Source organism: Antechinus flavipes, chromosome 2 (genome assembly GCF_016432865.1).
Source record: "Antechinus flavipes isolate AdamAnt ecotype Samford, QLD, Australia chromosome 2, AdamAnt_v2, whole genome shotgun sequence".
NCBI lineage: Eukaryota > Metazoa > Chordata > Mammalia > Dasyuromorphia > Dasyuridae > Antechinus > Antechinus flavipes.
In genome coordinates, this window is record NC_067399.1 from 263393442 (window position 1) to 263456560 (window position 63119).

General features: G+C 40.4%; 3 protein-coding genes and 1 long non-coding RNA gene across 5 annotated transcripts; 2 read left to right on the forward strand and 2 right to left on the reverse strand.

Annotated features, from left to right (window-relative positions):
* Positions 1 to 18190: 18190 nt before the first annotated feature.
* LOC127549181 (uncharacterized) lies at positions 18191 to 27707 on the reverse strand. The gene is made up of 2 exons (XR_007950531.1): positions 27589 to 27707; positions 18191 to 18446 (listed from the first exon to the last, which is right to left on the reverse strand). It is a non-coding gene; the product is annotated as an uncharacterized LOC127549181 (long non-coding RNA).
* A 413-nt stretch (positions 27708 to 28120) lies between these two features.
* Positions 28121 to 37699, forward strand: LPCAT4 (lysophosphatidylcholine acyltransferase 4). The gene is made up of 14 exons (XM_051976986.1): positions 28121 to 28485; positions 29763 to 29905; positions 30408 to 30628; positions 31505 to 31617; positions 32033 to 32093; positions 32354 to 32412; positions 32619 to 32653; positions 33422 to 33476; positions 33573 to 33655; positions 33968 to 34093; positions 34465 to 34597; positions 36273 to 36371; positions 36759 to 36915; positions 37294 to 37699. The coding sequence occupies exons 1-14, from the start codon at positions 28375 to 28377 to the stop codon at positions 37467 to 37469; spliced, it is 1572 nt and encodes a 523-aa protein (XP_051832946.1). The 5' UTR covers positions 28121 to 28374; the 3' UTR covers positions 37470 to 37699.
* Positions 33399 to 55489, reverse strand: NUTM1 (NUT midline carcinoma family member 1). Of its 2 annotated transcripts, XM_051976985.1 has the most exons (10): positions 54983 to 55489; positions 52165 to 52882; positions 48692 to 48820; positions 43970 to 44109; positions 41817 to 42112; positions 41167 to 41283; positions 38486 to 40908; positions 38319 to 38406; positions 38001 to 38056; positions 33399 to 33496 (listed from the first exon to the last, which is right to left on the reverse strand). In XM_051976985.1, the coding sequence occupies exons 2-7, from the start codon at positions 52857 to 52859 to the stop codon at positions 38920 to 38922; spliced, it is 3366 nt and encodes a 1121-aa protein (XP_051832945.1). In that variant the 5' UTR covers positions 52860 to 52882; positions 54983 to 55489; the 3' UTR covers positions 33399 to 33496; positions 38001 to 38056; positions 38319 to 38406; positions 38486 to 38919. The 2 variants fall into 2 exon arrangements, with proteins under 2 accessions (XP_051832945.1, XP_051832944.1); XM_051976984.1 differs by having other exon boundaries at positions 38319 to 40908.
* Positions 55490 to 56326: 837 nt separating this feature from the next.
* On the forward strand, positions 56327 to 58549 carry NOP10 (NOP10 ribonucleoprotein). Its single transcript, XM_051977010.1, has 2 exons — positions 56327 to 56499; positions 58129 to 58549. The coding sequence occupies exons 1-2, from the start codon at positions 56446 to 56448 to the stop codon at positions 58267 to 58269; spliced, it is 195 nt and encodes a 64-aa protein (XP_051832970.1). The 5' UTR covers positions 56327 to 56445; the 3' UTR covers positions 58270 to 58549.
* Positions 58550 to 63119: the final 4570 nt, after the last annotated feature.

The following is a 63119-nucleotide window of genomic DNA, read 5'->3' on the forward strand; positions in this document are numbered from 1 at the left end:
TATACACCTTTTATACTAACGCACAAATTAATGTATGCTGTGAAACCATCCCAGAGTGGCAAATTTTATTGGCCATGGCTCCAAATTTTGCACACAGGTCTCTATTAAAGATAACCAGACTATTACATAATTGGCGATGGATTCTTGAAGAGGTTTCTAAAGTTTCTCTTAAAAGACCAACTATCTTTACAGATGCATCCAAACATAATATTTTGCTGTATACGCTCATGACTTAACTATAAAGAGAGTAGTCAGAACTCCTTTTCAGTCCACTCAGCAGAATGAATTGTATGCAATCATTCAAGCTCTTATTTATTATCCAGAAGATGTAAATATAATATCTGATTCGGCCGATTCAGGAGGTGTGGTACAAAGAATTGCCCCAGCCCAATTAAAATTTGTAGCCTCTAATATATATCAGCTCTTCAAGGAACTTCAAGAGCAAGTGAGAAAGCATCCAGGTAAGATCTATATTTTGCATGTCCACTCTCATAGTGGACTTCCAGGTCCAATTTTTGGTGGTAATTCAAAGGCAGATAGCCTTCTAACTCTGCTGGCCAATACTCCTTTATTTCAAGAAGCCCAAGAATCTCATTTTAAATACCATCAGGTTGCTCAAGCTTTACATTTGCACAAATTAATGTATGCTGTGAAACCATCCCAGAGTGGCAATAATAAGAGAAGAAGCAAGGAGCATAGTAGAAGCCTATACAGCTTGCCTTCCTTTCCATGCTCCTACACTGGCCCCTAAAGTGGCCTCCAGGGAAAAACCCTCATGGTTTGAGACCCAATGAAATTTGGCAAATGGATGTGACCCATTATAAATCTTTTGGTCGTCTGTCTTTCATCTATGTTGTGTAGACACTTTTTCAGGATTCACTTTTGCAATACCAGAAGCAAAAGAGACAGCCGGAGTGGTCACTGAATTTCCTTATACAAACATTTGCAATTATGGGTGTGCCACAAGCCATAAAAACAGACAATGGACTTGCATATACTTCTAAACATTTTGCACACTTTTGTGCACAGTATAAGATTTTACACACCACTGGCATACCCTTTAATCCTCAAGGACAGGCAATAGTAGAGAGGAGAAACAGAAACATTAAGATGCTCCTCCAAAAACAAAAGAAAAGGGGAGTCACAGGTAACCCTAAAGAACTTCTAAATCTAGCTCTTTATACTATTAATTTCTTGATTTTTGACAAAGATGCACTGGCTCCGGCAGACAGGTTTTATAACCCACCAGAAGGGCAGTGCCCAGTGCGAGCAGCTCCAGGTGCTCTTTAGATAATTGCCAGGTGATGTGGAAAGACCCAGAAAGTGGTGAATGGAAGGGACCAGATAGGTTAACTGCTTGGGGGAGAGGGTTTGCTTGTATTTCCACAAGCGGAGAAGGAATCAGATGGGTACCAACAAGCCATATTCTCCTTGCCCATCACAGAGACAGAGCAGACCATTGAAACGAAGGAGAAGACCCAAAAAACATCAGATGGTTCCATTGCTGACTGTGCCCACCACTGAAAGAGCGTGGCAGTTATGGTGTTTGACTCATGGACATCAAAAATTGTTAGACTTCAAAACCCTCAGGAATCATTGGATTCTCTGAAGACATAAGATTGTTGTAGGACTTGAAAACCCTCAGGAATCATTGGATTCTCTGAGACATGAGAAGATTGTCGTAGGACTTCAAAACCCTCAGGAATCATTGGATTCTCTGAGACATGATAAGATTGTTGTAGGACTTCAAAATTCGCAGGAATCATTGGATTTTCTGAGAAATGATGAGACTGTTGCAGGACTTCAAAATCTGCTGGGATCATTGGATTCCCTAACATAAAAAGACTGTTGCAGGACTTCAAAAACTTGTGGGGAATCATTGGATTCCCTGACATGTGAAGCAATGGACAGTAGATTGGTTTTGGACTATCTCTTGGCTGCTGAAGAAGGTGTATGTGTGTGTGACTGTTGTTTACATGCCCTCCTTCTAGGACTTCTGGAAATTTCTTATAATACCATATTGATTTATATTGTTTGTTATATCACTACTTGCATATACAATTCATGTCAGTTGCACCACATTGAGCCTGTACTGACTGTGGGGAGAGTCACCACTAACAGCCTGTGCGTGATTGCTATGTGCTCGTGTAATACCTCTCATGCTGATGAGTTTGTGCATACCTGCTTCTAATAAGAGCCTTCAGCCCAGAAACCCGCTAGCAATCCCCACTTCCCTTTGGTACTTTTCATCTCCCTTCCTGAGATGTCAGGGAGGACGTGATCATCTTTTTAGTGCTTTCACCTCGCTTCCTGAGAAGTGGTTGGGGGGGGAGGGTGAGATCACCTCCTTTTTGGTGTTTTCACCTCTTTTCCTGAAAAGTCAGGGAGGGCATGACCACCTGTGTTTTAAAACAAAAGAAAGCGGGAGATGTAGAGGGCTGGAACTATGCACTGAGATCGGGACTGCAGGGCCTGTGAGCGCTTGAGGCTAACTTCTGATTGGACGATACTCTATGGGCATATGCTTAAAAAAAGGTCCTTTCCATTATTTGTGCTGGCTCAATGATTGGTGCATAGAGGATTGTAGGAGAGACTAGGGGGTGGAGAAAAGCTAGCCAGGGACACACTCTGGGAGTAAATGAGGGAAGGTTGTCATGGAGATTCTGCTTCCATCCTGTTCAATCCTGAGTCTGAGTACCAAGAATAAAGATTGAGGACTTTTGCTTATCCTGACTCCAGCTGATTCTGGGGTGTCCTGGGTGTAAGCGCGGTCGTTGCAAGGTATAGCAGGAGTTCTGCCAAATTCTTTCTATGACACAAATATGGTACTAATACCTAAACCAGGAAGAGCCAAAACAGAAAATTATAGCAAATCTCCCTTATGAATATTGATGCAAAAAATATTAAATAAAATATTAACAAAGAGATTACAACAACTTATCAGCAGAATAATACACTATGACTAAGTGGGATTTATACCAGGAATACTAGGCTGATCCAATATCAGGAAAACTATTATCATAATTGACTATATCAATAACAAAACCAACAGAAATCATAAGATAATCTCAATGGATGTAGAAAAGGCTTTTGACAAAATATAATACCTATATTAAATATCCATTTTAGACATCATTAGAATATCAGGAGTCTCTCCAGTACCTCCCTCCATTATGTCATCTTCATCCTAGATTCCTCCTCCCATTAGGTCATCCCCATCCAGGTACCTCCTGCATTATGTCATTGTTCTTGTTAACTAAAAAAATCTTGTGTCGGACATTCACTGCTGGATTCTTTGAGTTGATAGTCTCTCGTTCAGCCCTGAGACCAAACATGGATCCATTTGGTCCCAGTAAATCTCTCCATTTAATAAACTATTAAATTGTTCTCTAATCTCTATCTTGCTCAGTTTCTCCAGAATTACAATCTTCCCCTTCTAAAATGGAAGCTCTTTGGGGGCAGAGACTGAATTGAATGGGAAACACCCTATTCTGTTAAGAATTTGATAATCTCAAGCTTTCTTGCCTCATTTTCAGAAATTGTTCTTTAAAAACCCTAATCAATGGAGAAAGGAGCGAGGAGGTTAGAGAGCAGACAGAGCTCAGCATTGGAGAATAAAAAAGGGACTACTCTTTGCCTGGGTCTCTCTTTCTCTCTAAAATCATGATTTGTGTGTCACAGACTGCTCATGAGAAAGAAATAAACTTTTTTCTACACTCATACTCGGACTTCTGATTGTTTTAGTGGACATTACTGTCCCACACATTTAGTCACACAGGAAGCTGCAGCATATGTTCGCATCCTTTTGAATATATCTGCTCATGATACTCCTCTAATTTACATCTTTCAATGATTATCCAGTAACTATCACAATATTAGAAGAAATCCCGTTTTCCAGAGCTAAAGTCCAACAAGCAAGCTATGCCCTAAGCTTGGCATAACAACAATCCTTTGCACTCACCTGGATGATCTCAGCCACAGCAAAATCCCAGAATTATTTGTGGTCATGAAGTCTTGCTTTTCATCTAATTTGTCACATTGTTGCTATTACCCCTTGTAAGGACCACAACTCAATGTGTAGCCATGGGTATAAGTATTGATCTCCTCACATTACTTTAGCCTCTCCCCCTCCCTTCTAATACTCCATTATCGCTCCACAAATACACACATTAGGGGCCAGACTCTGGATCACGTGTCCTTGTTTGCAAGACATTTTCCTCACTTTGAAATTAAACTTCTATTTGATTCCTGGCTCTCCTGCCTTTAACCTGCTTTCTTAGGACTCTGGCCACTTGCAGATTCTAATCTGCTTCATATCTCCCAAAGAAAAGCCTAAAAATCTTTAACTTGTCATTCAAAGATTCCCTGAGTCTGACTAATTCTTACCTCTGTAGCATTATCTCCTGTTCTTTCCCTCTACAATCTATTCTCTAACTAAATTGGATTATTTGCCAATCCCCATTAATAGACATAATTTTCCATCTGCAAGCATATATTCATACTATCCCTTATGCCAGGATAACAATGACCTTCCCACAGAGAATGGGTCTGTGAGAGTTATTACATGGAGCATGTAAAGGGATGAGCATGCAAGCTGACTACTTCCTATGAGAAATTTGTTTGGTCTCTTGAATAAGGGTATGTATGTTCTCCATATACCCCACTACTGCAATGAGGATGAGGGTGGGAGTGGTATTGATGCAGTTGGGATTGGATAATAAACAGCAACTCAACTAGTAGACCTTAAAGATCTACTCTTTAAAGAAGGCATTTTTCTCTCTTCTATGGCTTCAGACTCCAAGAGAAGTCCCTTGTAGCTATCATATTGTTGAGATGAATCTTAAACATAGAGTATACATTTCCCAAGTAAAAAATAAATAAATAAACAATTTGTCCATGTTTAAAGTTTGTCCAAGTTCCTTAAAACTGATATTTGATATTGGCTCTTATATGTTAAATTTTCTGTTAAGTTCAGGTTTTGTTGATAGAAAGTCCTGAAAATCTCCAAGTTCACTAAATGTCCTTTTTTCTCATTCAAAATTATAGATAATTTTGCTGGATATGATATTTTTTGGCTGCAGGCCTAGTTCTTTTGATTGTCAGTAGATATGATTCTAGCACCTGTGGTCTTTTATTGTAGCTGTTGATAAATCTTGTACAATTCTAATTGTAGCTCTAGCATATTTGAATTGTTTTTTTCTTGTTTCTTGCAAAATTTTCTCGTTCATCTCGGGGTTTCAAAATTTGACAATAATATTGCCCCAATTTAGGGTCATTGAGAGGTTCAGGTGACTTTTAGTGACATGTAATTCCTGTCTATTTTCACCCTTTTCAGAGGTTAATATTGATGAGGGAGAATGTAGCAATTTCTGAGAAACCCTAACCCAGCTTCAGGAGAGCCACAAACAATGCTGGCTATCAGAGAATAATCTATTGGTCAGTAAGCCATAGAATTCAATGATGGGAATTCTCTACCTGGCAATGATGGGAATTGCTCTGCGTCTTAGTGATTAGAACTGTTCCACTTCTATTCAATAATCTTCAAGAAGCCATATAATTCAGTATGGGTGCAATCCCACCCTTACTCTTCCTCAATTGGACTTTTAAGCCATAAAATTAGCATATCTGTGACTTTAACTGATCTTTGCTTCTTTTTCCTATAAAATTAACTTCTTGTTTCTGGTTCTATTCTAAATTTTTTTTGGAACTTAGCCAGCTTCAATTGGTGTTACAATTATAATAAACTTTGCCCCTTGACTTGGAGATGGGTCAGAATCTGCAATTTTTTTTCGGACACCTCATGACACTGGTCTGGAACCCCAACCTTTTGGGGGTCTCCTTTGGACCCCCACAATATGACTTACAAGATGATGAACCATTTCCTTTTATGGTAAGAGGGGTACTTCTTTTATAGAAGCTGTGATGATTTCCTCTTAAAAGGGCAAGAAGGTCATTCTTGGGATCATGATTGATTTGACTTCCTTGAGGGTGGAGGCCAAAAAAAAAAAAAAAAAAAAAAAAAAAAAAAAAAAAAAAACTAGGATCAAAAGATTCCTATTGCCTATGGAAATACCTTTTTAGTCTAAGGTAGCCAAATGCCATGATAAATGCAAAGATGGAGGGAAATGACTATTTTATCTGATCACCATCTTTCTTTACCTTAATCATTTTACCTTTTTAACTTTTGTTATTAGTAATATAATTTTTATTGCATTTTATGATACACAAGAAGGAAAATAACAATGGATAGAGCAGTGGGCCTGATAATCAGGAAAACCTAGTTCAGATTGAGAAAATTATTATTTTCTATTAATAACCAGTTTTATATACAGGACCCACTTACCTTAATTCAAAACCCACTCTCAAGGACATTTCTCACCTTACCCAAAGAATTCACCCCACCATGATCTAAGCAAATTCTGATTCCTTGTATTCTACTGAGGACAGAAGTGGAAAATAGATTCTTGGTATAATTATTACTATGTGAACCTAGTTAAGTCATTTAACTTCTGTTTGCCTTAGTTTCCTCATTTGTAAATTAGGGGTAATAATAGCATCTACCTCCCAGGGATATTGTAAAACTCAAATGAGATAACTGTAAAGTGCTTAGTCCAATGACTGCTATATAGTAAGTACTATATAAATATTTGTTATTGTTTGTTCAATTATTCAGTGGCATCCAAATCTTCATGATTTCATGGACCATACTGTCTATGGGGTTTTGGGGGGCAAAAATACTGGAATGGTTTGCCATTTCCTTCTCCACTTGGATTGTTACACCAAGATTAAAGGACTCATACATGGTCACACAGTTAATAAATATCTGAGACTGTATTTGAACCAAGATTTTCCTGATTCCAGGTCCAGAGCTCTAACCATTAAGACACTTAGCTGTTTCCTAAGCAAATTGAAATAAGCAGAATTGCACAGAGAGTAAGTGTCTGAAGTCATATATGAAGTCTAGTCTTCCTGACTCCAGGTCTAGCTAGTGCTCTATTCACTGAGCCATCTAGCTGCCCAGTATAAATATTAGCTAGCATTAATTACCTATTATTTGTCTAAAGGACAATCAGTTAGGAAGGCTTGTACCACAAAGTAACTGTGAGGTTACATTGAAATTTAAAGAGTAAACTAATGAATGATTAGAAAAATTACTAATGAGGGTGTGCTCTGTTACAACACAAATGAGAATTTTATCAGTGTCAGAGTTCTATTAGCTTGGAGAGATGACATACAAATTGCCCTCAAAAAGGGAACTAAACTAATTAGTTATGGGAGACACAGAACTAGAGACAAGCATTATGATGAAAGACATTACAAAAGTTAAACTTTTATTGGCTATTCAAAAATCACCAATAATACTTTGTCAAAAAAGTCCCTTTCTACAAATCTAAAGTCCATAGACATTTCATACAAATTCTCAAAGATATATATATCCTACAATCCATTACCTAATTCTGGAGATAAGAGGTTTTCTGGGAAAGGCAATCTGGTTAAACAAATTTCCCTTCCACAGAGACTCAAATTCATCCTTTGTGCCTAACATCTCTCTCTTTTTTTTGTAATCTAGTCTTTACATGATCAGCTCTTTTAGCTTCGTTACCAAATCTGTCATTCCCTTTTCCAATGCCCAACTTTGTTTAGTTATTTTTTCCATCTCATTCAACATATTTTTAAAATTTTTCTTCTCTTCCTGATTGAATTCTCTGTTCTGACAAAGAAAAACAATTAAGCAAAAATAAAAAAATAAATAAATTCAACTTTGTAAGGGCAATTTCTCATGTATATAAATTCTAAATAATCTCTCTCTTCTCTAATGTTAAAGGGGAAGTTTAAATATCTGTTCTTCAATTCTTCATTAGTTTTTTAGTTACCAAGGGTCAATTTCTGTTAAATAATCTTTTAATTTATTTTGTCATATCATTGTGTATGTTGATCTTTGGGGTTTTTTTATTCTTCATCATTTCATGCAGTCTTTATGTTTAAATCTTATTGCATAGCAATATTTCCATATACCCATGTACCACAGTTTTTTTTCAGCCAATCTCTAATCAATAGGTTTTATTTCCATTTCTTTGCTACCACAAAGAGAGCTACTATGAATACTTTGCGATATAAGAACCTTTGTTAGAATATGTGTCCAGTAAATATGATCAATGAATCAAATATTGATGATATAATCATTCTATTTGTATACTTCCAAATTAATACCTAGAAACTGGACTAATTCACAGCTCTACAAATAGTGCATTAGTGTACATGTGTTTATCTTCCCAAAATCTTTCCAATATTGACTATTTCTCCATTTTTGCCATCTTTTTACTACTGTATGATATGGAATGAAATCTCACAATTGGTTTAACTTGCAATTCTCTTAAAATTTTCTATTTAGCTGCTCTCTTTTGAAGGCCAAATTCAGGACTTCTTTTCAGTTCAGTAATAGTCATAGCCCAGATAACAGACTTATAAACACCCAGGGAAAGGGTACTCTTTCAATTATCAAGAAGAAGTAATCAAAAATTAAAATAGGTATCAATGGGGTTGATCAAACCTCATATAGGAAAATATCTTCAAAACAAGAACAGTTCCTGGCTAATAAAGATAAGGCATAATTAACTAAATCATTCTTATTTATCCATTATCCTTGATAAATTGAATTGATTACTTTTGATCATATTCCCGCCAAAGGATTACTTCTGATAGCAAACTTGCAAGATGACATAAAAATGGAGTAATATGTTGACTGATAGAATCAGCACCCAAAGAGATCTCAACAGGCCAGAATATAATAATATTAGCCTTAATTTACTGATGAAATTTAACAAGGCCAAATTTTATACTTAGGTTCAAAAAAAATTATCTTCACAAATATGAGACAAAAGAGGCTGCTTCAGGAAATGACATCCTGAACCACCTCAATAACTATGAAGGGGAAGAGAATTAGATTCATATTTTTAATTCAATTCCCAATTCCAAATCCAAAACCCACCTTGGACCCAAATCCAAGACACTCTTGGCTTCTCAGGGCTTCTATGCTGAATTGGTTGGAGATGCCATCTCACCTACAATTCTAGCTCCATGTCTCAAACTCAAATTCTCAAAGTCAAACTCATGGTCTGAGAGGAATCACCCTGGTTACCTGAAATGGAAGAGAAAAAATACACAGAAGAGAAGCATATACTTCCTAGGCCTATTCCTCAGAGCCCACACAAAAGAAGGTGAGCAAGGGAAGGAAAAGACTTTCCCCTTTCACCAGTTGAATGTCCTTGGAGTAGTGACTGATCTCCGTCTTCCAGATGAAGCCGAGTATAGGAGAAAAAGCACAGATAGCTGAGGCCTTTGTGGCAAGCAGTCTGGACATGCTCCAAAAGCCCCTCAAAGATGACTCTACATTAGAATTGGACATGTCCAGACCAGCCAGGGTTATACATTTTCCCATCTGAAATTGTCTATCCTCAGGAAATAGTCAGGATGCATTTTTTTTTAACACAATCCTCATCCCAAATTCACAACACAGAATCACTGAGATTATACCATTCCTCTCCCTTTCTCACAAAGACGCCTCTCCTTTGAACCCACAAAGCACTTACAATGCCCGGCAAATAATAACTACTTGATAAATGCTTAATTGACTATTAACTGACAAAGACTGATTTCAAGCCAAGGGGAATCTTAACTCCTGAATCAGAGAAGTCAAATTCTTTCAGGGGGACTCATTGGTTTTTTATATTCTAGAGCCACAGGAAAAAGTACTTAAATTTTAGATTTTTAAAAGATGCTAAATATACAGTGTAAATTTGGCATTTTCTCTGCATAAAAGAAATGCTTAGCACAAGTGACTCATAAGAATTCATTAAGAGGGCAGAACCAAAATGGCAGAATAAAGGCAGGGACTTCAGAGTTCTCCCCCAAACTCTTCTAAATATCTCTAAATAATGACTCTAAACAAATTCTAGAGCATCAGAACCCACAAAACAACAGTGTGAAACAATTTTCCAGTTGAAGGGAACTTAGAAGGTCAACAGAAGAAATCTGTTGCACCAGGCTGAGATTGGAGTGGAGCTCAATTCAGCAAACCAGGAGTCCTTGGGGCCTCTGGTGGCAATAGTGGCATTTTCCAAACCTCTCAGCCCACAGATACCAAAGGTGACCTGGAAGGTTGGAAGGAAAGGGGGAGAAGAGAGCACAATCCAGTGCAGGCAGCCCAGGAAACCAGGAAGAGGCCATAGGAACCTCTGAATCAGCCGCAGCTGCTTCCAGAGGTCTCAGCACACAGACGGTAAGAGGGTCTAATAGCTGATCTCCACAGAGGCCTACAAAGAGTTAAAGTCAAGTAATAAGCTAAGAAAATAAGCAAACAAGTAAACAAAAACAAAAACATTCCAACCGTAGAACATAATTATGATGACAAGGTTAATAAAACATACTCAGAAGAAGATAACAAAGTCAAAGCTCCTACATCCAAAGTCTCCAAGAAAATAAGAAATGGTCTCAGGTTATGGAAGAGCTCAGAAGGGATTTTGATAATCAGATAAAAGTGATACAGGAAAAATTGGAAAGAAAAATAAAAATGATACAAAAGGAAGTACAAAAACCAGTGAGGAAAACAATGCCTTAAAAAGTAAAATTGACCAAAGGGAAAAGAAGGTACAAAAGTTCACTGAGGAAAACAATTCCTTAAAAATCAGAATTAAGCAAAGGAAAGCTAATGATTTTATAAGAAATTAAAAAAAAAAAAAAACAATAAAAACCATAGAAACACTGTAAAATATCTCATTGGAAAAACAACTGACCAGAAAAATAGATCCAGGAGAGATAATTTTAAAATTATTGGACTGTCTTAAGCCATGATTTTTAAAAAAAGAGCCTAGACATTATCTTTCAAGAATTTACCAAGGAAAACTGTCCTAATATTCTAGAGGATTAATATTCTAGAATCAGAGAATAAAATATAAATGCAAAGAATCCACCAATCAATCAAGAAATCCCAAAATGAAAATTCTCAGTAACATTACCAAATTCTAGAACTCCCAGGTCAAGGAGAAAATATTGCAAACATCCAGAAACAATTCAAGTATGCTGGAGTCACAGTCAGGATAACACACAATTTAGCAGCTTCTACATTAAAGGATCGGCAGTCTTGGAATTTGAAATTCCAGAGAGCAAAAGAGCTAGGATTACAACCAAGAATCACCTACCCAGCCTATTGGGAGAAGGGCTGGTCAAAAGCAAAATACTTTGAGCAGGGACAGAGTAAAAAGAGAGAGAACAGAATAAATGGGGGGAAGGAAATATAGTTAGCAATAGTAATTATGAAAAAAAATTAAAGCCAGTTTCTCTATTACTTGATGTACATAGAGCTGAGTCAAATTTATAAAATAAATAAGAGCCATTCCTCAATTGAGAAATGATCAAAAGATATTAATGGCTTTCAGATAAAGTAATCAAAGCTATTTATAGCTATTTTTTAATAAAAAAAAAAATCCAACACCAATTCACTATTGATTAGAGGAATGCAAATTAAAACAATTCTGAGATACTACTTCATACCTATTAAATTGGATAATAGGCCAGAAAAAAAAAAAAAAGATAAATGTTGGAAGAAATGTGGAAAAAATAAGACATTAATGCATTGTTGGTAGAATTGTGAATTGATTCAACCATCTTGTAGAGCAATTTGGAACTGTGTCCAAAGAATTATAAAATCATGCATAGCCTTTCACCTAACAATACCACTACTAGGCATGTATCCCAAAAAAGATTAAAATTTTTAAAAGGGGAAAGTATATGTACAAAAATATTTATAGCAGCTATTTTCTCAAGGCAAAGAATGAAAAAAAAAAAAAGGGGGATGCCCATCAAATGAGGATGGCTGAACAAATTGTGGTTTGTGATTTTGATGGAATACTATTGTGCTATAAGAAATAAGCAGAATGCTCTCAGAAAAACTTGGAGTGACTTCCATGACTCCTTCAAAGTAAATTTTACTGTGACCAAATAACAGTAAAATTGTAAAATATTCATCTGTGAATAAATTAACTATTCTCAGCAATATAATGACCCAACAACTCTAAAGGATTTATGATGAAAAAAATGTAGCCCCCAAAAAAGAATTGATGGTGTCTGAACACAAATTGAAACATACTTTTTTCAAAATTTATTTTTCTTGAGCTTTTTTTTTTTTTTTTTTTGGGGGGGGGGGGAGGCCGGAGGAGAGGAAGAAGAGGGATCTGTATTTTCTTTCACAATATAACTTTTATAGAAATGTTTTGCAGGACTTCACATATGCCTTTTCAATTTGGGAGGGGTGGGTGTGGAGAAGAAGGAAGAGAAAATCTGGAACTCAAAAGTTACACATAAAAAAAATTTAAAGAGATTCATTAAATATGTAGTAAGGAAATTATAACTCTATTGTGCTCTAATAGGAGGTTGGTACTTAAAATCTCATAACATGAAGCAGTTTTCAGAACTGCTAAATGGGTATTTTATCTTTAATTCTGATTCCTCAAGGCCTATTATCTTCTAGCAAGCCAAGAACAGGATTAAGGTCATCAAGATTAAGATTATCCTTCCATTGGTGGTCATTTTCTCCACAAGTTTTTCATGGATGCAGGATAGATCTTCTAGAGTTAATTTTGCACCAAGTGAGGGATCTAGAAGCTTTCAACTTTTTAAATTCACAAAGTCATCTTCAAGGTTGAAAATGTCCATCTCTGGATCACTGGCCACCTATATACTTCAGGGAAAGAAACAAAAAGGAAAAAAGGCTGGCAAGACCTAAAATCTAGATTCAAACTCACCTAAGAACACAGGGCCTGAATGCTAAGTAGTCCACACTTTCTTTATGACAGTACTTGTCATTCTTCAGAGGAAATTCTGGATAGGGGGTCTTACAATGCTATATGCAACAGAGGAAGACAAAAGGGGGTTCCAGAGAGCAGAGTTACTCCTTTTAGAGTGTTCAGAATAGAAGGCTATTTCTATTTCAGTTAACAGTCTCTGCCATAGCTTCCCTATGACCTTTGGGCAAAGGATAAATTAGACCAAAGAACCCCAGGGTTTGCTGCAACACTTAGAAGTGCTAAAATCTTCAGTGTTTAGCCAAATATGGCCCCAGAAGTTGTCTAAGAAGCTTATCAAAAACTTCATAGGACGTCATCCTTTCTGCACTATCTTTAGATATGTTCCATGGTTGATACTCCAATCTAATCCTTGCTACATATTTATTTTCAAGTTAGCTTACACCAAACCTAGTAATCTATAAGAACTTCAGAAGAGACTTAAAATATATTTAAAATTTGGAAACTAAGAATTCCTCCTTGGCCTGTTTCCTTTTTCTCTGTATAGACTCTCCCTTGTCTATTTAATCCATAATTTCAAGTATAATGCCAAGGTGAATTGTTCTTAAATCTATATTTAATAGAATCATAAAATCATTGATTTAGAGTTGAAAGGAACCTCACAAGTCACTTAGTCCAACATCCTAAATTTTAAGATGTCAAAACTAAAGGGACAGCTAGTTGGTGTAGTGGATAGAGCACCAGTCCTGAAGTCAGGAAGATCTGAGTTCAAATCTGAGCTCAGACACTTAACACTTCCTGTCTGTGTGATCCTGGGCAAGTCATTTAACCCCAATTGCCTCAGAGGGGGAAAAAAAAGGATGTCAAAGCTATGATCCAATGTCCCCTCTTACCTGAGAAAAATGATTATTAGAGCAGGGCAGATGATGACATGAAATCTTGGAGTTGTTGCCCCACCCAACTAGAGAATCTTACAAAAAATTTAATCAGAAGTGAATTCTGGCCCATTATATTCCTGTCTGGCTTGAGATAAGCCTCTCATAGTCTGTGAGAGACATAATCAGTCTCCCAGTCCCTCATTAGAGCATATCTACCTTTCATTATAATATTCATTCTCCCAATTGCTAACCTCATGAACACCCACTCTTTCAAGAACATATGAGCAACAAGTGGATTCTATGAGGGATTTTTGGCATTCAGAAGTGCCACTGATATCTTTTATTGATTATTGATAGCATAAATAATAAAATTAATTACCTACAGTCTCTCAAATCTTTTATATATCACATGATTCTTTTAGATCTGAATCTCCAACAGATCTCAGGACATACCCATAGTCTCAAAAGCACTTCAAATTTAATGTGTTTAAAACAAAGCTTAATCTTTCTTCTTCAAACCTTTTCTTTCTTCTGAATAATATTTCTATGTGGTAGAATCACCTATTCTTATATCTTATAAAATTTAGTTTTCTTTTAACATTTCCCTCTCCCTCACTTCTCAATGTATACAGTCAACAAATATAACTTCTTCCTCCATTTCCTCCATATTCATTCATTCTATTCTTTCTTCTTTCACTGCTACTATCCTTGAATGGGCCTTCATGCCACATACCCTACCCCCATCCTCCCTGGATCTACTTTAAAAATTGCCTCTCCACCTCCATTTCTTCCTGAGCCATCTTTCTTTCTGATGTAAAAAAAAGAAAAAGCATTTCTTATACATGGATCAGAAAAAAACAAACAAACAAAAAATTCAATAAGTGCCACATGTTCTGCCAAAGAAAAGTTAAACTATTTTGCCTAGCAAGATGATACCATCCTACTCTTTCTAGTCTGATTTCATGCTACTCTTATCCTTTAGATATCAAAAAATCTAGAGTATTCTCTGTAAACCAATATTTCCTCCACTTTTCTAGTCTTTGATCATGTTCTTCTGTTTAGAATGGTCTTCATCCACTGAATTCCCATGTATCCTTTAAAAATTCAACTCAGATGTCACTTGCTACATGAAGCCTTACCTAATTTTCTCATCAGTAATTGCCATATCCCTTAAACCTTATGTAGGTGATAGGTTAGCCTGACTTTAATACTTATCATGTAATATTGTATTCTGTATTTATCGCTGTGCTTTATCTCCCCACTGGAATGCAAACTATTAGAAATATACTCCAGATTACATATTTTTATCTCCCTCAACTGAAGGGCACTCCCAGTAAAAGTTCATTCTTATTCTCTTAGATACAGGAAACCATTATAGTTTTAAAAAGCTGGTCCAGCTGCCAAGAGGGAAGTATGGAGATTGAATAACAATTTGGAAAAGAGTACAGTGTTACTTTCTAACATCTAAACCTGAGGAAAAGTACAAACTAAGAAAAAATAAGTCATCATGAGTTAACATAGAATTATGCAGAGAAGTGCTGTTATTCTCATTTTACAGTTGAAAAAACAGAGACAAAGGGAGATTAAGTGAGTTGTCCAGAGTCACACACCTAAGAAGGGTTTGAGGCTAAATTTGAATTGAGGTATTCCTGACTCCAGGCCTAGTATTCTATGTACTATACTACCTAGTTACCTAAGGAGATGGTTCCTCTAACCCTGGCCAAACTTTTGCAAGGTCTGGAGCCAAGAGAAATGGCATGGAGGAGCATTAGAATTAGAAATGTATTGTACCTGCAAATTAAAAGAACTCTGAGATATTAGCTCATACCTATCAGATTAGCTAACATGACAGAAAAGGAAAATGACAAATGTTGGAGATATGGAAAAACTGGGACACTAAAGCACTACTCATGGAGTTGTGAGCTAGTCTAAGCATTCTGAAGAACAGTCTGGAATTACATTCAAAGGATTATAAAACTATGCATACCATAGCAATATCCCTACTAGGTCTGTATCCCAAAGAATTCAAAGAAAAAGGGAAAGTACCTATTTATATAGTAACTCTTTGTACAATGGCAAAGAACTAGAAATTGATGGGATGCTCATCAATTGAGAAATAGTTAAACAAAGTTTGGCAAATGATTGTGATGGAATGCTATTGTACTTAAGAAATAACAAAGTTTTCAGAAATATCTAGAAAGACTCATATGGACTGATGCAAAGTGAAGTAAACAGAATCAGGAGAAAATGTACACAGTAACAGCAATATTTAAAGGATGATCAACTGTGAAAGATTGGCTATTCTAATCAAGATAATGATCCAAGACAATTCCAAAAGACCTATGAGGAAAAATGTTATTCACTTACAGAGAGAGAACTGATTGCAGAGTACAAATTGAAGCATTCTTTTCATTTATTTATTTATTTATTTTTTAGATTTGCTTTTCATTTAATTTCAAACTTTCTTTTTTTTTTTTTTAAATTTTAATATCTTTTTATTGATAGAACGCATGCCAGGGTAATTTTTTACAGCATTATCCCTTGCACTCACTTCTGTTCTGATTTTTCCCTTCCCTCCCTCCACCCTCTCCCCCAGATGGCAAGCAATCCTTTACATGTTGAATAGGTTACAGTATATCCTGGATACAATATATTTGTGCAGAACCGGACAGCTTTCTTGTTGTACAGGGAGAATTGAATTCAGAAGGTATAAATAACCCGGGAAGAAAAACAAAAATGCAAGCAGTTTATATTCATTTCCCAGTGTTCTTTCTCTGGGTGTAGCTGCTTCTGTCCATCTTTGATCAATTAAGGCTCTCTTTATCGAAGAGATCCACTTCCATCAGAATACATCCTCAAACAGTATCGTTGTTGAGGTATATAATGATCTCCTGGTTCTGCTCATTTCACTCAGCATCAGTTCATATAAGTCTCGCCAGTCCTCTCTGTATTCATCCTGCTGGTCATTCCTTACAGAACAATAATATTCCATAACATTCATATACCACAATTTACTCAACCATTCTCCAATTGATGGACATCCTTTCATTTTCCAGCTTCTAGCCACTACAAACAGGGCTGCCACAAACATTTTGGCACATACAGGTCCCTTTCCTTTCTTTAGTATCTCTTTGGGGTATAAGCCCAGTAGAAACACTGCTGGATCAAAGGGTATGTACAGTTTGATAACTTTTTGAGCATAGTTCCAAATTGCTCTCCAGAATGGCTGGATGTGTTCACAATTCCACCAACAATGTATCAGTGTCCCTGTTTTCCCACATCCCCTCCAACATTCCCCATTATCTTTCCCTGTCATTCTAGCCAATCTGACAGGTGTGTAGTGGTATCTCAGAGTTGTCTTAATTTGCATTTCTCTGATTAATAATGATTTGGAGCATATTTTCATATGTCTATAAATAGTTTCAATTTCTTCATCTGAGAATTGTCTGTTCATATCCTTTGACCATTTATCAATTGGAGAATGGTTTGATTTCTTATAGATTAGAGCCAATTCTCTATATATTTTGGAAATGAGGCCTTTATCAGAACCTTTGATTGTAAAAATGTTTTCCCAGTTTATTGTTTCCTGAAGCATCCTTTTTTAAATTTTATTTTTCTTGAGTTTTCTTCTCTGTTTTGCAAAATGGTTAATGTGGAAATTTGTTTTACATGACTTCACATGTATAATCAGCATCACATTGCTTTGCCTTCTCAAGAATTGGGGGAAGAGCAAAAGGAAGAGAGAGAATTTGGAATTTTTTTAAATGAATGGTAAAAGAATTTTATAAGTAATTGGGCAATACTTGATGAAATAATTTTTTTTATTAAAGCTTTTTATTTACAAAACATATGATGAGTAATTTTTCAACAATGACCCTTGCAAAACATTCTGTTTCAAATTTTCCTCTCCTTTCCCCCACTCCCTCCGCTAGATGGCAGATAGTCCAATACATTAAATATGTTGAAATATATGTAAAATCCAATATACATATATACATATTTATACAGTTATCTTGCTGCACAAGAAAAATCAGATCAAGAAGGAAGAAAAAAACTGCGAAAGAAAATAAAAAGTAAGCAAACAGCAACAGAGAGAGTGAGAATGCTATGTTGTGGCCCACACTCAGTTCCCATAGTCTTCTCTCTGGGTATAGATAGCTCTCATCACTGAACAATTGGGACTGGTTTGAATCATCTCATTGTTGAAGAGAGCCACTTCCATCAGAATTGATCTTTGTATAATTGTTGTCGGGTATAATGATCTCCTGGTTCTGCTCATTTCACTCAGCATCAGTTCACGTAAGTCTCTCCAGGCCTCTCTGAAATCATCCTGCTGGTCATTTCTTACAGAACAATAGTACTCCATAATATTCATATACCATAATTAGTTCAGCCATTTTCCAATTAATGGGCATCCACTTAGTTTCCAGTTTCTAACAAACAGGGCTGCCACAAACATTTTTGCACATGTGGGTCCCTTTCCCTCCTTTAAGATTTCTTTGGGATATAAGCCCAGTAGTAATACTGCTGGATAAAAAGGTATGCAGTTTGATAACTTTTTGAGCATATTTCCAAATTGCTCTCCAGAATGGTTGGATCTGTTCACAATTCCACCAACAATGTATCAGTGTTCCAGTTTTTCCACATCCCCTCCAACATTTATCATTATCTTTTCCTGTCATCTTAGCCACTCTGACAGTGGTGTCTCAGAGTTGTCTTAATTTGCATTTCTCTGATCAGTAGTGATTTGGAGCATCTTTTCATACGACTACAAATAGAATGAAATAAATTCTTAAAAATTTTTAAAGGAATTGTACTCAGAAAAGACAAACTTTGCAACATCCTTCTTCTGTAGGTCATTTTAGAAAGCTAATCCTCTGAGACAGTAATAAGCACCAACTGCTAAAAGTTAATGACAGCTTTGAAACAATGAAGAACTAATGCCTGAGAAAACTGTAAGATTATTATTTATAGGTTCTGACAGGAGTCCTACTGATTTCATATAATTACATGGGTTCTCACAGTTGAAAGGGACTTCAGAGGCTCACTGGATAGAGGACTGGACCTGGAGTCAGGGAGATTTGAGTTCAAATCCAGCTTCAGACACTTCCTAGTTGTGTGACTCTGAGCAAGTCAATTTGTTTGTTTCTTCAACTGTAAAACAAGAATAATAATAGCATCTACTTTCCAAAGTTGTTCTGAGAATCAAATGAGATAATTGTAAAATGTTTAGCACAGTGTCTGACACATAGTATTCACTTTACAAATGTTAGCTATTTTTAAGCTATTAGACTAATCAATACTTGTACAAAAATCACCACAATATGCTTAACCATTAATCTCCAGTCATTTTAATTAAGTTGAATTTTTAATTCAATTCATTTAAAGAAATGTTTAGAAAGCACCCAGTGTATAAAAGTTATGGTGTTAGCTAGGCACTGATGATTATAATCAAAAATGTCTTTCTCCTCATGAACTTATAGTCTCCTAAGGAAGATATCATCTGTGTACACAATATTTGAGAAAGCAGGGGATAATTAACATGTGGCTACTTGTAAAAGGACTTGGTGACTAATCCTATGCCTTCCAACTATAGGAATAAGAAACAGTAGTTCTCAGATCATCTGACTGAATTAGCCTACAAAAGTAGTTGTGTCTGATTCTTTGTAGCTCCATTTGGGGTTTTCTTAGCAAAGATACTGAAGTGATTTTCCATGTCCTCCTCCAGCATTTTATAAAGGAAGCTGAGACAAATAGGATGAAGTGACTTGCCCAGGATCACACAGCTAATAAATGATTTGAACTCAGAAATTTGTCTGGCTCCGATTTTAAAAAGCTTAAAATCCTGCCCCCCTACTCTCCAAGAATCTTTTTTTTTTTTAAAGCTTCTATAATTATATCCCAGAGAAAGCTCCCAAGCAAGTGTTAATGACTTTGATGCTCCAATTTAACACCTGCCAATCTTCCTTTTAATTAAGAGGTAGTGTCAGAATGGTTTGTCCTGGAGCAGAAAGGTAGAAGAGGGAAAAATAGCAAGGAGGACACTGAAAGGAGAAAAGATTAGAGAAAAGAGGATCAAGAAGGCATCAAATATTCAAAACTACATGAACTTGTAGACTCTGATACACAAGGTTTCTGATATTGTTGTAAACTCAGAAATCTATCCAGTTTCCAGACTTGTAGTGCTATTTTTTGAGTGGTTCTTAGCTGGTTCCAGTTATTAAAGAATTAAAGGGTGGAGCAGAAAGCAGGCGGGCTCCAGACAAAAATTGTGAATTAGATGTCTGCGTTGCTGCTTCTCCAACTCCCCTATTATCTTTCTCCTCCCCAACCCTCCCTTTGCTTCTGGATGCTAATCCAGTGCCCTTTTGTTTACAGCATCCCTAAAGTCTGCCCTCTTTAGGCATTAAGAATTGCCCTCACTATTAAATCTTCCTGTTTTGTATTTAAAAAGTTATGGCTCTCTCCCTCCTCAAAATATTTTTTTTATTTATCCTTCATCTTATGTGTTTTTCCAGGCATATATGAGCTCCTTGGAGGCACAAGCTGTTTTTTCTCCTTTTTTGTCTTTGTATGCCCCTAATTGTATCTTTGTACCTGGTGGAATGGGAGATCTGATTTCCTCAATAAAAAAGCTACTAGTATAGAAATTCCTTCTATACATTCAGATTAACTATTCATCTACAACTCAGTCTTAGAAAGATGTGTAAGATGCTAAGAATTTAAGGCAGTAGGGGGGACAAAGGCAAAAGTGAACCTATTTTCTCCTGACTCCAAAGCCAGCCATTATTCACTATGTCAAATGTGTCTTACCTTAAGCAAAATCACTCATAAAAGCCTACTGAATAGAATTGAACAATGTCTTACCGCAATGGAATGACACTAATGGAGCAATTTCGCACATTCCCTAGAGGATGGAAAGAAGCCAAAACCGGCATCTCAAAGATCAAACCTCAGAGGTGTGAAAGTACTTCTGTCCCGGCAGGCATGGAAACAGAGTTGTATGTCTGATGCCAAGCTGTGGGATACAATGAACTTAACTATGGGATCCAGTTACAGACCTGGAGAGATATGTAGACAATATATTCAGAATACAAATGCTTTGGCTACAATGAATACCTGTAACCTAGAGATAATGTGGAATGGGTCACAGTGTAGCAAATAGCCTGAACTGGGGCTCTCTGTGAACAGAAGGTGAAGACTTAGTGTGTCTGTTAAAAATGATCCCTCTCCTGACCTCATTTTAAGATCCTCATTCACTGATGTCCCTTTCTTGCCCTACAAACCTCTTCTAGACCCACCCTTCAGAAATGCATTTAATCTGCAATGACTAAACTTGGAGAAAAGCTAAAATAGGACAGGGGGAATGAAAGAACAGGAAAGAAATTAAGGTTAGAAATCAATCACCACTTTGGTCTCTTTGGGTCAATTGTTGTCAGGAGAAAAAAGGCAAGACAAATATTTAAGCATGAAGGACAGGAAGTCAAAGAAGCATTTAAACTACAAATTAAGGACATGGATTCAAGTCCTGGCCATCACTAATACCCACCATAGCTGCTTGAGATTGTGTGTGTTTGTGTATGTGTAACCTTAAGAAGCTAAGTTATTTTAGTCTGTCATTTAAGGCAAAAAACTAAATAATGCAGTCACAGGATTTAGAGCTGGAAGGAAATTTACAGATCATCTAATCTAATGCTTTCATTTTACAGATTAGGAAGCTGAGAAATGAAGGCCATAAAATTAATAAGTGGCATGCCCTTGGATCAAAGCTTCAATCTTTTCACTCCAAATGTCATGATAAATAGAACTTCAGGAAAACTACTCAGGGTTGTTTGCTTGTTTGGGGGAAAGTACTGGGGGAGTAGGGCAAATGATAAGCTTGGCTTTAGATATGTTAAGTCCTAGCAACACAGCCACTTGATAGGTTTAACAGGAATGTGGGGGGTGGGGTGGAAGAAAAGTAAAAGATCAGAGCTTGAAGAGTAAAAGATCAGTAAAAGATAGGTTTGGAAGGGATCTGAGAAAGGAAATCAGGAGGAGGAGGAACAAAATTGTTCAGAACAATTTTACAGCTCTGAAGGGAGGTGGGTAAACTTTAGGGAGTTAATAAGCAATTTGGAGAAGTAATCAATGAATATAGCTACACATTTCAGGAGTTTGGTGGGGGATGGGAAGGAATATTGTGCCTAATTCACAAGTACTAGAGAATCAAGCAGTGCTTTGGATTTGTTTTTTCTTTTTTCTTTTTGATTGGTTGTTTGGTTGATTGGCTGGTTGGTTAGCTAATTAGCTAATTTTCAGGCTAGGAAACTTGTCTGTGTTTGCGGGAAAGAACAATTGTTTGAGATTCCAGAGAAAACAAAAAGCAATGGATGGACTATGAAAAAAAAGGTCAAAAGAGAAGAAAGATTTCTTCTGAGAAGTAAAAATAACTTTGTGTGACTGCTGCTATCCACCTAGAATTTGTACTATCTATGTAACTCACAAAACCTAGATATTCTTTTATGATTCTTTAATCTCTCCAGGTTCAAAATTATCCAATTGATGGTCATCATTTTCTCTAAAAAGCAATATAGTTGTAAAAAATATCCACTGCTTATTTCTGTTGACCCTATATCCCAAAGAGATTTTAAAGGGACCCACATGTGCAAAAATGTTTGTGGCAGCCCTTGTAATGGCAAGAAACTAAAAACTGAATGGATGCCCATCAGTTGGAGAACGGCTGAATAAATTATGGTATATGAATGTTATGGGATATTATGATCAGAAGGATAATTTCAGAGAGGTCTGGAGAGACTCACCTGAACTGATGCTAAATGAAATGAGCAGAACCAGGCTCATGTCCATGGCAACAGCAATATTATACAATGATCAATTCTGACGAACATGACTCTTGATTAATGCCAGTTCCATTGATCTTGTGATGAAGAGAGCCATCTACACCCAGAGAAAGGACTGTGGGAACTGAATGTGGATCACATAACATTCTTACTCTTTTTGTTTACTTGCATTTTGTTTTACTGATTTACTTTCTTTTTTTGATCTGATTTTTCTTGTGCAGCAAGAGAATTATATAAACATGTTTATACATATTGGATTTAACATATATTTTAACATGTTTAACATATATTGGATTGCTTGCCATCTAGGGAGGAGGAGCAAATCTGAAACACAAGGCAAAGGTCAATGTCAAATTATCTATGCATATGTTTTGAAAATAAACTCTAAAAATAAATTTTAAATATTAAAAAAAGAATATCTACTGGTGGGCCGCCAGCACTGACTATGGAACCCAAATTTCCTTAAACTCAGGGTGGTCACTAAAGCTAGAAATATCAATCTCTAAAATCATTATTCAGTGACCTGTAATCAGGAAAAGACACACAAAAAGAGGTAACCAGAGACTTGAGGTGTCTTGCCCAGAAAGCATATGTTCTTGCTACCAAGTGTGGGTAGCCTCCATTGGTGCTGAAAGGGAAAGAGAGGGAAATTATTTCCCCTTTTCCACAGAAGTCCAGAGAGTTGGCAGAGTTCCAAAATACGGGACCAAAAGTAAGAGGATTGAGCCTTTCTAATTCTTATGAGAATAATGAATTCTTCCTAATTCCATAACCAGTCACCTTTGATGCACCTCTGTCACAGGGATCAAGAAACCAACCAGGAAGTTACTATCAAAGAAAATGTTCAGAACTGAGCTCCTTGGGAGCTGTTTTAGTCATATTTAATCAGGTGTGCTTCTCTAAATAATTCTGTTCCACATGAATTAGGAAACTTGGAGATACATTGAAAGGCAGTATTTCAAAGATATAAGCTAGAAGTTTAAGAACTTGAGAAGTATAGAACAATTTCTGTGAATAATACCCAAATGAACTAAGCTGAGGTGGGAGAAAAGGATTTACAAGGAGCACTGGAAAACATGAATTCATAATGGGCTAAGTTTGCCTTGTTCTCAAGTAGTCAGCATCTAACTTCCTAAAAATAAGAGGATTAGAAGTCAGTAAAATGATCAAGGGTAGGGATTGGCATAGTGGAATTTTTTTTTTTTTAATCAGGGAAGTAAGAGGTCTGATGATGATGTGGACAGCATGGAAGCAGCTAAACATGGAGTCCAGGATTGGCTATGGGATTTAATGTAAAGAGTAGAGTATTGATCTAAGACAAGTGGGAAGGGCCAAGTGATTAAAATTCAGATCATGATGGAAGACTGGTTTGGTAGAATTTGGGAAACGGGAGAGATGAATTGAAAGGGGGTGGAATTTTGAATAGTAATGAAATTCAGGGCATTGTTGAACTGGTTCCCAGTGGAAGTAGAATACACATAAAAGGTCAGGAATCAGTTGCTAATGTCCCTAAAGGTGACTTATGATGAATTAACAAAAAAGGTTTCAAACCTTCATTACCTCATTTTTTCAATCTAGATCCTAGGTCTTTGTGGATTTTGTGAATAGTAATGAAATTCAGGGCATTGTTGAGCTGGTTCCCAGCGGAAGTAGAATACACATAAAAGGTCAGGAATCAGTAGCTAATGTCCCTAAAGGTGACTTATGATGAATTAACAAAAAAGGTTTCAAACCTTAATTACCTCATTTTTTCAATCTAGATCCTAGGTCTTTGTGGATTTTGTTTTGTGACTTGGCAGCCTAAATGGGCTTTCCTACCAAGATTTGGATAAAGTATAATTGTTACTTAATGACAGAATCAAAAATTATAACTTGATTACTCAGCTTATCTCTTCCCTTTTTCATATGTTATATTACATGGTCCAAGGATTTTTTTAAAAATAGATTTAATTGTGAAGAGTGTACTGAAATGGAAATCACCTCAGCTTAATAAGAGTTTATAGAAATCGAGAAGAAGGAACATTAGTAAAACATTATTGTAAACATGAAATGTTAGGGCCTTTAAAAGTAACAAATTCAAACAATGAATTTTTAGTTGTGAATTATTGTTGTAGGGGTCTTCATGAATAGCTACTTTTCACTTTTCTAAAAGTGAGATGAGATGAGATGGGAGGGAAAGGGATATCCTTCGCTCCTGATATATTTTTCAGGATGCCAAAAAAAAAAAAAGTCACAAAATTTTTTTCCAATCAATTCAATATATATTTAAATTCCTACTACTACACACTAGGCACTGTGCTAAGCACTGGGAATATTTTAAAAAGGGGGGGGGGGGCAAAAAATTTCTACCCTTTAAGAGCTTACAATCTAATGAGACACACAACTTGTAGACTAGGGGATAGGAAAAAAGACCTAAAATGGAGCCACTTTTATTTCTCTCCCCTAAGGGATACTTCTCTGAGATTTTTCTTTGAACTTCTATCATTAAGCTTCAGGACACTCTTAATTCCCAATTCTAAAATAGCTTTGATGAAGTCCTTGATAGCTGGGTGAAGTTGAAAGAAAAAGAATAAAGCACTGATTGAATTACTACCGAGAACAGGCAGGGAAAAGACCATTTTAGCTTAGTGGTCCCACCCTCTGTGGAGGTTCTCCTCACTCTTCTTCTCACCCTCCACCTAGTGTGTGGACCCATCTTACTATGTCTATCCAGAAATTCAAGTTTTGTCAAAGACCCCTCTCTAGGGGTGTTGGACAGCCTCACCTTTCTATATCTTGTCAGAAATCCCAGTAATGTTCCTAAGATTGATTTCCCTTTATAAACTCTCTTATAGTCTACACCATCTTTGCTGCCTCCTTTGAGTCAGTCCACACAAGCCACTACACTGTGTCCTAGTGTCTTTCTCCTTCCACTTCCCCCATGCCACATGATGTCTCACCTAATCCCATGATCTCTTCTCAAACTCCACTTTATCTTTAGTTAATTCTTTTAGGATACTAAATCTCTTTTAGGATTTAGCCTGTCAGCCAAGAGTATGCCCCAACTCAAGGGGTGATTGCTTTCTCCTGGCTAATTGGGATTCCACTAGGAAACTCATCCTCCCTTTCCATTAGCTGTTAAAAACCCTTTCTTGCTAACTACATGGTCTCCTGTTTTAGTTTATATTTACCATTCCTGGTGTCTATTGTATCCCTTCATTTTGTCTGTAACCTCTTCTCCCACCTACCTTTTGCCAAAGAGAATATGAATTCTTCACATGACCAAACTCCAATGTTTGGTACTTCTAAAGCACATCATCTGGTTACACATCATTTGCTACATTCAACTACATCAGTTTGCTGTCAAGTCTAACTGTGAATGATCAAATCACTCAACCAATTCAAATATATTGTTATTCGGTTGTGTCAACTTTCCACATCAGCTTGCTGTCAAGTACAACTGGTAATGATCAAATCACTCAACCAATTCAAACATGTTATTCAGTTGTGTCCAACTTGTTATAATCCTATTTGGGGTTTTATTGGCAAAGATACTGGAATGGATTGCCATTTCTTTCTCCAGCTCATTTCACAGATGAGTAAATTGAGACAAAGGATTAAGTAATTTACCCAAGGAATACATAGCTAAAAAGTGTCTGAAGTCAGATTTGAATTTAGGAAGATGTCTTCTCGACTTCAGGCCCAGATCTCTATCCACCGCTCTATCCAGATGCCTAATCAAAACTCAATCAGAACTATTTGCCCCTAAACAAACCTTTGAGTGATTAACTGAATAGAGATGCTCTTGCCCAGTTCTGAGAGTAACTGTTAAGAGAGGTGAGATGATTCTACACCACCAGTGCTAAACAAATTTGGGATATGAGCTTCTTGTGACCTCAACCAACCATTCTCCATCGTTATTGAGACAAAAACTGAAGAAAATGGACAGGAGACTACATTAAAAGGGGTTTAGATCCTACAGTGGATTTCCTAACAAGAAAAGAAGATTATGTAATTATTTAACATAAGGAATCCCCTTAGGGAAAAATTTTAAAATATGTAAACTATCTAGACTGAAATGGTATAATCTTTTAAGTCACTATGTTGATATAATAGCAACAAAATGCTTAACATGTTATCTCATTTGATTCTCATAACAATTTTGTGAAGTAGATGCTATTAACCAGGAACAGAAGAATTGTGGCTTGCTCAGGATCACACCAGTAGTGTCTAAGGCAGAATTTGAACACAGGGCTATCTGACTCCAAGTACAGCAATGCTCCATCTAGGGACAAGTCAAGTCTTCTTTTTTGAGCTCGGAGAAAGAAAAAAGTCTAAATGCAATAGCCACGCTGAGATCAACAATGAAGTACCTACTAAGTGAAGGACAGAGTGCAAATTAATATGCAAAGACAATCCCAGTCCTTAAAGATATTAGTAGGGAGGGAAAAAAAAAGGGATGCAACAGCATTTCCTGAGGCGTAGTTGAGAAGGGGGAAGAGGAGCTACAGCAGGGACTAAAACCAGCCGAGATTAGCAGTAGCTCAAGAAATTGAGAGATCGTGGAAAGAAATTGTACTTTCAGTTTCATATAAAAATGTACCAATACCTTTCCTGCTTAGGAGGAGGGGGAGAGGAGGAAGGAAGGAGAAAGGAGGTGATTTAGCCGGGAAGCAAAACATTTTTTCTCCTACCCTGCGTAAATTGGAACGGTTTCTTAGAAATAGGTAAACTCTGAGCTTGATTTTAAGGAGGGGCTGACCTTTCTCTTAGAAATATTTGACCCAATAAGTTCCTCTCTAAAAATCATGCTCAAAGCTTAAAAAGCAAATAAACCACAGGTCTAGCTGGAAATCTGGGGCATCTCGGGAACACTCCCCAAATCGGAGTTGGAGTAGCAGGCGGGAGGAGGGGAGGACAGAAGGGAAAAAAACTTTAAGGAGGGTTGGGGAATTAGAGACCACCAGAAATCGGAAGACCCAAGTTATGAGGTCATTAACCCAACTCGGGTGTTTAAAGTTGGGAGGGACGTAAGGAAAGCAGCTGAGGATGTCAGGGGTGGGGAGCGGTGGAACCGGGGTGATCCCTTACCCTTCACATTGGAATTTGTGACTCCTTGTCCCAGCCTTCTCAGTTTATCCCCATTTCTTGTCATCGCCAAGAGTACACAACTTAAATCTTCTCCAAACCTTGTAGCTCTGGACTGAGAAGGTGAGACCTTTCAACCTATGCACAGGACGTTCCCCAGCCTTCATCCTCCATCCCCACTCCAATATGAAGCTTGCCACCCCCATATACCCACACCTTCCTCCCGATTCAGGCCGGGCGCTAGAATAGTGAAGCCATAGAAGGAAAAGACTGAGGTTGGGGCCGGCGGGGCGGTGAAAGGGAAAGGAGGTGGGGAAGCCGTGGGAGGGGGAGGAGGCTGCGGGGGAAGAAAGGGAAAGAGCAAAAAGCCCTGGAGCCATAGGAGAAGTAGAGGACCAGGCGGGGGCTGAGCATTCCGAAGAGCATCCGGCTCCGGCGGAACAATAGTCCTGGGAATTGGGGCGGGAGAAGAGCTGTGGGGGGATGGTGGCTAGGGAGGATGCAAAAGGAGGGTGTGGGGGAACTCTGACTCCCCAAAGCGGGAAGCCCCGCCCCTTCCGAGCCTTGACAACGCCGGGCTCGTTCCGCGCTCCCTCTCCCCCTCCCTTCCTCTCTCCACCCAGCATCAGGCTGGGCCTGGGGCCAGAGTCGCTGCCGCCGCCGTCGCCGCCGCCACCACCACCACCACCACCGCAGCAGCAGCAGCAGCCGCCGCCGCCGCCGCCACAAGCAGACGCTCTGCAGAGCTGGGGCCCGGGCCCGGGCCGGAGCCCCCAGCCTCCCGAAGTCATGAGCCAGGGCAGCCCGGGGGACTGGGTTCCCCTTGACCCTGCCCCCGGGCCCCCACCACCTAATCCCTTCGTACACGAACTGCACCTCTCGCGTCTTCAGAGGGTCAAGGTGAGGTGTGGACTGGGGAAGCTTAGAGGAGATTGGATGAAGCTGCAAGAACAAATGGGCATGGGGGACGTGGGGGCCGTTTGGGTCCTGGGGGAGATGGAAGAGGGGAACTGGGAAAAAAGAGCCTTGAATGTAGAGAATATAGGAGAAGGTTTGGGGGGGTAGGGAGAGGAGAGTACCATAGGTGAAACAATCTAGAGGGGATAAAGGATACTAGAATAGATAGATGGAGTACTAGAAGGATTAGGAAGGTTATGATGAACCAGAGAGACTGGAAGAGATGGAGGACACTGGGAGGGATAAAGATAGCATCCTAAAAAGCTACTGAGGACTCTGAGGATGGAGTTGGATTAAAAGCAACTTGAGTGGGGATATTAAATGTTCCACCTGGAAAATTGGTTTAGGGGAGAAGACTTGGTTGCCCTTACCCGTGTCCCTATGCCCTTCCCACCTCCCCCCAACCCCCTGCACTGCAGCACCTTGGGGGGGATGGGGTGGAGAGGATGGCTGCAGGAAAAGGACAACCCCAGAGAGGTCAGAAGGTTGAAAACTAGGAAAGGGGGGCAAAAAAGGTGGACTCTGATTTTTACTTCCACTTAAGCTCTAAAGACAGGGATTTGTTTACCTGCTACCTCCCCAGGGTTACTGCCAGAGTAACCTGGGCTCCTGGCAACTCTAATGCTAGCTCCCTAACCTGGGCCCCAATCCCCTTCCCTCCCCCATCCCAGAGTATCCCTGTTCAACCTGGGAGACAGCAAATGGTGATTATGCCAGTCTGTCTCTCAAATTCACCTTCCATTCCAGATAGGAGAAAAGGGAGGTACACCTAGACCTCTGTAAATGGTTGAGCTACATATAGGGTAGGGGGGGGCTGAAAGACAGGAAAAGTGGAGCTCAAGTCTTCCTTAGTTTTTTATGTTCCTGTTCTCATCAGGTTTTCAACGTCCTTTTTCTATGCAGTTATTTTTCCTTCCATCCCCTTCTTCCCACACTTCCCCAGTTTCATTAATCCAACTAATATGTTTGCATAACACTATTTACATCCATTATCTTTTTTGCTCATAGAATTATAAAGTCTTAAGAATTGGAATCTTTTAGTTTGACCCCTCCTTTGCTTTCCCAGATTCCCCCCTATCTCTTAACATCTTGCCTGTGCCATCCTCTGTCAGGAGAAAGGGGGAAATATCTGGCCCTCCTTCCATCCCTGAGAAAAGGAGTAGGCTGTGAAGGGAGGTCTTCCAAGTTCTGACAGCCCTACCCCCTTCCCCTCTGCCCAGTTCTGCCTGCTGGGGGCACTGCTGGCCCCCATCCGAGTGCTGCTGGCCTTCCTCGTCCTCTTTCTCCTCTGGCCCTTTGCCTGGCTCCAAGTGGCTGGTCTCTCCGAGGAGCAGCTCCAGGAGCCAATCACAGGATGGAGGAAGTAAGTGAAAAAGCAGGGGACAAACCGCAATGGCTCCTCCATCCCACAGCCCTTTATTCTTCCTTGCTGCCCACCCTCATCTACTTTGAGAGGAAGGCAACACTGAGGGGAAAGAGTGTGGGTAGAACACTAGCATCCATGACGGGGAGGGAAATGAGGGGTTTAAAACTCTGTGGGTGGGATGTTGTTCTGATCCACCCCTGCTACCTGGGTACCTGGGACACCATCTCTAAAATGGGATGCTGTGAGATTGGGTCATTTGATAGGATTGTCAGACTCCATTATTTTTCCAGAGATTTTACCGTCTGGGTGAGATCCCCTAGAACCTGGACTGTTTTAGCCTCGTTGGCAGGATTGCTAAGGCAGGGTGAGGGGAGAGGAAGGAGAGGAATGAAAGAATGCTTTTGGGGACAATACAGCGATACTTGCCCAATTGTCAGGGACTTTGGGGTGGGTGTGGGTGAGTATTTGCATCCTACTGATACCCGTTTACCTTATACAGGACAGTGTGTCACAGTGGGGTGCTAGGCCTGAGTCGGCTACTCTTTTTCCTTCTGGGCTTCCTCCGCATCCGTGTTCGAGGTCATCGAGCCTCTTGCCTAGAGGCACCTGTCCTGGTTGCTGCTCCCCATTCAACTTTCTTTGACCCCATTGTCCTGTTGCCCTGTGACCTACCCAAGGTTGTATCCCGAGCTGAAAACCTTTCTGTACCAGTCATTGGAGGTAAGAGCACACTATGGTGGAAGGAAAGTGGTGAAGGAAAAGGAGACATCTGGATGAAAGAACCAGGAACGATCTAGGGAGAACTGTATTCATTTGGGTCTTTGTTGAAAGTGACATGCAAATTAGCAACATTTGTAAATTAATCGCTTGGCCATCACAATAATAGGAGTTGGAAGGTATCTAAAAAGTCACCTCATCTAATAGTTGTTTTATATGTATTATATAAAGAAACAGGCCCATGGAGGAAAAGTGACTTGCCTCAATGTTCAGTAGCAGAGTGAGGATTCAGTGGCACAGGAGAATGAGTAACAGAACATACAAGGGAAAATTCTCAACCCAAGATAGTAATATAAAGAGGTAATATGGTATAATGGGTAGAGCACTGGCTTTGAGACAGTTCCAGATGTGGAGAACACTCAAGTCAATTGCCTTTAAAGATAGGAGTAGAAAGAAACAGTGTGGCGTAATGGATAGGGTGCTGAATCGAGGAAGATCTGGATTCAAATCTCACCTCAGATACTAATTAGCTGTGTGACTGTAGGCAAGTCATTAACTTCTGCCTTCCTCTTTTTCCTCAGCTGTAAAATGAGGGGTTTGGACACAATCCTACAGTCAGTAATTTGATTGTCCTCAAAGCATAGACACTTTAGGTATGGGGCAACAATATGGAGTGCTAGTTCTGGTTCTTCTCTAGTTTCCTAGCCTCCTGCAATCTGGGCAAGTTACTTAATGTCTCTTTTCCTTTTTCATTTTCCCTGTTTAAATGTGAGGGGTGAGCTAGATGGTCTCTTAGATGTTTTCCATTTCTAAAATTCCATGATTCTATAAATCCCCAACTCCAGTTTTTATTTCTGCATCCCTTCTCCTCCCACCAAGCACTTCTCCGTTTCAACCAAGCCATCCTGGTATCCCGGCATGACCCTGCTTCTCGAAGAAAGGTGGTGGAGGAGGTCCGAAGGCGGGCAACCTCGAAAGGCAAGTGGCCTCAGGTAGGTCCAGGTTTTATGACTCATGTTGAGCCTCTCTAGGACTCATTTCCAAACATACCACTTGCCAGTTTCTCCATTCCAACATCAGCAGCTGGGGTATCACTAATATTCTTGGTGCTGCTCTACCTTCACTACACTCCCTCTTCTAGGAAAAAAGGCATGAGATGATTATGCATGAATCTTAGGGCACAGAAGTGGGCCTTTGCATGAAATAGGAGTTGGGAGGCACTTTTAGTAAAGTCTCATGGAAAGTTAAGGGATAACCCCAAGTGAAGGGAAAAACAATCTCCAAGGGGGTCACAGGAAGCTACCTAGACATCTCGTGTCCTTTTGAGATGACTTTCCAGAATACACAGCCATCTGTTCCCTCCTTCCCACCTCCATTCCTGTTCTGCTTTCCTACTGTACTCCTTAGGTGCTGTTTTTTCCTGAGGGCACCTGTTCCAACAAGAAGGCCTTGCTCAAATTCAAACCAGGTGAACAGGGAGTGGAGGTGGGGTAGAGGAGGACTAGAGGAAAAGCGTCTCAATTGAGGAATAGTTTAGGTGGGGGGGAAACTCAACTCTAGGAATTCCAGGGGAGGGAGTCAAGTGGTCCATGATGACCTTTAGTAAATATTTTAAAAGTCCAGATTTTTGGACTTGGAGCAGGAGATTCTATTGGGGGTTGCCCTGACCCTTCATCCCTTCTTCCCCCAACACTAACCTTTATTTTGGGGGTTGGGCATGGGGTTTAGGAGCTTTCATCGCAGGGGTGCCTGTGCAGCCTGTCCTCATCCGATACCCCAACAGCCTGGTGAGTCAATCCAAGAAAGTGTAAAGATGAAAAGAGCTTGAATCTGTTCTAAAAATGGGATAGGGGCCAACCATCAGCTGCATCATGGGAGAAATGGTGCCTGAGCTGGGTAGAAGGGGCAGAGCAGCAGAGTCTGGAGGAGGGGCAGTTTCTGGAAAGAATGAGCAAACCTTTCCTCTCATTCCTAATCTCTGCTTTTCCCTTAGGATACTACAAGCTGGGCATGGAGAGGCCCTGGAGTGTGAGTCCTGGTGGTGCCCTTGGGCATGTGGTTGGGGGAAAGGAGGTGGGAGTTAAGGGTGGGGGGGGGTGGAAAAGGGAAGGGGCTGAGTATTCCATCCCAGGATTCTCAGCCTACCTACCACCAGGCTGGCCAAACCCTCCAGTGGTCATCCTGTCCAACTCATCCTGCTAACTTTTAGACAAAATAACACCTCTTACAATCAGGCATCTCTAAGGCTGGGGACTACCCCAGAAAAGGCATTCCCTTAACCATCCTACTTTTTCCAGGATCTCATAACTTATCACAGTCTAAAACAGTGTTTTCTGCTTTCTTACCCTATCCTTTACTATCCTAGTTGATATGCTTGTTCTGCTCAGTGATTACCCCCCAGTAACCTCATCTTAACAGTGAAACCCCTAGGGCTTTCTCCATACCTATCCTCCTTACTCTTGGGGCCTCTTTCCTCTGACACAACTCCCTGGGGCTCACCATTTCTTTCAGCCTTACATTGATGTTAGTCCTACTAATTTTAAGTATAACAAAATAAGATGGCTGTGCATATCCTCCCCATCCCTCTCACTTACCCCTCCCATGCTTCCCAAATAAATGCCTCTCCACACAGTTGTGTTTAGCTGAAAATCTACTTTGAGGATTCATTTAAAGGGCACACCCCCTTGAATAAAGCCAAATGGCCTGTGACTTCCCCCATGATTGTTGAGGTCCTTTCATGAAGAGTTGAGATAGGATCCCTGGCCTGGTGGGCATCAAAACTCTCTTCTTCCCCAGGCTCAAAGTCCTCTGGCTTACAGCCTCCCAGCCTTGCAGCCTTGTGGATGTAGAGGTAAGAAATAGAAGGCGGCCCTGGGGAAAGGGAATGGGGGATGAGTAGGTGTCCCCAGGAAGACATTCCTTACTGGGGCATATGTTTGTATTTCAGTTCCTACCAGTGTATCAGCCCAGCCCTGAAGAGAGCAGCAATCCCACTCTCTATGCCAACAATGTCCAGAGGGTCATGGCACAGTGAGTGTCCTTTATGCACACACCCAGCTTCATTATAGTTTCTAAGGCCAAGGGCATAGAGCCCCTATCTATGGAGAAGCAACAAATGAGGACTGGCAGACTGGAAAGTGAGGTGCTGGGGTAGGGAACCAAAGTTCTAGAGCAGGGAGGAGGCCAGGCTCTTGAATAGGCTCTTAAAAAACAAACATGATTTCTTAGGTAATGAAAATTCAGAGATGAATGATTTGCCTTCTCCAGCAGGTAGAATTGGTGCTGTCCCACTTGTAGAAACCCTGTAGATAACTTTTTCTCTATGTTCTCTTCACATTATAGGGCCTTGGGAATTCCTGCCACAGAGTGTGAATTTGTGGGGAACCTGCCTGTGACTGTGGTTGGTCAGCTAAAGGTGGCACTGGAACCTCAGCTGTGGGAGCTGGGAAAAGTACTCCGGAAGGCTGGGTGAGTGATTTAGAATACAAGGTAGAAATTGGGGAGAAGTGGAAAGATGGAGTCTGAGAGGAGAAGAAAATGCAGAAAGAATAAGAAACACAAATAATAGGGATTCGGTAAAGGGTGGAATCTCAAGGAAAAGGGGGGGGAGGGGGGAAGGAGAGGGGAGAGAAAACAAGGAAATCAAAGGAAGACAGGGGAGAAATTAAACCACTGAAGTATGAAAGGTGGGAGACCTCGAGGGACTATTAAGAATACAATCTGGGAACACACCCAGGCAATCCCCCACTGGGAAGACTCGAGGGACAGGCACAAGTTCTGAGAAGCATGGTGAGAAGGGAACTGGTCCAACTTCCCAGCCTGAAACACTTCCATTGTAGTTTGTCCCCTGGTTGTGTGGATGCCGGAGCAGAGCCAGGCCGGAGTCGTATGGTCAGCAAAGAAGAGTTTGCCAAACAGCTGCAGCTCTCTGACCCTCACACTGTGTCCGGCGCCTTCGACTATTTCCAGCAGGTGAGGAGGGATGGAGAGTCTTGTCTCCAAGGGTCCTATTCCCTGATGTGAATAGCTTAAAGATTTGGGGAATGTCTTTCAGTAGACATATTAGAAACTGTCTCTAGAAAACATTGAAAACCATATTGGAAAAAGTTCCCCAGAGATCCCATCAAACATTTTGTTTACATCTTATGCATTCATCAGGCATCATTTTGCATTATAATTATTTGTGCCTGTGCCATATCCCCCTACCAGAGTAAGCTTTGTACTAACCATGACTCCAAATTTGATTTTTTTCCCTTGCATTATGCTTTGTACATGGTGCTTATTAAATGTTGAAGGCCACATTATCCTGCTAGTTTGGGAAACCATACTAGGGTACTCTAGATGCTATGTTGGTTGGCCCTCATATTCCTGTCCAGCCATGGTAGACAGCAAATATTTGTTGAACTAAGCAAGATAAGGAAATACAGGGAGAAAATAACAAGTACAGTGTCATATTTTAGTTGACAGCAGTATCTGGATACTGTTATAGCTTGAGGAGCATCTGGTCTCAAATAGAGCCAAGTGTGTTTCTGTGTGAAGGAGATGAGATAAAGTAATTAATCAGAGTAGAGAGCTGAGAGCTTATGGCATGGCAGTTTTCATAACTTAATTTTGTCCCATAAATATTAAATATATATGTTTTGCCTCTTTTCCTTGTCTTTGGGTGGCCCTCTCCAGATAAATCCCATAGTGCTCAGGAGAGACAGTTGAAAGTGGCAGCCCATACATACATCCCAGTCCTGCTTACAAATTCCTGGTTTGTCATTTAGGAGCATCTAGCAGCAACGCTATAGTAGCAGGTTATGATGCTATCTCTCAGGGAAGCCAAAGATTCCCCCACCACATTCCCAAGAAATTTTAAATAATCTTGGCAGATTTTTTTAAAGAATCTTTCCCATATTTCCCAAATACTCCCAGGCTTCCTCAGGAAATTCCTGATATTCTAAATATTTCTAATGACTTTGCCCACTGGAAGAATGATGGTGTTCCTGGAAGATGTCTGGTGTTTATTGAATACCAGAGTTCTTTCTTATCCAAAACAGATAACATGGTTTTCAAAAATCCCCAGAACATCAGAGACAAAACAGATCTATTGGTTCTCAAAGCAAGGGCACCAAAATTTCTGACAATTCCCCAAAAGGAACAGGAATAAAAAACTAGAGTTCAGGTACATACACGCACACACACAGCAAACCTACTCCCAATTTTTTATAAGTGATGCCAGTGGCCCTCTGTCTGACCAGTTTTCCCACATCAGCCAAGAAGACCATGAGAGTGCAAAACCAGTTCATCCAGCTTTAGGACAATGAATACGTAATGTTGACATGTAGGTAAGATTGTCAGAAATCTAGACCTTTCCTGCATTCCTTAGGAATTCCCTTGGGAAAGGAGATTCCCTATAGAAGATTCTTGGACACTCCCTCCAAACTGGAATAAGAACATGATTCAGGAGACAACTTAAAGATGTTCATGTCATTTTAGGGAAATTCACCCTTCAGCATCCCAAAGGGAAATAATTCTGCCAGGTGGAGTCAGTTCTTAGGCAGCTGGTATAGAGCTGGGAGATGATCTGGCAAGAGAAAAGGATGAACAGAGATTCTCATCCTAACATTATTGACCACGGTGCCATAACTCCCATTTTTCACAGGATTCCAGTGGTTCAGTGGATTTCCGTGATGTAGCTCTTGCACTGGCAGCCCTAGATGGGGGCAGAAGCCTTGAAGAATTGACTCGTCTAGCCTTTGAGGTATTAGAAAGGAGGGGTGGAGGGGAAGGGGGCGGGAATTACTAGATATGCAGAACATAAGCCCACCCACACACACACAAATACCTAAAATAGTCTGTCTTAATGTTTTGGGTATTTACTGAAACCTGGGTTCCTGACCCACTGCCACTTCAGCTAGACTATAGCAAAGCTTAATATGGGGAGATCTAGAAAAAAACCAGGACACAGAGTAGGGCCTGGAGTGGTGGCTATAAAGTGCTCTGAGATTCTGTGATTGGCCTGGAATAGTCTCAGGAAAGGGCTGTGTGGGGAGGGAAGTATCAGGAAGACTGAGGAAGGAGATAATCCCAGACTAACAACTTTCCTTTTTTTTTTTCTTGGTTTTTTTTTTTTCCCCGCCACAAAAAGCTCTTTGCTGAAGAGGAACCAGAGGGACCAGGCCGTTTGTTGTACAAAGAAGGTTTTGGCACTATCCTGCACTTGCTGCTGGGCTCACCCCGACCTTCAACTGCCACTCTGCATGCCGAGCTGTGCCAGTCCACATCTACCCAAGGCCTCTCCCTCTGTGAGTCACCTCCCTCCTTCAAACCTGTCTTCAAAGGCACTGTGGGGAGTGAGGAAGAATTGGAGAAAAGGAACACAGGAAGAACAGAACCTGAAGATCAAAACACTTGAGTTCTAGAAAAGGGGTGGAATCAGGCCAGAAAGTCAGAGAAAGTGATGAGGGCCTGGGGAAGAGCAGAAATCTTATTTCAGAAAAACAAAAACTATGGAGAGAGAACTAGGATTGAGAATATATGAATTCTAGAAAGAAGGAAATCAAGCTAGGGGCAATTTTGTGGGGAAACATAGGATCTGTTGTCCCTGGTACTGAGTTGTCCTCTTTTTCATTCCTCCTCCTGTCTTTTCCTTATCTCCTTTCCTTTCTTTCTCCTTCCACTAGGCCAGTTCCAGAATTTCTCCCTGCACGATCCACTCTATGGAAGACTCTTCAGCACCTACCTACGCCCTCCATATACCCTTCGGGCCAATTCCCAAACCCCAGAAGCCACATCTCACGGTATCCCAACTTCAACTTCCAATGGGACTGTGAACACCTCCAAGCCGAAAAACGACTGAGAATCCTGGTCCCCTCTACACCCCTTTATTCCTAGCTCGATCCCAGCCCCTCAGACTCAGGGCAGCACCGGGGGACTAGCCCATGCCTCCATCTCTGTTCATGTGACTCCTGATTTTGTTTTGTTTTTTTTTTTTAAGTTGGTTTTGGTTTTTTTGTAAGAAACTATTTTATATATAAATATAAATCTATATCTATATCTATTAAAAAAAAAAAACAACATGAAGCTCAACCATATCAATGGCATAACTGTTTGAAGGCAGTTGGATGCTCATTTGAGTACTCCAAATGTCTGGGATGGCTGAGCCCTCCAAAGGCTATCCAAAAAAGTACCAGAATGGTTCTTAATTCCAGATGAACAAGATATTCTACTTTAAAACTCCTTATTTTATTCTCCTCTTCCTGCCAGTGTTATATATACCTCATCACTGCTGTTTCACACACTCACACATACAGGTGCACACACATACAGACACTCTCTCTCTGCCCAATTCCTGTTGTTCTATCACTAGACATGAAGAATGACTGCTCACCACAGCACAGCTGACAGCAGCCTTTGGAGAGGGAAAGGAGGAGCAGAGGATGAGAGCTGGAAGAAATGGAACAGTACTGTCAGCCTAATAGATCAGCTTGCCCAGGAACCAGGAGTTGCTTCTAACCCCAGTGAGAGGTGCTATATGCCTATGGATATTAATGGTGGGCCTTCTATAGGAACTCTCTGCCCCATTTCTTTCTTCCTGGGGCCAGGGATAGGGATTAAGGGCCTTAAAACACTCCATTTGGGACAGCCTAGAGGAAACCAATTCAATACCAGGAGGGCAGGTAGAGGTTAGATATCAGAAAGAACTTACCATTGGTGAGGACTGTAAGACATGAAGACAGATGATGCAGTGAGGCCAGTTGACTCCTCTTAGAGCTATCTCAGCATAGGGCTGTCATCTGTCAGGGGTTGGGAAAGGGGATGGATGAAATACCTGAAGAACCCTATCAAACCCAGGAGATGGACATGGAAGCCAACCTGTTCTCTCCTGATGACGGCTGCAGGGAGAGAGCACGAGGCTGGAGGACAGGATCCCATATCCTCTGTGCACACATAGAACCTGGGATCCCCTGTGATGTCTCCCTTCCTCTACTCTGCCTCAGTTCCCCTGGCAGCAAAGACAGAACAAAAGACAGATTCACTGCAGACCATTTCCAACAGGGATGTCTTTAATTCACTTTCTCATAAAGCTCTCCCGAGGGTCCTCTCACATCTCACTTCTCACTGAGGTGGTCATCTCCATGCAGGTCAATTGCTGACCTCTCCCAAACCTCATCATATTTATAGAGCAGCCAGAAAAGAATGGCTGAGAAGATTAGAGAGCTCTGACCGAGTGCAGCAGGGCCCAGATCCACTCTGAGAACCCATGCCTGGAGAATAACTCCTCATGGGCTGGGCCATGTGGCTGCCCCCTACAAGCTCCTCCTTCGCTTCTTCCTCCTCCCTGGGACATGACCCTCACGGCGCCTTTTTCGGGGCTTTACAGTCGGTTCTTCCCCCAAATTCAAGGGCAGTTCCCCAGAGACAGCTACTTCACCCCCCCGGCAGGGCCTTTTTTCTGCAGGGGACCGTTCACTGCTCAGAGCACGTTTCCCAGACTTGGGTACGGGCAAAGCCTCTGGAGATGGTGAGGGGGATGCTCGATCCGTAACCTCTGTAGGGGCAGGTAGAGGACTAAGGGGCAACCCCTCTGAGGTCAAACTAAGTTTAGAGGCCAAGAGGAAAGCAAAGTTAGAAAGTTCATCATCATCCTCTTCCTCCTCTTGTTCTTTACCATCCCTATCTGTGGGTCTAGGTGTTTCTTTTCCTGACGAGGTTTCTCCAAGAACCACAGGGTCACTAGTTTCTGGGGTTGGGGGGGTGTCCCCAAGACACTGATTAGAGGAGATTGGTTCTTGGGACTCTGGTGTGTGAGAGTCACCTTTGGTCCCTGCTGAGAGACTTGTGTCTTTGCACTTTAGTAGGCTAAGCTCCTCTCTGCTCGCTCTTTGGCATTCGTGACATGCACCGTTTGGTGAACTTGAGTTAACTCCAATAATTAATTGGAGGTCATGGTCGTCTCTGATAGCCAGTAAATTGCCATTCTCTGTGGTTTCCCGAACAGGAGAACCTGAGTTTGCTTTACTGCCACTTATACTAACATCATACCCCATCCCTGGAAAAGAGGAACCTTCTCCAGACCCCAACAGTAGGTCACGTTCTTGACATCTAGGGGAGAGTGTGTTTTTGGCAGACTCCAGGTTGGAGGCACCATTTTTTCCCTCTATTGAGGAGTTACCTTCAGGATACAAATCACTAAGATCCGTTCCATTTCCAAAGATGTGTCCTTCAATCCCTAAAATGGGGCTGCTGGCCCTCAGGAGCTCTGAAAGATTGTAGTAGTTACCATTTTCTAGGGGACTTATGTCATTTTTGTCCTCAGACGAGGCAAAACTTTTTTCTGTGTCCTCAAGTATTCCTCTGTGGCCCAAGGAAGAAATGTGGCTTTGTGGTAGTAGAGCATGGCAGTCTCCCTGAAACTCTGTTATGTACTCTACATACTGAGATATTTTTCTGATCCCCTCAGTCTGTTCTGGGAACACTTCCAAATTTGTGAAGTCCCCCTTGCTACTCACCCAAGGGGCTGAGCTGAATGGGGTCCTCTCCCTATCCCCAGCTGCTCTGGAGGAGGGGCTCTGGCTCACGCCTTTGATCATGGGAGCTCCTCTATCATCTCTCCAAGAAGTCCCCACCACAGTCTCTTCCTGGGAAGCAGAAGATGGCTCCTTCCCTTGAGGAAGCATCCCAAGACCTGTCACCTGGCACCCCTTCCTGAGACCGGTGACCTGTTGTCCCATTCCCTGATCTTGTGAAGAAGTAGTGAAATCAACTGGTTCTGGAGGTCCAGCCTCCAAATGGGTGGCTCCCTCCAAATGAGGTCCTTTTTGCCAGCTGTGGGGAGAGGATTCTAGGATCCCCTCAGTCACCAAATGGTCCCCTTGGTCTCCAGGCCCTCCTGAGTTGCCTTCCTGATACAAAGACACCAGGGCAGTACCTTTCCCCGACCCTCTGCCCTCCACCCCTAAAAGGCCCCTAGTTACTCGTGGAGTGGAGATGTCTAGTCGAAGGTCCCAGCTACTAGGGGATGACAAAGCATTACCTTCCCTTCCTACTCCCCTTGGGCCTTCTGCTGCCCTGTCCTGCCCATGTCCTTCTCCCCTTGCCCGTTTTTCTGGAGAAACCGTCTTCCCCAGGCGGACAATGCCCCCAGCCATACGAGCCCCAGGTGAGGGTCGAAGCCGCCCACCCCCATCTTCCTCCTCATCAGATGGAGAAGGACTAGAGTCTGATTGGGCTCCACTGCAGCTTGGGGGCTCCTCTTCCTCTTCCTCTTCCAATGCCAATAGCCGCTTTTGCACTAGCTAAAAGAAAAAAAGATAGCTTCAAGCTCTGCTTTTGGTGAGGGGAAAGCGATGGGGCAATGGGGAACTATCATCTGGGTAACGTAAAAATGAGAAGCTTTCAGCCCTCCTCACCTGCACCTGTGTCTCAGATCTGGAATTATTCATCTCTAGTCAGCTCTATTCTGGGTGGAGCAGAGTTTGGACAAGTTCATGGGGTTTCCCTCCTGGCTCTCTCCTAATCCTTCCTCCCCCTTGGGGGTCCCTCCCATTCTTTACCTGAGTGGGAGTGAGTCCTTCTTCCTGTTCTAGTTCCTCGCTTAAGGCCAGGGGATCCCTCTGTTGCTCTGGAGACAGCACCTCTGCCAAAAACCTAGGATGAATCACTGCCTCAACCTGGGAGAGAGGCACAAATAATAATCATGTATATAGGGTTTTAAGGTTTGCAAAGCATTGTTCTGTGTTCTTATTTGATCTTCATAACAACCTTGTGAAGTGCTATTATGATCTCCATTTTACAGATGAGGAAACAGATAATGTCACTTGCCCAGGGTCATCCATCTGAAGTATCTGAACTAGGATTTAACTCAGATCTAGGCTCCAAGTCAAACTCCCTTACCCACAGCACCAACTACCTGCTTCAAGGTAGCCTGAAGAAAAATAACATGGGTCTGAGGCACAAGTCTGGGAATAAGGGGGCAACCTGGCTGCCAAGATTTCTAAGAGCACATCGAATGGCCTCAGCTCTTCCTTCTCATTCCCATATTGTTATCTGAAGCTAGGAAATGGGACTCGGCTCCTTGCTCTAGAGTAAGAAATTCCTTGGGCAAGAAACAAAATAAAAAACAACAACAACAACAACAACAACAAAAAAAAAAACATCCAAATTGTGGGATTCCAAGAGTCTCCCACCAGGGGCCAGTCCTCACCTTGGAAACAAAGACATCCTGAGCACACAGCTCCTCAATGTAACTCAGCAGTCCAGGATCAGGATAGGCCTCCTCTTCATCCTCCTCCTCCTCCTCTTCTTCATCATCATGTTTCCCCTCTGGTTCCCCAGTGGCAGCATGGGGAACTCCTACCAGCCCCGCCATGATGTCAGCATACTGCTTCACAGCTTCTGGTGGGATCTCTTTGGGTGCTTCAGGGGCAGAAGGGCGAGGGGGTCGGCGTTGGCGACGGCGGGGGGGTCGACTCTTAGAAGCTGCCTTCTTTGGGATGTAAACTGAAAGGGCAGGTAAAGCCAGCATAAGCCCAGGTATAGTATACTGTGTTGTGACATCTCATAAGGTGACATAAAAATGTCACTTCATAAGTAACTGGAAGGGGAACCTTCCCCAAGCCCCTCCCTCAAAATGGGAAAATTGCCTACAATCCCATTGGGGTTAGGAGTTTAGATAGTTATCAGTAAAAGCACAGAGATTGAAATTATAATCTGCCTGAAATATATGCATGACTCTTGCCCCTTCTTCTCCAGTCTCTGTCCATCAATACTACTGAATAGCTGTACTAAGCTGTATCTATTTCCAGATAGATAGACCTGACTTGATTTAGCAAAGGCTAGGGAACACTAGGCATGAGAGCCCTAGGGAGAAAAAGTCAATAATAGGCAGTACTAAGGAGGAAAAAAAAAAAAAAAGAACCAAGGGAATTAATAGATACCTATATAATAGAACCAAAAGAAATCAGAAAAGATCATTTGATCCAAAATGTGAAATGAGCTCAATATAAGATGTGAATTTATATATTCAAATACTAACCTAACTTTTACTCATGTTGAAATTAACTACTTTCATTGCCAAAGTGCTAAAGCACCTCAGAATTTCACTTTTATAATCATTGTTTAGAAAATACAAGCAGTTTTTGTATTCTGGACATAGGAAAGTTGATAACAGTCTTTTTCCCAAAAGACCAGAAATTGATGTAATTTTATTATTTTTTATTATAGCTTTTTATTTACAAGTTATATGCATAGGTAATTTTACAGCATTGACAATTGCCAAATCTTTTGTTCCAATTTTTCCCCTCCTTCCCCTCCCATCCCCTCCCCCGGATGGCAGGTTGACCAATACATGTTAAGTATGTTAAAGCATATATGTCCAAAGTTATTTTGCTGTACAAAAAGACTCGGAGTTTGAAATAGTGTACAATTAGTCTGTGAAGGAAATCAAAAATACAGGAGGACAAAAATAGAGGGATTGGGAATTCTATGTAATGGTTCATAGTCATCTCCCAGAGTTCTTTCCCTGGGTGTAGCTGGTTCAGTTCATTACTGCTCTATTGGAACTGATTTGGTTCATTTCATTATTGAAGATGGCCACGTCCATCAGAATTGATGTAATTTTATTTTGTACTCACTAATAGAAACCAAGTAACAATATTATTTATTTTTAAGCTCCTTGTCTAAAAATTTTAAGGTGGAATATGCATAATTTGTTTAACTTTTTGTGAATTTTCCTAAAGTATTTTTAAACTATTTGGTGGTGGGTTGTTTGTTTTTGGAAAATAGACCAAGATTAATTAAACAATGAGAGAAAGAGGAGGTAACTGATATCCAAAAACCCTTAGTGGAGTTGCCCAGGGTTATATAGCTAGTTAGCAGAGGGAAGAGGACCAAAAACCCAGGACTGCTTTTTAATGCAATGTTAATTCCACTACTTCTTCTGAAGGAAAACCTGCTGCAGACACAAAGCAGGAGTCTTCATTTAGGGCTTTTTTTTTCTTAAGAAATATTAAACTATATGTGGGCATGGAGGTGGCACAGTGGATAGAGCAGAAGTCCTTTAGTCAGGAGGATCTCAGTTCAAATCTGCCCTCAAACACTTAACATTTCCTAGCTGTGTGATCCTGGGCAAGTCACTTAACTACAATTGCCACCGGGAAGGGAGGGAATGTGTGTGTGTGTGTGTGTGTGTGTGTGTGTGTGTGTATAAATCTGGGTAACATGCATGCAAAAGAGTGCTGTATTTGGGTTAAGAACTCAAAAATTTCAGGTAGCAGGCTTTCAGTGAAAATCTTGCAAATCCCAGATGATACATGGCTGGTTCATATTCTCTTCCCTTCTGGGAGAAGTTTGTCTCACCTTGTTGCTGACATATCTCAGGGACTGAGGGTCCTGGGGGATCAAGCTTAGGGGGGGCTGGAGGAGGCAAGCACTGAGACCCACTCATCAGTTGCACCTTCTGAATCTGCATTTCCTCCTCAGCCTCAAACTCCATGAACCTGTAGAGGATGAGGAAGGCAAAGGACTGATGGTAAGACTCATCATTCCAGCTCCCAGGCTACCACCACATGGGAAGTTTGGGGCTTCAAGGTCCTATTTAACAAAATAGGAAGGTGATCACAGAATAGGATCACAGATCCTATAAGGTCACAGGATCATAGATTTAGAGCTGGGAGGGAGCTTAGAGACCATCTAGTCCAATCCCCAAATTTTACCCATGAGAAAACTGAAGCTCACATGTTAAACGATTTGACCCAGCAACCACAAATAGTAAACTAGAGAAACAAGATTTGCACCCAGGTATGCTGACCAAATCTAGTGCTCCTTGTTATCACATGCATTCCCTTATCTGCATTCTGGACAAACCACAAATCCGGTGAGAAGGAGAAATAGAGGGTCTTTCCTGTGCTCAGACTTGATGTCCCTGATGTCTACCCTCTTTTGAATTTACCATTTTACTAAGTGAGATGCAATAGGTACATGTTAATAATACACATGCTACTTTTAATTACAATAATATTGTAATAATGCCCATTTTTATAGCATCTTAAGATTGGCAAAGCACTTTATGTGTGATATCATCAGTTGATCATCACAACAACCTTGGGAAATGGGGGTGGGGGGCATGGAATCTCAGTAGGTTTGCTTGTTTCTATACTCTGAAAGTAGTGGATAAAGAGATTCTCCAAAAGCCCAGAGTTGGTCCCAATTCATCAGTTGTAGAATAAAAAGGTAAGAAGGGATTAAGGGGATGAGGGAGATAAAATCCAGACCCAAGATATTTCCTATAATGAACAAAAATGGTGATAATTGAATATAGCATTGCCACACAGGAACCTAGAAACTCCTAAGGGTCAGTATTATAGTCTTCCTTCCACAGCATTGAGCAGAGAACACAATTGACACTGAATTCAAAGAATATAAAGGCATCATACTAAATACCCAAACCAAAAGTAACAATGTCTGACCTTCTAACAAGGGTGGAGGGCTTTAGGGGAAGGGAGGGAAGGGAAAGGGGAGATGGAGTCATGTGATATGTACATCATCATAATAGAAGGTAGAAAATGATGGAGACAAAGAAGAGAGCCAAAATGCCAAGGAAGAGAATAATGAATGATTAAGAAAGGCTTCACAGTGGAGTTGGCACCAGGTCTGAGTCTTAAAGGAAGAAAGGATTCCAAAATGCAGAGATGAGGAAGAGAGTGAACAGAAATCTAGAGATGACAAGTCAAGCCAGGGAGACAGCAAGTAGTACAATCTGCCTGAAACCCAGAGAGAAAGAACAAGTTTTAATAAGGCAGAAAAGATATTAGAATTATATTGTGGAAAGCATCAAAAGCAAGTACTGTATTTTGTCCTACAGGTATATCAAAGAGCCTGAAGGTTTTTGAGTAAGGAATGACATGGTCAGATCTGGGTATCATTCTAGTAATAATGTAAAGGAAGAATTAGAAAGAGGAAGGCCATTTAGGAAACTATCCTATAGAAGTCCCAGCAAAAAATAATAAGGATCCCACTAGAGGGCATATAACCCATGGAGATCAGTGATAGAAAAGGGTGTGTGTGTATGGGGAGGAGGGGAGGGATATACATATGTACACACACACACACCACACACACACACAAATATATATAATAGATAAACAAAATATTTATAGTAGCAAAAAACAGGAAACAAAATGAATAACCACAAATTAGGAGAGGACTGAACAAATTCTAAGAATGCAATGAAATATTATGCCATAAGAAATTGAGTAATTTTAGGAATTCAGACACGAAACATGAAAGCCCTTCTAAACAAAATAATGAAGACAAGAAAGCAGAACCAAGCACATATGATTATAATAATGTAAACAATAATACTAAAAAAAGCAATAAAATTATGGCAAATTGCAACGAATAATCTCAATCCTAGAGAACTGTCAAGGAAACATACCTACCTCTTCCTGGTGAAAATTTCAGGGACAATAGATGTGGAATATGATATTTACACTTTCAGAAGCAGCCCTTGTCTTGATTTTGTTTATGTTATCTTATTGTTCTTACAAAAAAGGGTTTGATTTCATGAGGGAAGAAGAGGAAACGACTGTGATATAAAATGTAATAGCCAACAATAAAATGTTCTTTTGAAGTAATGATACATCTGAACTAGGGTGAATGGTCCCACTGTGAGTTGAGAAAAGAGAACAGGCGCAAGAGGTGTGGCAGAGGAAAAATTGACCAAACTTTGTACCTGACTGAATAGAAAATGTGGCAAGGGGGAGAATCAAAAATTACCTTGAAATTTCACATTCAAATTAAGTAGGAGGATAGTTGTTAAGGGAAGGTCAATTCTCTGAGAGCCTCCACAGCTGTGGATCATATCTGAAGGAATTGCAAGACAGCCTTTGCTGACACAGATGTTGCAGACTGGGAATGAGATAAATTGGAGGCAGAGGGAAGAGGAGAGAAGTCAGACAAGGCAATGGCCTCTCAGAGAGGTTAGAGAACAACAACTGCCTCTCGATCTCCTTGTATCATCCTCTCACAAGAGGAGATTCATTCTGCATTGGATCTCCAAGCAGCCACTGTCAGTTGGCTCCAGTATGTTTCAGCAGCTCTGCTGTGTATTCCAACAGATGGTAGTCCCACCAAAAGAAAAAGGAAATTTGGGAGGAAAGAAAGGCTGGGCTACTTTAGCTATGAGTTCAGTTTCAGACAAGTTTAGTTTGAGATGATAGGTGGGAAATTAGAACTATTTATGTATACTTGAGAGTCATAGGAATGAGAGAGTCCCATATAAGGTGATAAACTAGCTGATGAAATGAGATAAATATTTGTAAAACACTTCCCATATATTAAGTCACTTCTTATATGTTGCCTATCATCATCATCATCATCACCAATATAATAGAGACAAGACATCCTAGGACAAAGTTTTAAGGGACACCTACAATTAGAAAACAGGGAAATGCTAAGCAGTGAAGTTGACCAAGAAACAGGAAAGAATGATACAGAAATCAACGCAGTAGAGTGTAAATCTAAGAGGTTATATGTGATCAAGAGTTTTGAAAACTGCAGAAAAGTCAAGATATTCAATGAAGACTGACAAAAAGGTTATGAAAATGTGTGATTAAAAAAACTATTAGCAACCTATCTTGTAATGAATGAAAAATCATTCAGCATGGAACGGAGCATTGAATGGATAGTGAAGCAACAGAAACAAACAGATTATTCTTTCTAGGAGTTTAGCAGGAAAAAAAGGTATCAGACTATAGCTTTAAATTCAAGGTAAGATCTTTAAGTAGAAAAGACCTGAGCATCTTCCTAGGTAGTTGGGAACAAGTCCATTATTTAATTATTGAACTGAATTGAGACTATATTCAATAACTACATGTAACAAAAAAGCACACATGAAATCCCTCTCTTAAGTTGGCCCATCCCCATATTAGTACTATGCCAAATAGTGAAGAACTTTGTCCACGAAAAGTGATAACCAGTTTGTATTTTATCCTTCAGGTATCAAGGACCCTTTGAAAGTTTTTTTGTCTTGGTTTTTTTTTTGGGGGGGGTGTTGTTTTTGTTTTAGTAGGGAACCTATGTGTTATTTTGTTGTTTGTCCTTCATTCTCGAAAAGGGCCATGACATCTGTGAAGTGCTGCTATGACATGCAAGTGAATTGGATTTAAGGACCACTGGAGATGAAATAAGAGACCTTGGCCTTTTTTTTTTTTTTTTTAGCCATGATATGAAGGAGGAATTGGGCAGGGGTGGGGGGGGCGGTGTCATTTTAGGAGACCATCAAACAGCAAAGAAGAAAGGTGGATCCCACTACAGGACATATTCTCCAAAATGATCCATTACAGAAAGAAGCAAGAACTTCTGGCATAGGAATGGCATATTTGGGATTTAAGAAGAGTAGCAAGGGGTAACCAAGCCCAGGTGAAAAGTTTTTTTGAGCTAGGAGGAAACTATAAAATGGAGGAAAGAAGCAAGAGTAAGCTGAACTTAGCTATCCAGAATTATAGTGAACAAAGTCTGCTCACATCTGAACATGCTTCCCACTTCTCAGCTATGTTGATTAGATGGTCTCTCAATGCTCTGATTTCTTGCCTTGAGAACTGAGCATTTTGCTGTAAAAGAACTACCTGTATGGATCTACCCTTGGTTTTCTATAAATACTTAATAGATCTCAGGGTTCAAATCTAGCCAAGACCAAGTCAACTCTGAATTCTCAATCTACAGTCCCTAAAGAAAGGGATCTCCCCCAAAAAAGGGATAGAAAGCTTGAGGTAGGTGAGAAGGTTATAAATCAGCTGATCTTGAAAGTAGCTCATGATGGGTGAAATAATAGATACAACAGGAAGATCTAGCAAGAGAAAGCATGAGTCTGAACACATGCTGCAAGATTACAACTGGGGTGGGAGCCCAGGTCCTGTGAAGTTTTGTGCCATCTCACATCTGTGCTGCCCTATCACATACTCTTCAGATACCAGTCTGCCATTAGATCTTGGACTCATTCCCAACCTACCCATAGTCATCCCATCAAATGATCCCTACCATAAATCCCTCCTCAGTCAAGAGAACAAGGGTCAAACTCACTTTTCTGCCATCTCGTAGAAGATCATTCGGTCAAAGTTGCTACTGCGCTCCCACTCCTGCACCGCCCGTGGCAGTCCATCCTCCAGGGTCATCGCTGGCTTTAGCCGGGCCAACGAACGAAGCACTGGGCTAAAAACACCCCTCTTCCTGTCACGTACTATTTTTCCTCCCCCATGACCCTTTCACACATCCACCTATCCTGTCTTATGCCCCCTTCTACATCCCCATCCTCATCCCATCTCCCTCATGTCTGTCCCCATCAGAGCCCACACCCAACCAGACAGGAGAATTCCTTCTCCTCTATCATTTATTATATCAGAAATTAGGCAGATCTTTCACTCATTGTATCAGAAATTAGGCAGATTCTTTTAGAATTTAAGTTCCCAGAGAATAGGAATTGTTTTAGTTTTTGTATTTATATCTCCAATACATAGCAGGCGCTTATTAAATGCTTTTTGTTTGACTAATTTATCAATCTCAGAATTTGTGATGTAATAATAGCTACTAGAGTTGAGGGACAGTGGCATGAGACAGTAAGGCGAAGAGTGACAGAAACAAAGACAGAAATGGAGAAGAGAAGGGAGGGCACAGGAGAGGAGAGACACCACTTAAATCCTACTCTAGTACTTCATATGTTCTCTAAAGCTGCCCCCAAACTCTGAGTACAAATCCTGTTAACTTGAGGGTCAGTCTAGCTAAATTTAGTCAGACTTCTTGCCAGACTTCCCACCAGATGGTGATGTTTGGGGGAGCCACAGAAACTCATCAAACTGCACAAAGGCATAGTGGATTTGCAATCTGTAGGTGAAGGAAGGAACATATGTTTATGGCTGATATGCCTTCAGATCTAGTTGGTATCTTTCTGTCTATTATTACAAAAGCTTTTCAGCCCAAATGCCTGAAAACTTGGAATAGGCAATTTAAAATACATGAAACGTTTTTCAGTGGTAGGGAATAGTAACAGCCATCATCAAGACCTTAAGCAGAACTAATCACTGTTTTCCTACTTTCTTCCTGTGCCTTTCTCCTAACTTCAGGAACTTCCTTTTTCCCCACTGTACTCAAATCTTTTTTTTTTTTTAATTTTTATTTAATAATTACTTTATATTGACAGAATCCATGCCAGGGTAATTTTGTACTCAAATCTTCAAGATCTTCAAGCCATATTTTAGCAGCCCAAGGCACCCTAGTATAAAACCCTACACTAGAGCCAGACCTCCCCCTAAATAGTATCTGATGCTCCAAAATTACCTCTCCAATCCTGACACTTTCCCCAATCAAAATTCCCATTTCCTTAATATGATGATCTTAATTATATGTTAAGAATGATGATAATGATTATGGTGATGGTGATAACTGATAAGCTTTAAAGCTTGCAAAACACTTTACAAGTATTATCTCATTTTTTTCTTCACAACATCTGGAAAAAAAAGGTGTTATCATTATTGTTCCCATTTTATAGATGAGAAAACTGAGACAGGCAGAGGTTAAGTGACATCCAATATCACAGACCTAGTAAGTACTCTAAGGCAGGCTTTGAACTCAGGACTTATTGATTCCAGGTCTAGCATGCTATTCATTGCTACTCTTTAATAATATCAATATTATTACTGTTAATATTATTAAATAACAAAATTATTAATAAATATAATAATTTAAAAATAATAAAATTGATAATAATAACCTACTTTTTAATAACCCAATTAATATAATTAGGATAACTCATAATAAGGCATGACTCACTGATAAGCTTAAACCTGACAGGGATATTTAGATTTTAAAACAGGAGCTTGTTAATACAAATGAAGTGTAAATGAAGGCATATATGTCAAGCATATTTTTTTCTAAGGAATAGGGAACTTTCTAGCTGCTTTTTGCCTATTCAGCCATCATCAGCAAGATGAAGAGGAGGATTCAGCACTCCAAATATGTTGGTATTCTTATATCCACATCTTAGTAGAGGGCATTCTTCATGCCTGGAATCCACACCCTCCTTAACTCATTTTCTCTTAGAATCTCTAGCTCATTTCCTAAATGAAGTCTTTCCCGAATTCTTCTAGGTGCTAGTACCTGTGAAAATTAACTTCTATTTACTTTGCAGCTGGAAAGAAAAGTGGCTAGTGCCCTGAGTCTGGAATCAGGAAGACCCAAGTCTATGTGATCCTAGGCAAGTCACTTAATTTCTTCTTTGCCTTGTTTTTTTTTTTTTTTTTTTTTCCAACTGTAAAATAGGGATAATAATAACACCTACCTCCCAGGGTTGTTGTGAGGATCAAATAAGCTACTATCTTGTAAAAGTGCTCAGCATACAATCTGAAATGTAATAGGTGCTCAATAAATGCTTATTCCCTTCCACCACTCTCTATTTATATATGCATATACTGGTTCACATTCTAGAATTATAATCTTGTAGAGGAGTAGAAACTTTAGGGGTTTTGTTTGTGCTTTCTTAGTTCTGGTGCATAGTCTGTAATTAATATATGTTTGTTGGTTAACTCATTCAAGCAGTTTGGTGGTGTGGTAGAAAAGAGAGCTGGTCGTTAAGTCAAGGAAGACTTCAGTTCAAATTCTCACTTGAACAATGGCTTAACCATGTGACCATGAGTAAATCACCTAACCTTTGCCTCCTTCAACTTCCTCATCTATAAAATGAGGGCAGTAATAGCAGCAATTTTACAAGGTTGTTGTGAGGATTAAATGAAATAACATATGTAACCTTAAAACTATCAATGAACAGACTTGCTCAGTGTCACATGGGTAACAAAGTAAAGATGGATGACCGAAGTAAAATGGGAGTATTTCCTTTGCAAATCTGCCAACCTTTCTGACAAGCTAAAAACTTAAGAAACCTATCTGCGAGGCTATGTTTGGACTCTTGTTTCTCCAAAATCCTGGGACTCAGCATTTTCCCTAAGGTGTACAGTAACAGGGAAATTATGGAAGACACAAGGGGTTGGGGGGAGGGGGACAGCAGAAACTTAATTTTGGCAGCTGGGAAATAATCAAAGAGGCAGCAAAAAGAGTGAGATCTAGGATTTGAGATTTGGATACATAACAAAATGCTGTTCCTGCCTCCCACTCACACTAACACCAAGCCTTCAGCTAAGTCTGTAGCCTTTTGCCCTTTCAATATATATATTCCCTAGAATGTAGGCCACCTTCTCATGACCTTTCTTTTCTTTCAAGGCTGCCCTTGAGAGTCATTTAAACTTGATTCCACCAGAATAAATAGAAGTTAAAGGCCCAGAGTATTATTTGCTTACAGACCTTCATCCGCCTCCTTGTTCTGCTGACCCATTTGAACTACTTTGCCTGTGCATAAAAGTATGAAGGAATTATTTTTTTTCTCCGACGTTGAACCCTGGCCCCTGACCTACCATCAGATATTTCCAAACTACTTTAGTTCATAGCCTCCTGACTATGTTCCTTCCAAGAATAAATAGTCTTAACTCCAAAAGCAAGCACTCACTCACATGAGGAAGCAGGAAAGGGCTTCTGCATCAGGGCTCCGGGGTAGATGTCTCCGGGCCAGTGCCTTGTAACGTTGCCAGCGACGAAAATTCTCATATACACCCTTGGAGGTGCAGGAAAGGTCACCCAGAGAGGGTTTGGGCCGAGGAGGGGGTGGGCCTCCCTCTCCAGGAGTGCCATCTGGCCCCCGCCAAGCCTTTTCTGGGGGTACAATAGGGGCTAGCTGGGCAGTGGGTGGTGGGGCGAGGGGAGGATGGGTTGGGGGTCCCTCTCCTTCACCAGCCTGGGCCACCCCAACAGCCTTTGCAAGAAGAATGGTCTTGACATTGGTGGCTGCCAGGAACCGGGGAGTGGGTCCTTCAGGGCCCCCACGGGGAGGACCTGGGGCAATCCAGTTGAGGGCAGTCTGAGTAAGGATAAAGGTCTGAGTTCGGGGGGCCTCCGCTGGACCACCCTCTGTCTTGACTTTGACGATGACCTTGCCAGCCCCGCCCCCACTAGGGCCTGCTCCCCCATCCCCTGTCACCAGCAGTGTACTAGGGAAAGCAGACAGAACCAGAGGGCTACCAGGAGGGAATGGTGAAGAAATGGGAGCTTGGGGTGATGGCTCCCAAGGAGGCTTGTCTGATGGTCCTGGAGGGGGTGGGGGTAATGGAAGTGAAGTACAGGGTGGGACAGGGCCGGACTTCGGGGTCATTTCAGGTCCAGACAATGGAGGAGCTGTTGAGAAAAAGGAGGGAATGCAGCAGGAAATGAGGCAACTAGAGGCCTTGACATCTGGGTGCCCTTTGGACAATGATGTATTGCAGAACTGGTTCCCTAACTCACAGGGTAATAATCATCTTTGTCCAAAAAAAAAAAAAAAAGGAAAAGAGAGGGAAATGTCCACAATGCCACTGATAATCTCTTTAAAGACATTCTTAACAGTTTACTTCCACTGGTGGTGTCCCAAGATAGAGACCAGGGTTGACATTCAGGAGTTAACACATAGCATGACCCCACCCACCCTGGAGGTTAAGCATCTGATGGGAGAATCTAAAATCTAGCCCTTCCCTAGGCTCCTTTGGTGTCCCTAAATTAGAGATTAGATTCAGAGAGGTTTCTGGCCCCGTTTCTTCATTCCTCCCCTTTTTCATTTCCTTGCTCCTTTTTTAAGTCCCCTGTTCCTCTTGTCACCTAAAAGTACAATGAAAAAAAATTCCATAGCCACAACCAATTTATCCTTGAAACTGTCATTCCTATTAACAATTCATTTCTGCTTATGAGAGTAGAATCAGAGATATACCCCTTTCCCCTACTTCCAGGCATTCCAGACTCTCTAATCACTAAATCCTCTTTCTAGAGTCTTTTTTTGTTTTCTTGAGGAGAAGAAAGAAGCCTGTAGAGATTCCACTCCAGAAGAACAAAGATTGAGTAATAACGGGGAAGTTTGTAGGGGTAGGCAAATTTGACAAGTTTTCTAATGCTTCAAGCAACTGGCTGATAGACCCAGTGAAATGTGACAGTTGCTACTAAGACTGATTCTGATTCTATCTATGGTTTACTTGGGTTATCCCTTCAGTAATGGTCGCTTCCCAAGGGCAAGGCTTTTAATTAACAAATAGTTATTGAGCATCTACAATACACAAGGCATTGGGAATATAAAAAAATATAACAACACATAGGAAGCAGTCCCTACTCTCAAGGAACTTACAATCTGGTTAAGGAGATAAAGACACATTGTAAATTGTAACATTTAAGAAGCCTGCTAAGGAGATGCCTCCATTTTAGTAAAAACAAGAGTTTAACAGGCTACCAAGACCTAATCCCACCTTATCACAACAAAATGAAACTCACAGTTCACCTCTCTGATCATAAAATATGATCATGGAGTCATAGAAGATGGTGGACAAGCTTGCCACCACCCTAAATGACAAGCAGGGAAAGGTCAGGACATGTTAACCACAGAGAAAAAAGGAAGGAACCAGATGAGATAGTTTAAAGGACCTATAATCCTAGGACAGGTGAACCACCTCAGAGTAAAACAGTACAGTCTATTTTCTAACCCGTTGAATAACCATGTATTAACCACCTCCCTGGTACTATCCAACCTTCAGCCCCCGTTAAACCAAAGAAACAAACTCCAAATGTTCCCTAGGCAAATAAAAAAAATGAGATTGCTGGATCTCAAGAAAACAGAGGTATTCCACCTAGAGCAATTATTGTATTGTATCTATACTAATCTATGGAGAATGATATTTTTGAGATCTCCTAGTCTCTTGGCAGGTTCAGGATATGTCTCAGCAAAAGAGGATCACTTTGGTCAAATTTCTTTCAAAAGCCCTTTCAACTCAATTTATTCTGTCCTCCCTGATCTAGTATATCCCTGCTAAAATGTCAAATTTCCAAAACAAAAATTGAGGGGAAAAGCATCTAGTTGCCGAAAAGAAGCACACATATGTTAGATTTCATTCCACTAGGCCCTTTTATCCTTCTTTAAGGAGTGTAATGGCTAGTAGCTGGAGGTTTCTTGTCTGTTGATATCAATCTGTTATAGCTCTTCTCTTTCAATTCAGAGCTGACTCAGTTCCTCCAAGACATCCCAAATCAGCTCTGAAGATATTAGCTCTGTGAACCCCAACACTCCAAACTGGTCCCCCTCCAACTTCCCCAGGTCTGTTGCCTGAGAATAGAATGGATCCATTTCTCTCTCTTCCAGTTCAGTCCCACAGTTCAGGCCAGAATGATGATACCCCAGGACCACAGCCCCAAATTTCTGTCCCTAGAGTTTGAGGGGGTAAGGGGTATGGCTTCTGGTGACAGGCCCCCAGCCCAGCTCACCTCCATCTGAGACTGGGCCCTCTGGCTTGGGCACTAATCGGGGCTGCCTAGCAGCCTCCAGGATGGGACAAGGGTCAGGTCCAGAGCCCGGAGGGCCACCTGGTTACAGTAGCTGCCCAAGAATTGAGGGTAGCAGAAGGGAAAAGATTGAATCAAAACAGAACTGGAACCTAGAAACCAGGGCATTCTGCGGTGGGGGAGGGGAGAAAAGAGTGAGAGCAAGGCCGAGGGACTCAGGAACATTCTATGGGAGGATGGGGGGGAGGGAAGCAGCCTGGGAAGGCACAGATAGGAAAGGGCTCCTCTTAGAGTCGGAGATCCTAATTCAGACAATTACCAGCTGAATGAGTCTGACTGGGCAAATCACTTAACTTTACCAGGCTCAGTTTCCACATCTGTATAATGAGGGAGTTGTACAATAAGGTCCTTTCCAGCTCTGTTTCCATCTATGAAATAAGAAGTTGGAACCAGATGGACACTTCCAGCTCTCCGTCGATGATCCACTGATCCCATGTAAGTAGGCCATGAGGTTATCTCCAGAACCAGGATGCAGAATTTAAACTCACCTTCTTTTTTTGGACTATTATTTGGAATTACATTTCTCAGATTTCCCAAGTTAAATCACTTCCCAACCCCTTCACGCGTTCATTTTTTTTCTTCTTTCCTTCGGACCTATTCCCTTACCATTCTTAGGCTTTTCGCCTTTACTCTTATTTGCCCGCTCTCCAAAATGCAGGATGTAGTAAACAGGCCCTGGATTCCTATCTCTTCACTGGCTCCCCTACTTACCAGCCGGGTGACCTTGAACAAGTCAATGAACTTGTATGAGCTTCAATATCCTCATCTGGAAAAATGAAGGTTTTCACCTGGCTGCGCTAAGGTCTCTTTTGGTTCTGAGACCTATGAACTTCCTAGACTTCAAAGCCGGGTCAAGGGTAGCTGGCGCCACTTTTGGCGCCTACCCTGAGCTCACCCTCTGTATTTAACCTGTAAGGTTCTAGGCTCTTCAGTGGAAGTACTTACTGTAGTATGCATGCAGGGGGGATGTTCAAGATATGGATTCAAAAATATCAACCTCTCTGTCCCTGAAGAAAGTGGGCAGACCTGAATCAAGGGAAATGACCACCCCTGGCATTAGGAGCTTATTCTCCTTCCCTTTCCTAGACTCTCCAATATTCCATCCCAATTTCCAGGATAAGGATGCTCTCCCAATTGCAATCCCGGTGAGAGGACTCCCCCTTCAGGAGGGCAGGAGGAGAGGCGTCAGGGACTACAATTCCCAGCATGCTCCCGGAAAGCGCGCTACTTCCCGGAAGTGTCCCTGGAACAAACACGTGGGGCGTGAGGGCAGGCCTAGGTTTCCGAGGCTGTTGTTGGAGTATAGGAGGCCAAGGCGGAGTGGCGGCGTAGTTGTAGCTCGATATTTTCTGTGCCGTATCCGAATTACGATTGAATTGGCCACGATGTTTCTGCAGTATTACCTTAACGAGCAAGGAGACCGGGTCTACACTCTAAAGGTAAGGGGAGAAAGTTAAGGCCTGAACGTTGGGACTGGGTTGGGGAGGAAATCACTGCAGGGTAAAGGGGAAAGTGGGAGTGTAGACACTTAGGAGTGAGATTGCCGGGAAGAAGTTAACTGTTCGGGTCTTAAAAAGGTCAACTTAAAGTCAACCGTACGCAACGGAAGCTAGTAGCTAGCATTTATATGAAAGCTTAAACGTTTGTAAACGCACTTACTCCTTTGGTCCTTATCACAACCCTGGGTAATACTATTTCCCACCTCCCTGAGGTGGAGAGAGGGGAATCTGCGTGCCAGGTTAATTTTTTTTCTGGCACAGTCCTTCATTTTTGTACTCTTTGTACTGGGATGGTCGTGCAAAAGAAAAACAAAATATTGGGGGGGAAAAACTAGAGGAGCTGGAAGATAGAAACTAATAGGGTAAACATTTGTTAAGCGCCTACTTTGTGCCCACTCACTTTGCTTGGCGCCGGAGATAAAGAGTTCTTTCCCTCAGAGAACTATTGGGGAAACCACCTGGTGGTGGGGAAAGTGTGCTGGTAGCGAGGAATCGGGATAGGTCTTTTGCTGGAATGGTATTTCGATTGTATTGTACTTTGAAGGAATTCTAGTTAAGGATTTCATGTTTCCTTTTCCATCCCTCCCTTTTCCCCACTGAGTGCTTCACTTCATTGCCAGTAAACTTTATTAAGAATCTACTATGCACCAGGCTCTGGGATACAAAAAGAAGGAAGAGACTATCCTTACACACCTTCATGGAGCTCACAATCTAATGAATCAATCAAACGCACACAGTTTTTGTCTGTTGTTAAATGCTTGCTGACTGATTGTGGGGCTTTGCTGGAGCTGAGTAAGTTGGGGGTGAAAGGAGGGACCAAATAAATAACTTCATATCTTTTCCCTATTTGAACCTTTTCTGCCTTTTTTTTTCTGGTGCAAATCAATCAGTAAACATTTATCAAGTCTCTACTGTGCTAAGCACTGGGAAATATAAAAAGAGCCAAAAAACAGTTTGTGCCCTCAAAGAGCTTCCAATCTATTAAGGAAGACAACATGCAAATAAATGTATATGATACAAGCTGTATACAGGACAAATAGGAAATTACTGAGGAGAGGGAAAGGCAGTAAATTAAGTTAGATTGAGGATGGTTTCTTATAGAAGGTGGGATTTTAGTTGGAACTTTAAAAAAGCCAGAACATGAGCCAGAGGGAGAGTGTTCCAGGTATGGGGAATCACCAGAGAAAATTCCTGGAGTCAAGAGTGCTTTGTTTTGGAAACAACAAAGAGGTAGATGTCACTGGATGCTACCTATCTAGTAAGGAGGAGTAAGGTATAAGAAAGCTATAAGACTCGAAGAGTAAGTAGTAGCTAGGTTATAAAGAATTTGAAATGCCAAAAAATATCTTTTGTATTTGATCCTGGAGGCAAGAGGAAGGTGCTAGAGTTTGAGTAGGAGGCTGACATGGTCAAAACTGTACATTAGTAGCTAAATCTCTAGAGAATGGATTAGAGTGAGAGAGGACTTTAAGCAGATGAACCCACCAACAGGCTATTAACGGTAATCAGTACTAGAGTTGTGGCAATGTCCTGGGACGACTCAATCAGTACTCTTTGTTCTCTTAACAGAAAACAGACCCTGCAGGACAACAGACCTGTTCAGCTCACCCAGCCAGATTCTCCCCAGATGACAAGTACTCAAGACACCGGATTACTATCAAGAAGAGATTCAAAGTTCTCATGACTCAACAAGCACGCTTGGTACTTTGAGTTACCTCCACCCTCCTCCCCAAGCAATGGCAACCACCAAGAACTCTTAACTGAAGAACCTTTTCCTAGTCTTCAGAGACCTCATTCAAGAACTCAGATCTTTGACTCTTAACCCATTCTCACAACTTTGAAATTATTCCCTTTGTACACTTGCTTCTTGGAATGTAATTTGAATTTGTGTTCTTTGTATTTGTTAACAATCAACTTAAGGTGAAAAAGCCTAAAATTGCCACATCTTTTCAATTAATGCTGTTAGCTATTAAAGCTAAAATGATTTAAAGATCTATTTTTCTTTAATTGGGGGCAAGAGAGTCTTGTCTGAATTGATCAGAGAAAGCTTAGGTGGCTCAGTGGATAGATTATGATAATACTGATGATAATGTATTTGTTAAAAGGTGCTTGCCACAGTACCTGGCATGTAGTAGAGGCTATAAAAAGCTTATTACCCTTCCTGATCAGAAAATAATTATCTCTGTTTTTTATTATTTTACAATACTAGAACATCTGCCTTGGAATTCAAAATTTTCTTCCATAAAAATTAATCGGCTTGGATTAGATGATCTAGTTTCTTTTAGCCCAGAATTCTAACATCCTATTGATAACTCTTAAGTCTAGGAAACTTTTATCTTTACCAAGAGATTTATCTTTGTTACAAGGAAAACCTTTTGTAAACCCTGTGGTGCCAACATTTTCTGTAGTCTCAGTTTCTCTTAAGTCTGAACAGAGTGAAATTAACCAAAGAACCCTCATAAAAGTTTTGACATCTCTGCTGAAGGTATTTTTTGACTTGGCTTTCTATCCCTATAGCTTTATGTGTTTTTCTGCTGGTTAGAAATTTGTTGGAACTAACTAAAGCTCAAGTTAATTTGAGAATAGTTTGTATGCAGTCTGACAACAGGTTTTCAGGTTGAAGATTAAGCAAACAGATTAAAAATATTAAGTTTAAATATCCTGATCAATCCTTGTCATGACAGAAAATAACATCTTAGAGCTGTGTAGTAAAACCCAAAGCAGGAAAGACTAGAGGTGACTCTTGATTCCTTAATTCTTGACCTTATTTTTCTCTCTCCTTTTAGGATATAAGGGAACCATCTACCTATTCCTTAATGTAAATCTATTTTGAGGTGTTGCCTACATAAAACTTAAATATGATTAAATCCCCAAGAAAATACGAAGACACAACTTTTTGACTCTAAATTATCTTTGATTCAAGACAATGGCTTTGTTTCCTGTCACCATTTGTTAATCTTTTACTTCCAATTTTGAAATTGCATAAAAGAAAGAGTAATAATACTACTAAGTTAATATAATTAAGCTGGCAGCTATGTGACTTGGTGGATTTAGTGCTGGACTTGAATCAGAAAGATACTTGAGATACTTTCTAGCTGTGTGACTCTAGACAAGTCACTTAATCTCTGTATAGGGAAGGTAATGGCAAACCATTTCAGTATCTGCCAAGAAAACTCTGTGGATAGTATTAGAGCTTTAGTCCATAGGGTCACAGGGAATCAAACATGACAAACACTGAAAAACAAAACAAGATCATTGCTTGAATTTTGATATTTCAAGTAAGAACTAGAAATGGAAGATATAAAGTATCTCTCATTATGAGAAGAGTATTCCTATAAGGAATATTAGGTGGCTAATAATTGAGAATAGGGTTGATAGTGGGCACAAAGGGCAAACTCGTTGGTAACCCTCCCAAAAGTTAAATTGACTAAGGTAGCACAGTAAAATTAGGTTGAGTGTAGTGAGATGATATTTACCAAGTCTTGGTGTTCCTGGCTATAAATCAACTGAAAGGCCCCTTCTCCAAAATGCTTAGGAAATCAATAAACATGCATTAAGCACCTTCTATATGCCAGACACTGTACTGAGTGCTGGGAATATTTAAAGAGGAGGGGAAAAGTTAAAGGCAGTGTAAGTGGCATGTTTAACTCAGGGTGATATGTCTCAGACACTAACCATATGACCCTGAGAACCTCCCATAGCATCTCAGGCAGCCCAATTGACACAATTGTAAAAAGTAGAGTTGGACTCTGGCCTCTAAAGTCTCTTCCAACTCTTAAAATCTATCATAAGTCTAAAGGAATTAGGCTTTATTCTTTCTACCAAATGATATAAGTATCCTGCAGAACACACTTCAGGCGGAACAGCTTAGCTGGACTATTTTCAAAAAAAAGTATTAGGCATTGGACTACCAAAACAAAAATGAGAAATATTTCTTCCCCTTAAGCAAATTGATATTTTACTGAATTCTATGTGTGTGGTTGTATTAGAATTATCTTTAGCTTCCAACTTCAAAGGGATTGTGAAATATGTTGCTAAATCAAGTACAGAGACTGACCATTCCACATCAAGTTACTTAATCTGAAAATGCCCCAATTATTTTTTTAAATAGCTTTTTATTTTCAAAATATATGCAAACATCATTTTCAACATTCACCCTTGCAAAACCTTGTGTTCCAATTTTTTCCTTCCTTTTCCCTTCTCCCTTCCCTAGACAGCAAGTAATTCAATATATGTTAAACTTATGCAATTCTTTTATACATTTAAAATTTTTGTTGATCAAAGAATGAGAACTGAACTGGGTCAGCAACTTCCCTCTATCAATGTGTATGACCTTGAGGCAGCAACAGTTTCTCTACGTTTGTTCATTCTTTAGTAAAATGAGAATCATAAAACTTGCCCCATTAATCTTGTACATAATTATATATGTGAAGGCACTTTGTACCCCATCTAGTGCTATACAAATTTATAGTATTATCAGAAAAGTTAGTGATGTGTTCAAATAAAGCTCTTAATGAGAGAAAAGCTGTCTAGACAAGTTGAAGGCACATGTTAACCTTAGGGGAAAGCAAAGGCTTCCCTATAATTTTGTAATTGAAAGTCTAAAATGGGTCAGAGCTGTGTGCAGCTTGAAAGCAGGCCAGAAGATAAGTGCTGTGGGGCAGTGGAGAATGGAGACTTGAAAGCAATTTGAAAGATTAGCTTCAACATTAAATAGGAATTCCATTCTCTAAATTATGGTAATATCTTTCTTATCTAGCTGAAAGAGCTGGATTCTTGAAATTCTGTGGGTCATTTGGAAATAAATAGGGTTTCCCTGGCTTAAACTTTAACTGCAACCTAAAGTATTATTAAATCTGGATGTATATATTAATTTATTCCTAGGACTGTTTGCTTAATGCCATTCTGTCTAAACCAGATGTGAAGAAGCAGTCAAGACTGGCCTGAAAGTACAAAAGCAGACATGCTGTGTCTGAGAACATTTAACATGCTAATAAGTCAAATAATACCCAAATGAGTCTATTTATGTCAACTGATATTTATTGAACACCATGAAGTCACATACCTTAAAACAAGTATTTAAATGGCATGGAAAAAACTTAGATCTGGGAGTTAACAGATTATCTTCAATATCCCTTTCCAGCTCTTAAAATTATTCTACTATTAATTTCCTTATTCCCAACAGAAAGTACAATCCTAATTTGGGTAGTAATATTAACAATTATAAAACATCAACAAAAACCAACTAACATAATGCAAACTATGTATTAACAGTACTCATCTTAAGGGTCCTATGTTTTAGGGTTACAGTCTAACAATATTTTCTAAGGGGACACCAAATAGTCTGTTATAAATTAGTTTTCAGTTGTGTGTTTCTGAATCTACCTGAATTTACCTCTCAAGCAATTTTCAAATTAGTATTTCCCCCCCCACACACACTTTCACTTTTACACTAAATGCCTATAATAAAAATCAAAAGTCATTGGGGAGGAATTGAAAAATAACTTTCAGCAATTTTTATGGGCAAGTTATCTAACCTTTGAATCTCAGTCCCTCTTCTGTAAAATGCTATTCATAAATCTTAAAAAGCCTCAGAAATTTAGTCCAGCACTTTTACAATCTTAAGAAACTGGAAACTTTAGAAAGTCTTAAGTGGCACAGCTAGGATAGAAACCTTAGCTGACATCAAAATCAGTGACCTTTTTACCACACCTCTGATATTAAATGAAATTCTGAGATCTATTCCAACTCTAAAATTCTAAGTTACTTCTACATGGGGTAATATGTGTTAACAGTGTAATGTCAAAAAAAGCACTGAATATATTTCACCAACTGTGTGATCTTAAATCCCATCATTTCTCCAGGACTGTTTCCTAATCTGCTGGACTAACTCAAAAAGGTCCCCCCTCTTTCAGCTCTGAATCCTATTATCTCGATCTCACAAACTAGAAATCTTTATTGATCTTTCCAAAGAATTCAATGATACAAGGTTATACAAGGGTCAATGTCAAATTATCCGTGCATATGTTTTGAAAATAAAAAACTTCAAAAAAAAATTAAAGAAAAAAATCAGTAATAGTCACACTATTATTACTAGGGAAGAAACCGATCTAGAGCAGGAAGAAAGAGACCTTTAATACCGTCTAGTCCAGCACGAATTTTACAATTCGGGAAAACTGAGCCTCGGGTAGGTTAAATGAATTGCCCCAAATCACAACGATATCACAGGCAAGATTCTGGGCCTCTGACCCCAGAACTAGTAGTATTTCCACCACAGAATTAAATTTGGAAGAAATCCTAAAAACCATTTAGCTCAGCCGTTACGTATTACAGGTAAGTAAACTGAGGCCCAGAAATAGACTTGCCTAGGATTCCTATTCTTCCTGGTGCAAGGGTCCTTTTACTATTCTCCAAGGTTGACAGCTAATTGCTTTCTGCTACTCACTTTCGTCCTCATTTCCCGAGGTCCCCTTTCCCCTGCCCACTCCCAAGTCAACCAATTTTTTCGGGAGGCTCCCCTACCCTCCCTCCTCTCCAGCCACAGCTATCCCTGCGGCCGC

What these genes read in the sequence shown, in the direction of transcription:
- NOP10 (XM_051977010.1), top strand. Translation starts at nt 56,446, where the DNA reads ATGTTTCTGCAGTATTACCTTAACGAGCAAGGAGACCGGGTCTACACT. An exon ending in ACCGGGTCTACACTCTAAAG is followed by an intron (nt 56,500 to 58,128) that starts GTAAGGGGAGAA and finishes TTCTCTTAACAG; the next exon opens with AAAACAGACCCTGCAGGACA.
- NUTM1 (XM_051976985.1), bottom strand. Translation starts at nt 52,859, where the DNA reads ATGACCCCGAAGTCCGGCCCTGTCCCACCCTGTACTTCACTTCCATTA. An exon ending in GCCCTTTCCTGCTTCCTCAT is followed by an intron (nt 48,821 to 52,164) that starts GTGAGTGAGTGC and finishes GGGTGTTTTTAG; the next exon opens with CCCAGTGCTTCGTTCGTTGG. An exon ending in TTCTACGAGATGGCAGAAAA is followed by an intron (nt 44,110 to 48,691) that starts GTGAGTTTGACC and finishes CATCCTCTACAG; the next exon opens with GTTCATGGAGTTTGAGGCTG.
- LPCAT4 (XM_051976986.1), top strand. Translation starts at nt 28,375, where the DNA reads ATGAGCCAGGGCAGCCCGGGGGACTGGGTTCCCCTTGACCCTGCCCCC. An exon ending in TTCTGTACCAGTCATTGGAG is followed by an intron (nt 30,629 to 31,504) that starts GTAAGAGCACAC and finishes CCTCCCACCAAG; the next exon opens with CACTTCTCCGTTTCAACCAA. An exon ending in CTTGCTCAAATTCAAACCAG is followed by an intron (nt 32,094 to 32,353) that starts GTGAACAGGGAG and finishes CATGGGGTTTAG; the next exon opens with GAGCTTTCATCGCAGGGGTG.